Raw genomic sequence first — 72,089 nt, 5'->3', positions numbered from 1 at the left:
GCATGGAGCAGGGTGATGGCTCCACATTCCCTCTTATCCCTCAAGGAGGAGGATAGGAATTTGTCCTGATCCTCCTCCGCTGCAGCCGGCTGTGCAGGATGGGAAAGCATGAAGATGATGGGAATGTGCACTACACGGAAGGAAGATGTGTAAGGTAACTGGAACAATGAGGCCCACAGGGGAGTTATTGCCCTGTATGGAGGGGAACATACTATAGGTAAAACTGCCACCAATGGATAATGACCGATCAGTAAAGATGAGCAAGACTTTTGAAACTTACATTTGCAGAGTTTTCCCAGGAAATTCCATTCTCTGCAAATGTCTTCCAAAGCCTCTACTTGCCCTGAAAAACATGTATGACGCCATTCCCTTTTTTCCTTAACACACTAATCCCCTTCACTGCATTGATGTCGCCCTCTCTCTCTGTCTGTTTTCTATCATGTTTCATGGCTTTCTTTCCCTATTTCTATGGCTAGGCTGTGAGCTGTGATGTATTTTTCCCTATCCAGGTTCACCACAAAATGGCTGCTTCCTTTCCTGCTTCTGCTTTTATACTTGCTATAATAGTCCTTCTTAATTGTCTGATCTATACTATGTTAGGCCTCATTCACATGTGCAGGGTTTAAACATGTACGTGAAAAAATGGTACCGGTGTCCTCAGTTTTCGATCAGTGTTTTTCACCGATGGATAAAGAAATTACAAAGCTTCTCCTATACAATGTTAAACTTGTACAGGACACTGATGGCACACTGACAGACCCATAGACCACTATTGGACCTCCGTGTCATCCGTGCTGCCGGAAAAAAAATGGACATGGCTCTGTGTGTTCTGTATGGACACAAGGGGTGTGTAAAAACACTGGTGTGTGAATAGCACCATACATTGAGTACACGTTCTATCCATTAAAACTGCTACAACTCGTATGTGCAATGCAGATGAGACCTAATATGATGGCAGCAAGGCATTCTGGGAAAGCCCGTCTTCTCTGACTGATGCAATCTTCTGCAATGTCTCAAAAGGTGACATTCATTTTAGGCACAAAAATTCAACATGAATTTGATTCCCGTTGAATGGATTCGCTCAGATCTAGTCATCAGAAAATGTTTAAATTAGTTTGTTTTCCGTGTGTTTTTTTTAATGTTTTCATACTTTCTTCTCACAATCTTGCAGTTCTCACACTGGCCACCAGGGCTATTTTACACATTTACTTCTGTCCTTTCTGGAAGAATTTTCAGCAAAGCTTTTTATCAGAGGCCGGATTACAATGACCGGTAACATACAGCTGATAACGCAGGTTCCACCAATCACAGTTGATGTCACACCTGACCTTACTCCCCTTCACCCAATGATCTTTGTACAAGCTCATTGGACGCTTCAATGCAAAACAGAGGCCCTGACTTCAGACCGGTGGTGTTCATGCTAATCTTGATGAGGTCGGTGTGCTAGAGTCATGCAGAGGTCAATGAATCAGGACTATCAGAGAACTAGCGAGCGCCTTGTGTGCCTTGCCAATAATCTTACTCCAGTCAGTGACTGGAGTAAGATATGTCGCACAGAGAATGCCACAGCTTATAAAATTTTGCTGGTGCCCACTTTATCAGGGCTGGGTGAAAATGGTGTGTGAACGCTAAAAAGTCACAATTTCAGCCCAGCTTCGAGTTGCGCTAAAACTTTGTGACTTTTCAAAGCTTTTTGCACTAGTATTCTGGCTTTGAATGAGGCCCATAGTGTCTAAGTGAGTTTATTGCTGTTAATGTAGATTTCCTGAAAGAACAGGACATATGAACATAGAATAGCCTCAGTGGTCAGTGTAAAAAAATTCTAAGATTTCTAATTTTAAATATAAATTTTGATATGGGAAAATATTGCCAATTTTTTTGAATGCATTTAAAGTAAACTTTTTTTATGATGCCTCCCCTTTAATTTTGCTTATGAAAATTTGGAGCTCTGAATCTGAAAAACTGAGCACCAACTACTATGAGGATTTACTGTTAGAAATGAATGAAAGGCAGATAAATTCAGAATAACATTTAATGTCTTATATGAATTTGACCCCTTTGCATATATGGGCGTAACTGTACGTCCGCGCTGAGGTGAACGCATGTGGAGGCGGCTCAGGAGCTGAACTCCTTCCACACGTGTCTGATGCAGACTGTAATAAAGGGGTTGTCCATTACTCAGACAACCCCTTCTTAATTACGGTTTCAATCATGTGAAATAGCAGCTATGCTCTCTTCTGGTGCGGGCGCCATTCCAGTGATGTCGGCGTCTGGTCTCCTGGAGCATGCATAACGTATCACGGGAACCCTGCAGCCGACGCCATTCCAGTGATGTGTGTCTGGTCTCCTGGGGCATGTGTAGCACCCCGAGGGTTCGGTTGCTACAGGGGTATTGCACCTCAACCAGAGGTGTGATATTCCACTCCCAGGTAAGGATGGAGTGTGGATCAGGGCTCAGTTAGCTGCACACACACACACACACACTCCCCCATTTCTGGGGGACAGCTCGATGGTGCTCCCATTTTTGCAGGCACAACTGACCATGTCCCTGGCTGGAGGGGGGAGAGAACCCAGTGGTGTAGGAGCAGAAGGGGACGGTTTCTGGAGCATAGGAAGGAGCTCATTGGGTGCAGGTCACCTGAGCTCAGCAGAGAGGAGCAGATATAAGGTGGGAGCCATCTTAAGTCTAGGAGAATAGTAGGAGTAGTAAGAGAGAGAGCTGACAGGGAGCAGCAGCTCAGCCTGAGCTCAGCTCCACGAGGCAGGCCTAGAGAGAAGGCTGGGGCCAGAGAGAAGAAGAGGAGAAGAGGAAGGAAGGAGAAGAGACAGAGGAGTGGAAGGGCTCCAGAAACAAGAAGGCAGGAGGGATCCTAAGAGTGCAGAACGGCCAGCAACTGTTGCAAACCCCATTATACCGGGTGAAAGGGTCAGGCCGTGGAAAGGTACCGGATCCCTAAGTTGGTGGAGGCGAATCTACCCTCAGCCAAGAGCCGGAGGTTGTGACCATTTATTGGTGCGACACCCTGCTAGGAGGGCACCATATAGGATAGCGGGAAGTGAAGGCCAACATTTACCCGACACGGTCCGCGGTAGCCGGACAGAAGTCAGGACACTGGTGGGGCACGAGAGGCCAGAGAAAGGACAGAAGGGGGTCCTGTGCCATATTCCTGAATTGCCTGGGGGTTGACTGAGCTCCTTACCTGGTGGACGCAACACGGCTCGGGCAGTCCTTGCTGACAGAAGTGACTTGGATATCAACTGTGAGTAAAAGACCCTGGACTGCATCATTGGACTCTGTGTCATTTATGCTGCGCCTGCACCATCACCCCCAGCATTCACTTTCACTGCCCTGAGGCTACACTCTTCCCATGGTGAGTTATCCTATCCCTGTGCTGCACACTAATACCAGCCTCAGCGGTCTGCCTCGCAGCGGCGGTTATCTCTGACCGCAATCCACGGGTGGCGTAGTCGGACATTCACAAAACTGTAAATAGACTGCCACAGCATTTGGTCTGACCACCCTGAGCCACGGGATCGGGTTGCCACTACTACCACCATCAGCACCGTACACTAGAAGGCCCAGTTCCGGGTACCCCACGGCTCAGGGGGTGAGTCACATGCATGACTAATCATAGGATCCCTGCAGCCAATCAGTGACTGTGACTCGCCCCCTGGGCCGTGGGGTACTTGGAACCGGGCTACAGTGTGATGATGGGGGTAGTAGTGGCAACCTGATCCCGTGGCTCAGGGTGGTCAGACCAAATGTTGTGACAATCTATTTGTAGGGTTTTGAATGTCCGACTACGCCACCCGTGGATTGCGGTCAGGGAGGACCGCCGCTGCAAGGCAGACCGCTGAGGCTGATGTAGATATGCAGCACAGGGATAGGATAACTCCCCACGGGAAGAGTGTAGCCTCAGAGCAGGTAATAGGATGCTGGGGGTGATGGTGCAGGCCACAATAATAAAGGTCCAGAGTCTACTTCAAACAGTCCAGGGTCTTTATTGTAGGTGGTACTTATGACCCAACAGGAGTACAGGGTAGGAATGGGCCTGGGTGTCTGAGAACATTCAGGCGAGCCCCACTGGTCAGGGTGAGTGGGTAGGCCTACCGTTCTCTCTCTGCCCTTGCTGACTATCTCCCCCTTTACTGGTGTGATAGCCCATGTCCCTGAGCTGGCCGTGTACTACGCCTGTATGGCTTGCGACTCGGGCCTTAGGTACCTGTTGCTTCTCTGTGCTGTACCGGGCCCTCTGTGTGGCAGAGCCTCCAGGCTTCTCAGGCCAAGGGACCTAAAATCCCTCGCAGGTAGGTTATCTGCTGCCGGGCTTGCAACCCTGACAGCCTTGGATCCCAGTGTCTGGTTATGTCTCTCTGTGTGTCTGGTTATGTCTCTCTGTGTGTCTGGTTATGTCTCTCTGTGTGTCTGGTTATGTCTCTCTGTGTGTCTGGTTATGTCTCTCTGTGTGTCTGGTTATGTCTCTCTGTGTGTCTGGTTATGTCTCTCTGTGTGTCTGGTTATGTCTCTCTGTGTGTCTGGTTATGTCTCTCTGTGCGTCTGGTTATGTCTCTCTGTGCGTCTGGTTATGTCTCTCTGTGCGTCTGGTTATGTCTCTCTGTGCGTCTGGTTATGTCTCTCTGTGCGTCTGGTTATGTCTCTCTGTGCGTCTGGTTATGTCTCTCTGTGCGTCTGGTTATGTCTCTCTGTGCGTCTGGTTATGTCTCTCTGTGCGTCTGGTTATGTCTCTCTGTGCGTCTGGTTATGTCTCTCTGTGCGTCTGGTTATGTCTCTCTGTGCGTCTGGTTATGTCTCTCTGTGCGTCTGGTTATGTCTCTCTGTGCGTCTGGTTATGTCTCTCTGTGCGTCTGGTTATGTCTCTCTGTGCGTCTGGTTATGTCTCTCTGTGCGTCTGGTTATGTCTCTCTGTGCGTCTGGTTATGTCTCTCTGTCCGTCTGGTTATGTCTCTCTGTCCTTCTTGTTTCTGGAGCCTTTCTACTCCTCTTTCTCTCCACCTTTCTTCCATCCTTCTCCTTCTCCTCTTCTCCTTCCTGGCCCCGGCCTCTTCTCTAGGCCTGCCTCGTGGAGCTGAGCCTCAGCTCCCTGTCGGAGCTTCACGATAACCCAATTAATAGTAGTCACTGCCACCACCGATCAGTTCTAAATACAGGCCTGATCGGACTCCTGCTTTCTGGTAGCGTATGGCTTCGGGGGAGGAACGATTACAGAACAGAAGAAACAGGACTAATACAGGTTATATTTAATCCAAAGGGAGGCAGGGTTTATGTAAAAATATACAAAGGATTTTACAAAGAGGGACAGTACAATACATATACAGTTACACAAAATAAAAGGTATTAATGGAAGAACTTACTAGACAGATCAGAGACTATTCAATTTACCTGGAGGAGAGGTGCTCCAATGGACTATTATGGAGCAGGACCTGTGCTTACAAATTTGTATCTCACGGCATGAGTATAGACCCATATTCAGCTGGATCTTTTATGTTGAAGGGGTGGCCCTGCCCACACACTCCCCTGTGATGACCTCACGTGGGCTCATCTCTGTCCTTCATGGTTTTATGAAATCTATAATTTCTGCAATAACTTCTCACTGGTTGATCACAGAAGTTAGCAAGTGATGCCATCTTTTTTAATGTGATTTTGCCTTGAGAAGAATATTGAAAATTTAACCCCATGTCCATCATTGTGCCCTGTTTGGCGGGATTATAGAGGTCTACAGCATACAGTTGTAACTGGACACTTCTGCAGCTAAGAAGGGAGGGGGCAGAGAGGCAGCGAGTGACAAATGTCTCACAGCAGCTCTCAGCCAAGAAGCTGCCACAACAAGACCCCCTTTGGACCCCAGCCATGCAGCATGCCCTTTGTGGCAGATACAGTATTTCCATAACTCTGTATTGAATTATAGCATGTCCTAGTTATTCATAATCTAGATTTTCGAGATCCCAAGAGAATGGGAAATGTCACTGTCATAGAAATATTGAGAATCTTTCTCCCCCTCCGAAATCCCACTCACTCTTCCCTCCTTCCCTATCTACCATTTGTCAAAGGAGCAAGAGCTTACACTCTACCCAATTGCCCATATGCAAATAGCGGGATCCACCAAGTGTTCAGGCTAATCACCATATAAAATGGAGACAGGAGTGATGAATTGACACCTGGGTGAAGAGGATACAGCTCCTAGAATTCCTTTGAAGCTTAGCTCATCTCCATTTGCACATGTATTCAAGCTGCAGTCTGGTAGGCACTGAAATGAAATATGGAATATCAGAGTTTCTATAACACAGATTGTGATAGGACACATATTTTTAGTGGCAGGGTTAGCTAAGGAACAATATGCATATTTTTCCTTATCTGAGAACAGTACGGGTGCGCTATGACGCAAGAAGGCAGGAATGACCAACCGAAGATATGTCATGTCTAGTCTCTAAAGAAAGGTAAATTTGTAATAAGAAATGTGATATTACTTGCAAACTTCTGCGGTCAACCAGCAAGGAGTTATTGTGGAAGTTAGAGAACTTAATAAAACCATGAAGTGGTGCCCTGCCCACAGTGAGGTCATGACAGGGGAATGTGTGGGCAGGGCCCCTTTCAGCATAAAAGTTCCAGCTGTAGTTGAGAATATAGTCATGCCGGGAATTATATATTTTATAAGCAGAGGTCCCATTGTCTGTGTAGAACTGTACCAATCTGACCTTACACGTCCTCGAGGGGGTGCGGAATGTTTCGATGGTGCAAATGACAGATCCGTACCACTTGCTCCGTCTGACGTAATTGTGACGTCAGGCAGGTGGTGGGGTGTGGATTCATCAGTTCCGACAGCGGTAGGATTCTGTGGGGTCCCTCCTGCTGCCAATTTCTCTGCATTGGTGGCAAGCGGTGGGATCAAGATAATAGTGTAACGCATACTCAGACACTAAAGACTGCCCGTAGTAGTAGCTTTTGCTGCTGGGGTCTTAAGATCAGCTCAGCACTAGACAGTCCGAGTGCAAATACTGTAAGGTGTGTGTGAGTGCATCAGGTGGCATTTCGGTGTCACTGACCATAGAGTGCAAGGATGGCCAGTGGCACCAGGGCCAGAACCAAGGAGATGGCCAATGCTCCGTATGGTGTTGAGGAGGAAGACCACGTCACTCTAAGAGAAGGGGAGTCCAACCTAGGCCCCCCCAGAGAGAGATTCACCAGCGGTCGGTCCCGCAGTGGGCTATCCACCACCTGACCCCCCTCATACAAGTTTCCCTAGCGAGTCTCCAAGTTGGGGACAGGGCCACCTATGAGACCCTCATGGCAGAACGTCAGCGGGAGCACGAGCACCAGAAAGATGTGTTCCAGCTCCAACTGCAGGCCCCAGCCAGTCGCAAGTCCCCTGAGATCCGAGTCCCGAAGCTATGGACGAATGACTTCTCCCTGCTGGACAAAGGAGGGGGCTTGGACACTTTCTTGCTGGCATTTGAAAAAAACTGCCATCAGTACCATCTGCCTGAGGAACAGTGGGTCCAATTCCTAACCCCTCAGCTTAGGGGTAAGGCCCTGGAAATCTTTGGGTACTTGCACAGTGAGACCACCCTGAGCTATGAGGACATCAAGCAGGCTCTGGTCTGGCAGTACAACTTGACTCCTGAGTCATACCGGAAGAAGCTCCAGAGTATGCAGTGGTGTCCTGCAGACTGCTGGGTCGATCACATGTGGGCCCTAATGAGAGCAGTTGATCCTCGTCCCAGATTCTGTCCACTGTTTTGTGTGTGAGTGGGGGTGGTGGGAGGTCCCTTGACAACTTTCAGACTGTTACCATAGGCCACGCCAGAGCAATGGGACTGAGACACCGGTGCTGAGATGACCCTTGTGCGGCCCGAACTGGTGTCACCCCAGGATTTGATGCCTGGTAAAACTTTCGCCGGCTCCGGGACTGGAGGCATCAAGCCGGCGCTGTCCATCGCCAAGGTGTATGTGATCAATGCTGCATGCTGTATGAAGTTGAATTCAAACGTTCAAGTAAAGTTCTTTTTTTATAAAACTGAGTGGAAGTTCCCTAATGTGTGTGTGCGGTGGTTCCTGAGGTGGAAGAACCGAAGACAGCAGAGATCTGCGACCAAAACGTGAGTGTTACACACCACATACAGAGCACAGGAGAATTGAGACATGTGTCTTTATCAGGGAGCCAGAGTGTGGGAACACAGCAGCCCCTCACCACAACTACCACCCTGAGCCCCTCACACCTCTCTCCCCATGGGGGACGAGATCAATCAAGTCAGCTGTGATGAGGCCTCAGAATGTGGCCATACGGCAGGCTGGAGAAATTTGTCCTGTGAGGTTGTCGCAGAGGGGGCAGACAAGGGGCAAACAGCTGCAGAGGGGGAGCATGCCATGGAGGGCGGGGCAGTTCCAGGAGAGATGGGGCTACCAGGTAAGGCCGCATGGTAGGGTTCCTCCACAACCAGGATGTTAGAGGGCCAGGGTAGTCCGTTCAGACCAGAGGCTTGGTCAGAAGAGGAGGAGAAACTGGCGCTACCCGCAGTGGCGGCACCCGGGCCCTAGTGGCCCCTCAGGAGTCCGACGGCTTCTCCCCTTCCGACCAAGTGGCTGCCGGGTCAGACGGAGGCCAGGAGACGTGGCAGGTTTGTCTATTCTGGCCACGTCCAGTCAGGGGTTTCAGGTGGCGTTAGAGACTGACAGCCTGAAGGCTCGTGAGGAGCAGGTGGCACAGCCTCCCTCGAACTCTGTCCTCCAGTGGGTGGTCTGGGACCAAGGATGGCTATACCGGGTAACAGTCCAGCGAGGCTCACCGGAGGCGTGGCCCAGGGATCGACAGTTAGTGGTACCCTATCCGTTCAGGGTGGAGTTTGCTGCAGATGGCACACGAAATTCCGATGGCTGGACATCTAGGGATCCATAAGACCAAGGCCAGGCTAGCCCAGCATTTCTAATGGCCAAGGTTGGGGGCTGAGGTAACTGTTACACCTGTCAGAGGGTGGGGAAGGTGGGGCAATGCCCCAAAGCCCCACTGGTAACTCTGCCCATCATCGAAGAGCCTTTCAGGAGGGTGGCTGTGGATTTGGCTGGCCCGATGGCCACTCCCAGCAGCTCCAGGAAACGCTTCATACTGATGGTAGTAGACTATGCCACCCGGTACCCGGAAGCGGTAGCCTTGTCATCCATTCGGGCAGGCAAGGTGGCCTGCCCGATGTTCTCCCGAGTGTTTTCCCCAGGAAATGCTCACCGACCGGGGAACCCAGTTCATGTCGCAGTTGATGGAGACCCTCTGTAAGCAAATACAGATGCAAAATCTGGTGACCAGCCCATACCACCCACAGACCAATGGCCTGTGCGAACTGATCAATGGCACTCTGAAGCAGATGCTTAAGATGTTGGTTGACTCCTAGGGGCACGACTGGGTGCGGTACCTCCCACACCTGCTCTTTGCCTACCGGGAGGTTCTCCCTTTTGAGCTCCTGTACGACCGGCGTGCGGGGGCGCCTGACTCTGGTGAAGGAGGTCTGGAAAGGGGACTTGGCCTCCCCTGGAGTGTCAGTCATTGAATGTCTTACGCTTCCATGACAAAATACAGGCCTTGGCACACCTGGTGCACAACAATATGACGAGAGCCCAGGCCGACCAGAAGCGATAGTACAACCAGAATGCTTGTCAAAGGACCTACCAGCCCTCCATGTGCTCGCCAGAGGTAGCCTGACTGCCATTAGGTACCGAGATGAGATCCTCAGACCCCTTGTGAGACCTTATGCTGGTGCGGTTGGCCCTGGGTTAATCCTAATGCAGGACAATGCCAGACCTCATGTGGCTGGAGTGTGTCAGCAGTTCCTGCAAGATGAAGGCATTGAAGCTATGGACTGGCAGCCCATTCCCCAGACCTGAATCCGATTTGAGCACATCTGGGACATCATGTCTCGCTCCATCCACCAACGTCAAGTTGCACCACAGACTGTCCAGGAGTTGGCGGATGCTTTAATCCAGGTCTGGGAGGAGATCCCACAGGAGACCATCTGCAACCTCATCAGGAGCATGTCCAGGCGTTGTAGGGAGGTCATAGAGGCACGTGGAGGCCACACACAATACTGAGCCTCATTTTGACTTGTTTTAAGGACATTACATCAAAGTTGGATCAGCCTGTAGTGTGTTTTTTCCACTTTAATTTTGGGGGTGACTCTGAATCCAGGCCTCCATTGGTTAATAAATTTGATTTCCATTGATGATTTTTGTGTGATTTTGCTCCAAGATAATTCTGCAGTATTTTACAGTCAAATATAATGGGAGTAAAATATAAAAAATAACCTTTATTAAATATTTTAAAGATTTTTTTTTAAGTGTCCAAAATCCGTGACAAATTTCCTAAAATTATCCTAAACATAGGACTATTGTGTATGGTTTTAATTTATCTCACCGGCTAACCATTTATATATATTGTCTTGTTGGGAGGCCAGGGATTAGTCACAATTCCTAGGGGTATCTCTTTATTTATATTTATAACCCCCTTTTCAATTTAGCCTCTGGCTATTAGAAATCATGCCATCTCATTTCTCCTCATTGTGAGTCTGCAGTCTGATAATGGCATTAATAATATTCATTTTACCATGTCCTGTGCTATTCTCTTCAGAACGGCTTTATAGTGCTGCCGTCATATACCGGTGCGGTGCTTGTTTCTCCTGATCTAGGAGCTTTATATTGAGGTAGCCTGGCTAATCATCTCTTGTAGGACTTTCTATAGAAATGCTCAGCCCTACGCGTTTCATCATTCTTCTGAGACTCTCATGGTCATCAGGGGCTCACAGTCTATGATCTGTTTTTGGTTTGATAGTACGATGGTTTTGTAATAAACTTATCGGCAGGGTTGCCGGCAGCGTCTGGCGGCTAAACCAGCGTGACTTTATAGGAAATTGGTGCCACCTCTTGTGCGCCCCCCCCTTCTGTCATCCAATCGAGTGACTCGGGTGCGTTGCAGGCGTATCATGTTGCGATCATATAATCATGCAGGGACTCGTCTCATTCTTCCAGGAGGATCTTTTTCTCACAGATGTCTTGGCTGCACTGCGATCTCACAGTATTAATATGTCTTTTATATCTAGGGAAGGAGACTGGTATATTGCATTGCATCTTATAATGTCGTCTCTACGAGTTTGTTGCGATATGAGTTGTTAATAGTGTTTGTTCGCAGTTTGTCATTTGTTTTGTTTACAGACAGATCTCCCTGTTTCATGTGCTACCTCGTCCCACCTACACTTACATCGATGCAGAACTTCCTTTCATCGTGACAAATGCCATCTGGCTATGTCACTGCTTCCGCACCAGCAAACGCTTGCGGACGTCTATTTCCTCAAAGTTCATTTCATTTGATCGTATCAATATGTCCATAATAGACATTGGGATGACTTTTATTCTGATTGTATCGATGTATCTGTATTATTAAGTCTTCAGATGAGTATTTTGTTTTTAGATTATAAAGGAAGAAATGCTGATGAAATTTGTCCAATTGTTATCAAAGTTCAATTTGTTCAAGAGGTCATTTTGTGATTTTAAAGTATAATAACTTTAATAGTTTTGGTCCTATAAGGCGCTGATTTGATAGTTATGTGGACCAATATCCATTATGAAGAACATGGACTGGATTCTACATATTATATTTTAGAGAGTTTTTAGGTCTAGCGAGGTTCAAGAGGTTTCATAGGGGGTGAAAATGTTATTATGTGTCAATGAAACATGAGAAGGACAATGTTTCATTTATGTAGTGTGGGTTATAGGATTTCATTCTATGGATCCATCTACTTTCTTTCTGAAGCAGCAGTTGGTTCCAATTACCTCCTCTCGGGGGGCGTACTACTTCGATGGCTTGAAAGTATAAAGAAAACGGGTCCAAGGTGTGTTTCTCAAGCATGTGTCTCGAGAGAGTTGTGTCCTCCCTACGTCTGACATAACCGATATGGTGCAATATCCGTCTCCAGAACTCTTTTGGTTTTGCCGATGTAGTTCATCGGACATTGGCGAGTTGCCATATAGATTACTCCTTGCGTCTTGCAGTTTGTGAATTCGTGATTTTGGTCTTCTAGTTTGGTTGTGGCACTGATACATTTCTTGCTTTTACAGATGTATTTGCAGGCTTTGCAGTCACCACATCTATAAGTCCCCGTGGTGTCACTGCTCAGCCACGTTGTTTTGCCAGTGTTGTCCTCCACAAAGTGGCTGCGCACAAGGTGATCTCGAAGGTTCCTGCCTCTCCTGTATGTGACCCTGGGGCTCTCAGGGACCACATCTTGCAGATCTTTATCTGATCTCAAAATTGCCCAAAGATCATAGAGTATGTTAATCACCCCCTGATTTCGGTCGTCGTAGGTTCCTATTAGATGGATCTCATTATCTTGTTGTTCTCGTGCTTTAGGGGTCAATAGAGAATTTCTGTCTCTTGTAAGGGCGTTGGCCTAGCACTTTTTTAGGATATCCCTTTTGTAGGAAGCGTTTTTGTAATTCCCTCGATTTTATCATGTACTCATTCACCGTTGAGCAATTTCTCCTTAGGCGTATATATTGGCTTTTCGGTATTCCTCTACGTAGGGGAGCCGGATGGTAGCTCTGCCAGGATAGTAACCCACTTGTGGCTGTCAGTTTTCAGTGTTGTGGTAACCGGCCTTGGTTGGTATTTATTATTGTAATGTCAAGGAAGTTTAAATTGTGTTTTTGAATCTCACTGGTAAAATACAAGCCTAACTGGTTCTGCTCTCACTGTTCTACTTCAATACATCTACATTTGGCTGTGGAGATCTATGAATGATTACTTGAGTCAGGTAACCTAATGACTAGTAGATTCACAGCCATCTGGATAAAAAATCCTGTTATGTGACGTTGTGCTGCCACCTAGTGGCTTCCCATTCTTTTACATAACCGTCTACACCAGAGGTCTCAAACACGTGGCCAGAGGGCTGCATGAGGCCCCTGAGGCTCCTTTATTCAGCCCGCAGGCAGAGACCTCTTGACGTCACTACCATGCGCAGATGTCAGCTGCTGGCCTCTGATTGGCTGGCGGCTGGCATTGGAAATGCTGTGCAGAGAGCTGGTATCTGCACGTCGATGCAACGCTGCTGTCAGCTGCTCCTCCTGGACCAGGTCGGATCGTCAAAGGGTCTGTGCCCGCGGGCCACATGTGCACAAAGGATGCAGAGGGAATGGAGGACAGGTGAGAGGAATTTTTTTTATTTTTTTTCTTAATCGCAGAGGACAATTCTACCAGAAGGGGACCTGGATGGGGCCCATTGCTGCAAGATGGGGACCACCAGGATGGGGCATATTACTACAAGAAGGGGACCACCAAAATTGGAGCATATTACTGCAAGGTGGGGACCACCAGGATGGGGCACATTACTGCAAGGTGGGGACAACCAGGATGGGGCACATTACTGCAAGGTGGGGACCACCAGGATGGGGCACATTACTGCAAGGTGGGGACCACCAGGATGGGGCACATTACTGCAAGGTGGGGACCACCAGGATGGGGCACATTACTGCAAGGTGGGGACCACCAGGATGGGGCACATTACTGCAAGGTGGGGACCACCAGGATGGGGCACATTACTGCAAGGTGGGGACCACCAGGATGGGGCACATTACTGCAAGGTGGGGACCACCAGGATGGGGCACATTACTGCAAGGTGGGGACCACCAGGATGGGGCACATTACTGCAAGGTGGGGACCACCAGGATGGGGCACATTACTGCAAGGTGGGGACCACCAGGATGGGGCACATTACTGCAAGGTGGGGACCACCAGGATGGGGCACATTACTGGATGTTTGACAGAATTACTATATATGGTGCTAATTCTGAAACTATATTACTCTATGTGGCCAAAAGAGGGAAACAAAATTGTAAAAATAAAGCATGAAAAAATATTTTGCCACTAAAAATGCTGTTTTATATATAAACTAAAGTAAACACAAAAAGTGCACATTTATTATCGCCATATCCGTAACGACCCAAGCTATAAAAAAATAAAATAAACACAGCAAAAATGTTCAGATGGTGTATACAAAAAAATGGTATCACTAAAAATGTCACTTTGACCTGCAAAGAATGCGGCCCCCCAAAATCTATTTTTTTCCATATGCGGCCCATATACCCAGCCGAGTGAGACCCCTGCTCTACACTGTCCGTGTGGAATGTCCATTGGACACACACATTTTTGGATGTAGTTATATTTACAATGTGATTGGACATTTTTGCTAATATTTATAAGCTGTATGTAGAAACAGGAGGTCAGTTTTCCTTGTATGAGTCATAAGTCCCTGCAAAAGTCCCTGGCAGGGGGATGAGAGCGGCTGGGTCAGGAGGGGACCCAACTAATTCTACAGAGAGCAGAGAAAAGAGAATAATTAGCCCAGTAGAAAGGTATAATGAGCAGCTGTAAGTGCAGTGCTGTATAATCTGATTACAATATAGTAAGAGGATAAGCTCTGATGGGAGAGGGTCTTTAAGCCGGTCATGTATTGGGTAATGAGTTGGGGTGTCAGTCTCCATCAGTGCTGGCTGAACACTGACTATCCTGCTCAGATTACTACACATGGCGCTGCGCCTCCTCCCTGTAGTATGGGCTCCGCAGGACGCTGCCGAGGCTCCAGATTCTACCTGCACAGCAACAAGCTCCCAACACTTCTACCTCTATAACTTGCCTAATGCAGACGCAAACCTGCAGCCTCTCCACTGAGATCTTGTCGGCCTTCTACACTGCCATGACTTTGTCTGCACAATGTAGCTTAAAGGGAATGTCCACTTCTTAAGCATCCTAGAAGTCTACAATATAAGGTCGGTATTCCTCTAACCCTCTGCCTTATTTGGCTGCCATTGAAGGCAGTCAGCGAAATGGGTTCAATTTTCTATAGAAGTGGCAGAATTTAACCCCTTCTTGACCATGTTATTTCCCGTCTCTGCATTTTTCTTATTCTTCTAAGAGCAGTAGCTTTATTTTTCTGTCCATACAGCCATATGAGGGCTTTTGTTTTTATGCCGTTCACTGATCAGGTTAATTATTTTTATATTTTGATTGGACTTTTACAGAAGTAACGCCCATATGTTTTATTTTAAAATGGGTCATAGAGGGGCAGGAGTGATTTGAATGTTCAGATTAAACTTTTTCCTTTTTGTCCCCTTAGGCTGTGTGCCCACGATTAGTTGTTTAACCACTTCGCTCCAGAGCCTGTTTTTGCCTTCGTGACCGGGCCAATTTTTTCAATTATGACCACTGTCACTTTATGAGGTAATTACTCTGGAACGCTTCAACGGATCCCCCTGATTCTGAGATTGTTTTTTCGTGACCTATTGTACTTCATGATAGTGGTAAAATTTCTTCGATATCACTTGCGTTTATTTGTGAAAAAATCGGAAATTTGGCGAAGATTTTGCAATTTTCAAACTTTGAATTTTTATGCCCTTAAATCAGAGAGATATATCACACAAAATAGTTAATAAATAACATTTCCCACATGTTTACTTTACATCAGCACCATTTTGGAACCAAAATTTTTTATTGTTAGGGAGCTATAAGGGTTAAAAGTTGACCAGCGATTTCTCATTTTTCCAACAAAATTAACAAAAACATTTTTTTTAGGGACCACATCATATTTGAAGTCACTTTCAGGGGTCTTTATGACAGAAAATACCCAAAAGTGACACCATTCTAAACACTGCACCCCTCTAGGTGCTCAAAACCACATTCAAGAACTTTATTAAACCTTCAGGTGCTTCACAGGAATTTTTGGAATGTGGAAGAAAAAAATGAACATTTAACTTTTTTCACAAAAATGTTACTTTAGACCCATTTTTTTTTTATTTTTACAGGGGTAACAGGAAAAAATGGACCCCAAAATTTTTTGTGCAATTTCTCTTGAGCGCGCTGATACCCCATTTGTGGAGGCAAACCACTGTTTGGGCGCACGGCAGGGTTCGAAAGGGAAGAAGCGCCATTTGAATTTTTGAATGTAAAATTTGTTTGAATAATTAATGGACGCCATGTTGCATTTGGGGGGCCCCTAATGTGCCTAAACAGTTGAAACCCCCCACAAGTGACACCATTTTGGAAACTAGACCCCTTAGGGAACTTATCTAGATGTGTGGTGAGCACCTTGCACCCCCAAGTGCTTCACAGAAGTTTATAATATTGAGCCATAAAAATAAAATTTTCACATTTTCCCACAAAAAATGTTTTTCATTCCCTAATTTTGTATGATCATAAGGGTAACAGGATAAATTGCACCATGAAATTTGTTGTGCAATTTCTCCTGAGTACGCTGATACCCCATATGTGGGGGAAAACCACTGCTTTGGTGTACGGCAGGGTTCAGAAGAGAAAGAAGCGCTATGTTGGCTGGGATAGGCAGCAGACACCATGTCACATTTGAAGAGTCGCTGACATGCCGAAACAGCAGAAACCCCCACAAGTGACCCCATTTTGTAAACCACACCTCTCAAGGAATTCATCTAGGGAAGTAGTGAGTATTTTTCAATTTTTAAATTTATACCATTGGGCAGTGAAAAAAGCATAATTATATTTTTACCACAAAAAAATGTTTTACCCTCAGATTTTACATTTTCACACAGGGCAATGGGTAAAAATGGTGCCGAAATGTGTCACACAATTCTTCTAAAAGTGTCAATACCCCATATGTGGCTGTATTGTACCGCTCAGCCATACGGCGAGATCTGGGGGGACGGAGTGCTATTTGACAATTGGAGAACAAATTATTGTAGAATAGGCATTTGGATTTGGGAGCACAACATTTTCTGAATTTCTTTTGGGGGGCAAGGGCCATTTCGCTTTTCCAGAGCCTTTCTGCTACCAGTAACTTGGAAGTCCCTTATATTTTTAACAGATGACGGACCTGAGTGGGGACTAGCTTTTTTTGAGGACTGAGTTGAAGCTTTTATTGGGAACATTTTACGTAACATTTATCCGGCGCTCTAGGCTGAGCAATTACATCGGGGTTTCCATCTAAATTTCCAAGTGATGTAATTCAGATGAACCCCCTGCAGGATCCATTCACTGTAATGAGGCAGCAGAGTTACTCTGGACTCCGTCTGGCCTCTGTTTAGCGGTGTCCTTTTTTTCATTAATACACAAAACTGTGGCCAACCGCACTTTTATGCACGCCTAAAAAAACTGACACCGTGGGATCCCAGGCCAGACGGCATCCACAGTGGCCTATATCTGCCTCATTACAGGGAATCTTCCGTCATGGGTTCCGTCTGAATCACGTATTTCAGAGATTTACACGGAAACTCTGTAAGTGCTCAGCGCAGAACGCAGGATAAATGTGGGCAGAGCCTTACTGCGATCTTTGGGAGACATAATAAACAAATCAGTAGCAGGTGAAGAATTGGTTTTATTTATTTTTTTACGCCGTTCCTCGTGCGGTATAAGTGATGAGATTACTTTATTCTTCAGGTCGGTGCGATTACAGAGATACCAGATTCATATCGGGTTTTTATGATTGACAGCTGTCACACACGAAGATGCTTTTTTTTTTTGCAAAATCTAGTTTTTGCATCACCATATTTTGAGAGCTATAATTTTTCCATATTTCGGCCGACAGTCATGTGACGGCTTGTTTTTTGCGGGCCGAGTTGACATTTTTATTGGTACCATTTTTGGGTACGTGACCTTTTTTGATCGCTTTCTATTCCGTTTTTTGGGAGGTAAAATTAACAAAAACCAACAATTCAGGAATTGTTTTTTGAGGTTTTTTTTTATGCCGTTCTGCGTGTGGTGAAAGTGATCAGGAAGCGTTATTCTTCGGGTCAGTACGTTTACAGCGATACTACACTTACTGTATATTTTTTTTATGTTTTGGCGCTTTTATAGAATAAAACAGTTTTATAGAAAAAATATTTTTTTTGCATTGCTTTATTCTGAGCGCTATAACTTTTTTATTTTTCGGCTGATGGAGCTGTATGGCAGCTTTTTTTTTGCGGAACAAGATGACTTTTTCAGCGGTGCCATTTTTATTTCCATTTTGCTTTTTGATCGCATTTTTTTCCACTTTTTGTTTGGCGATATGAGGAAAAAGCATAGTTTTTTGCTCCGTTTTTTATTTATTTTTATTACGGTGTGCACAGAAGTTGTTAGTGTGACAGTTTTATAGCTCAGGTTGTTTCGGACGCGGCGATACCAAATATGTGTACTTTTTTTATTTTTGCATAAATATACGGATTTATCGGTTTAATATTTTATTTATTTTAATTTATTTTGTATTTTTTTTTTAACAGTTTCAAAACATTTTTTTTAACTTTTTTTTACATTTTTACTTAGTCCCTGTATGGGACAATAATTTTTATTTTTCTGATGCTGATCTCATGTAATGTAATAGACATGTATTACATTACATGAGATCTTCACACAGTGTGTCCTGCCAGGCTTCAGCTGCAGGCTGACCCTGGCAGGACACCATATATGGCAGAGCTGGAGGCGGTCATGTGACCTCCAGCTGCCATAGCAACCCAAGGTCCTGGAAGGTATCAGGGGTCTTCGGAGAGGTAAGTATATCACCCCCTCTCCTCCTGCTGTCTTCTATATGCCACGATCACTATAGATCGCGGCATATAGAAGACAGCAAAGGGTTAACATCACTGGGACCTGATCCAATCAGGTCCCGATGATGTTCCCTGTCACAGATATCGCTCTGCACCGCTCTTGAAGGACCCTGGGGGTCCAGAGCGCTGCGAGACCACCCACCGTTTTTAAACGTCCGTGCTGCGCAGAGCCCAGGCAGCGTGGACGTTTATGTACAGTGGGCGGTCGGGAAGCGGTTAAGCGTTTCCGCAGCGGCAAAAACGCTGCAGAAACGCTTAAAAACGCATGGTAGAAGGCCTGCCATCTTCCCCAATGATAATCCGCTTGTGCTGTGCACATGCTGTGGAAATTTCCGCTGCGGATTATCATTGCGGGAAAAAAAAACAGCACTAACAATTATTTTGCGGAAGTGCTGCGTTTTCGCTGCCATTGACTTGCATTAGAACGCATGGACTACGCATCACTGTATATGTAGATGCGCAATCCACGTGTTCCAATGTGCGGATGGTACCCAGGTGTAGAGGAGAGGAGACTCTCCTCCGGACCCAGGTACCATAGAAACTGTGAAAAAAAGAATAAAATAAAAAATAAATATGATACTTACCTTCTGGCGGCCCCCGTTGCGCTCCTCCTCATGCCGGCAAATCGCGATGGACTGAAGGACCTGCGCTGACATCATATTCTTGTGACGGGTCACACAATGCTGACGTCGGCAGGTCCTTCAGCGCAGTGTACCGCGATCTGCCGGCAGTCAGCACTGAGTGAAGCAAGACTCCGGGGGCCATCGGATGGTAAGTATAGATTTATTTTTTGACATTCTCTCGGGTCACACTATATAAATCCATGCCGGTGACTAAGTTGACAAGCACTTTCTAAGTGATGCTAAAATCGCTTGGAAAGCGCTTGAAAACCCACATGTGGAAATGCATGTGAAGAACTCTTCACATCCGCATGTCCCTGGCAGGAAAAACGCATGTACAATCCGCATGCGTTTTGTCTTCCAGGGGAGATGCAGAAACGCTCAGGAAAAATCCGGAGCATTTCTGCATCGTGGGCACATAGCCTTAGGGGATGTGAACATGCTATCATCTGATTTCTTGTGTTATGTACAGCAATACTGCAGTATATAGCCAGCATTCACAGATCTGTCATGACAGGCATGGGTCTTTTCAGCAGACTCCTTCCTGGCAGTGATGGCTTCCCACGATCGTGTTACAGGGGCACAGATGGGCACATGGCATGACTCCCTTCTCAGTTCGCTGTTAATGCTGCTGTCCATCTCTAACAGGTGGAGCTCTGCTCTACATGTGGCTATTAAAGGCAGATGATGGCTAAATATCACAGGCATCATCTTCCAGGCAAGAAGTCAGTGCTGGCATATGATGTAACTGCAAATCATGTTGGTAAGGGGTTAAAGTGCCACTTCAATGGGGTTTTGACACGTGAAATACTTTTAGTGCAGAAATGACGTAGTCCTTTTGGGCATGAGGGTTGGGTGCTGGGATTACTAGTACACCTGACATCCAGGTGGGCATAATTCTGTTCCTTGTGTATTGGAAGACTTTTGCCTCTGCAGCTTTGGTGTTGGCAATCTTTCACTTTCATGCCCATTGATGCTCCACATGGTTGGCTCAGGAACCATCCTCACATGATCTATATTTCCCTAAAGGAAAGTCACTTGTCAAAAGCCACCAGGACAAAGTGCGCAGTTCTGTATCGTGGGAAAACATCAAGAAAAGCTCTAGGAAATGTCAACAAGCAAGTAATGACCCAGAAGAACGGGCAGCCTCTGAAAGGAGACCGGAAAGTGCCAAAGCCTGCGCCAATTGTTATACAGGTATAATGTATTACCGCAGCTCGGATCATACACCGCTCTTGTGTTCTGCCCTGTACTGATGTACAGACTTTACATAGTTACATAGTTTATAAGGCCGAAAAAAGACAAGCGTCCATCCAGTTCAGCCTATTTCTTGTGCACTGCAGCTATTCCGCTATTCCTATACCATGCGGTATAGGCCAATTTACATCATTGACGAAAAATTCACTTCCCGACATCAATCTGGCAGTTAGATTAAATCCCTGGATTAATTAACTATCACTAAGCATAAGATGTAATTTTATTGTTCTCAAGAAAGGCGTCCAGGCCTCTCTTGAACTCATTAAGTGAGTTGGACATCACCACTTCCTCTCCCAGAGAGTTCCAGAGTCTCACGGCTCTGACCGTAAAGAATCCCCTTCTATGCTGGTGCAGGAACCTCCTTTCCTCCAGACGCATAGTGTGCCCCCTCGTCTTTGTCACCATCCTTGGTATAAACAGGTCATGGGAGAGATCTTTGTACTGCCCCCTGATGTATTTATACATGTTTATGAGGTCTCCCCTAAGCCTTCTCTTTTCCAATGTAAATAGGCCTAATTTTGACAACCTCTCTGGGTATTCTAGTCCCTCCATTCCCTTTATTACCTTAGTCGCCCTCCTTTGTACCCTCTCTAGCTCCAATATGTCTTTCCTGAGCACCGGAGCCCAGAACTGTGCACAATATTCTAAGTGCGGCCTTGTAGCTACATAATCCTAAAATACTATAGGAAACATCGGCAAGAAGATCACATGGCATTTTCTACTATTATGATGCGCCCCCTGGGCCGTGGGGTACTCGGCAGCCGGACCTATGGATGCCGGTATAGGGGATATCACTGTGGCTGGCCCGGTCTGTGACCCAGGGCAGTCAGTAAAAAGGGGAAGATATTGGGGGATCTGGGGAAAGTGTTTGTGACGCCACCTGTGAAATGCGGCCAAAGGGAGCCGCCGCTGTGGGGCAGTCCTCTGGAGCTGGTGTTAAGGCAGCAGGGATGGTGTGGCTCTCCACAGGTAGAGCTTGCTCCACGGCAGTATAAGCTGGTGAAAGTTGCGCTGGGCGTTGTAGTGCAGGGAGGGAAAGATGGCGCAGATAAAGAATGGACGGAGGCAGTGCGGTGCAGTCATCAGAGTCTTTACTCACAGTTCTTATGACAGTTCCATTGGTGCACTGTACAGTTGTCGGCCTCCCACGTCGCACTGCGTTCACCAGGCAGAGGTTCAGCACTTCCTCAGGTAGATTAGGAGCACCTGACAACCCCTCTTTCTTGTGTTCCTAGACCCAGCGTGAAGACTGTCTAGCTTTCTCACTCCTGCCCTGCTCTTTCCCACTCTCAATCCCGTTCGGGTGCTCTGAAGCCCCTCCTGTACGTTGGAGTTCCTGGACCTGCTTGACCCTCACGAGGATTAGAATGATGCTTCGGCAACTTACTATACAAGCCAGAAGCTCCGGTTTTCCCAGCCAAGACCTGGAGTTACACGGCTGGACCAGGGGCCGGTCCCCTTCCTGCGGCCTACGATCCCTCTGTCTTCTGACAGATGCAGGGCGTACGGGTGCTGTCCTGCACTCGCCCGTACCCCCTAGGACCCCTTCCTTAGATCGGAGCCTACTCCTCTGCTCCCCTCCTGAGCCTCTAGCACCGGGCCCTGCTTGAGGAGCAGAGCACCTAAAGAGACTCTGCTCCCTGACTGTTCTCCACTGACTCCTCTACCGAACTCTCCTGCCACCCTAAAATGGCTCCCCTTTATATACCTACTACTATAGTGCTCCCTTAAACTATTTCCTCCACCCACACCCACTACTGGTTCCCCCTACCTCTGGGTTCCTCCTACTCCAGCCAGGGACAGGGCTCAGCAGTTGTGCTCATGCATGTTGTTCCTCCAGCCGGCCTGGAGCAGTGTGGTGTTGAATGCGGGTGTTGGGGTTCTCTGCAGCACTCCCTCCTTACCTGAGAGAAGGGGACACCACACCTCTGGGTGAGGTGCAGTACCTCTGTGGCGACTGAACCCTCAGGGGCGCCACAATTACAAGTCCCATTGTTTTCTGTTGGATTAAAGTGGGCTAATATCTGGCTAATCTAGCTGTGTAATGTGTATGGGGGTCTCCTCACCTAACAAATGTTCATTTCAAATACCTGCTCCTTGTTCTCTAGGCACAAATTGCTTAGAGGCAGCAGATTACCCTCCTCCCCACAGAACACATGAGAGCTCATCTGTATGTTGGGAGAGATGGCTGCTAGCCAAACAGTGTATGGCCAGGCCACAGCTATGCCACAAGAACTTGGCTGACTCCATTTTAGATCCTATATGGAGAACCTAATGGTAAACCCTGGATAAATGAAGCTTGTGACCTGGTTCCTGTTCCCCACTAGGTTTCTGGCACTTCTGATAAGACAGATGAGCTGCAGTACCCCGACATTGAGAAGTTTGTTCCCTACAATCCTGCAGGTAACTTTTCCACACTTTGCTGTACCTATTGCCTGCCATTAGCCACTGGCCTTTACATTTAATTTTGAGCATCAGAATCAATTCTAATACTTGCACCTGAAGCTGGATGGGGTTAGTGAATTTGTCACCAGGATTTTGCTGCCCCATCTGAGAGCAGGGTGATTAAGGGGCAGAGACCCTGATTCCAGTGATGGATCGCTTGGTGCAGTTCAGAGTAAATGTGTCTGCTGCAGATCTACAAATTCTCTGAATGCTGGGCTCTGTATAACCCCACCCACACCACTGATAGGCAGAAAGCTACCAATGCACACTGTACAGAGCTATTCATCAGTTGTGGGGACAGGGTTGGACTACATGGCAGCAGCTTTACTAGTCCTCTTGTGGCAGTCTCCTGCTGGTGGAGGATCACTTATCAAAACTACAGCAGTCAGCCCAGAAAGCAACATGTCGCTGGAATTGTGGATCTTTGTCCCCACGTTGTGCTGTGCTCAGATCAGGTGGCAATAAACCTGGTGACATTCCCTTTGTCAGGCAAAATGTATTTCTCCTTCACCCATGACGGCACCACGGAGAGAGAGGGGATCCGCCCTTCAAGGACAGGAAACCTACAGATAAAAGGGCGGTTCCTCTCTCCCGCATCAGTTGGTTTCCTGTCCTTGACGGGACCCTACAGTCCGGAGGAGGCATACCTGCGGGGTGCCAGAAGATGGACGTCGTGGGATGCCAGGCCCGGCCAGTCCGATCCAGGCAGCGGGGGTCCCCCTGCCTCGGCTGGTGCGGTGTCCTGAAGCGCCACTGCTGAGGTCAGTGGGCCTTTAGGGTCTGCGGAGGGGGGGTCTGGATGAAGAGGAGGCCGCCAGGACTGTGCTAGACCCCCCTGGTTGCAGAGGTGAGAACGCACGCTGCTCGGCAACATGCATTTAAGCTTCCGGGTTCACTGCGCAATTTCCCCCGGATGACGCGGCGCTGCAATGCATGACTGGGTAACCAGTCTGTGCAGGTGAGGGCTTTCCCCCACGGGTGCGGGGGAGCAAGGGGGGACCAGGTCACTACAGGCACTTAAAACACAGCAGAGGACGCCAGTATTTGCTCTTCTGGGCTCTGGCACGCTGTGTGAAAAAAAAACAAAAAAAAAACTGAGTGACCAGGACCTACCTGAGGAGCAGCAGCTACATCCTCAGTCACCACCACCACTGCCAACCCAATGGAAAAAGGAACCGGAAGGCCAGGACCGGAGTGGAAGCGGGCGCTCTGGCAGATCATCGCAGCGTAGCAAGGACTCCACCTCGGCATCTTCCAGGAGGACTTCGGCTACAAAGATGGCTCCACATCCTGAACCGGTACCTGCTCTTCCGTCTGGTTGGTAAGTGAACTTCGTGAAAGTCCACTTTGTAACTAGGGGCCCTTGCTCTCTCTCTCTTTTGTCTCCCGTAGGGAAAAAGAGTACAGGGAAAACAAAAAATAGGACTTGTGCATTATGCACTGAGGCCTTGCCCACTACTTGGGAAAAGAGACTCTGCAGCTCCTGCATTGAGCAGACCATATACGAGGGAACCCCGAGATTTGCCTCTGATCTTAGAGACCTAATTAAGTCGCAAGTTGAAAGCACTATTAAATCTTTTCAGGGCAAAAGATTAAAGAAAACTAAAAACATATCCCCCCCCCCCCCCCCCCCCCCCCCCGAGTCCACATCTAGTAGTTCTTAGGATGACGGGGATTCGGACACTTCCACCTCTTCCTCCTCCTCTTCCTCGTCTACAGTTAGAGGAGGTCGGAGCTGTTTTCCCGTTGAGGAAACAGCCTTATCAAGGCAGTCAGGTCTACCATGGGTCTAACAGATCCCTGTCCCAAAAAATCCATACAAGACATGTTTAGTGGCCTAGAACAGCAAAAAAGGAGATCTTTTCCACTCAATGAACATGTTCATTCGCTGATTATGAAAGAGTGGAAAAGACCTGAGAGGAAGGGCTTCCTTTCCCCTAAACGAAGGTACCCGTTTGAGGACCCCGTATGCTCCTTTTGGGAGAAAGCACCGAAACTGGATGTCGCTATAGCCAAAGCCTCAAAAAAATACTTCCTTCCATTTGAAGACATGGGTGTCTTGAAAGACCCCATGGATAAAAAGGCAGACACCTTCTTAAAGGGTTCCTGGGAAGCCTCTGGGGGTGGTTAAAACCGGCGATGGCTGCCACGTGTACGGCCAGATCCCTAATGGTCTGGTTGGACCAGCTAGAATCACAACCGAGGCAGGAGACATCCAGAGACACAATCCTTGAAGCCATCCTGATAATGAAAAGGGCAGCGGCCTTCCTGGCAGACGCCTTGGTGGACTCCATCAGGTTAAGTGCTAGAGCGGCGGGGCTTGCCAACGTGGCTAGACGAGCCCTCTGGCTCAAATGTTGGCCCGGGGACCTACAAACTAAATCCAGATTGTGCTCCACCCACTGTGAGGGCGAGTTTCTATTTGGGCCTGCCCTTTATGACATCCTGGATAAAGCGGGGGATAATAAAAAACGGTTTCCGGTCCCGTCTAATGCTGCTTACAGGAAGCCTTTTCGGAGTAGAAGATTTATGCGTAGGAAACCCCCTAAAGAGCAGGATAGGTGGGAAGACAGGAGAAGGAAGACCAAGGGATTCCTATTTAACAAGCCCTCCAGTGATGATAGAAAGGCCCCCCCCTCCCGGCCTGGGAGCTAATGTCCAACAGCTCATGGATTCTGACCCTAATTCAATCGGGCCTGAAACTCCAGTTCTTTAAAGTCCCTCAGAGAAACTTTATTATAACCCCTGAAAGATCTTCAAACGAGGAGCAACTAGCCTTGGAGCAGAAAATCTGGGGACTAGTAGGGAAAGCAGTCCTCCAGGAGGTCCTGGGTGGGGAGGAAGGCTTGGGCTTCTATTCTCCACTATCCTGAGAAAAAAAACAGATGGGACATACAGTACAGGACGATTGTGATTCTGAAAAAGCTGAACAAGCTGTTGAAGGTGGAACCCTTCAAAATGGAAACAATAAAATTTTCAATAAAAATGCTGTTTCCTGGTGGTTTCATGGCTGCCCTGGACTTAAAAGACGCTTATTATCACGTCCCGATACACAAGGACTACCAGAAGTTCCTCAGGGTAGCTGTTCTTATGGGTGGAGTGGTCAAGCACTACCAATATAGAGCCCTCCCATTTGGCATCGCCATAGCCCCAAGGGTCTTAACCAAAGTGGTTGCAGAGGTGATGGCTCATCTAAAGGGAGCAGAACACCCAGGTCGTCCCATACCTAGACAACTTCCTGATAATAGGCAGCTCCTTCCTAGACTGCAAATCCCATCTGGAAAAGGTCATGGATTCTTTGACTTGCTTAGGGTGGCTTTTGAATCTGGAAAAGTCCAAAACAGAACCATGCCAGATACAGGAGTACCTAGGCGTCATACTGGATTCAAAAATTCAGGAGTGTCGTCTCCCCTCAGGGAAAATTCAAAAAATCTTAAACCTGATATCACAGGCGAAATCCCACCTGTCTATGTCCCTTCGGAAGGCCATGTCCCTGCTAGGTTCCCTGATGGCGTGCTTTCTGGCCGTTCAATGGGCTCAAATACATACCAGGACCCTTCAGTGGGAAATCCTAGAAGCAGAAAAGGCACTAAAAGGGCGTTTAGAAGGGCGGTTAACGCTATCTGTAAAAACCACACTTTCCCTAGAGTGGTGGGGGAACATACACAATCTGGCCTGGGGGATTCCTTGGACAATCCTGACACCGCAAATCCTGACCACAGATGCAAGCCCTGGGGGCTGGGGGACCCACCTAAACAACCTGGTAGCTCAGGGGGTCTGGACAGAACGCCTGAAACGGTCCTCAAACATGAAGGAGCTCCTAGCAGTAGAGCAGGCACTCTGGGAGTTCATGCACACACTACAAGGACATCACGTGAGGGTCTTCTCAGACAACCGAGTAGTAGTGGCATACCTGAACCACCAGGGGGGTACACGGTCCCATTCCCTAATGCAGACGACAGAGGTCATCTTTCACTTAGCCGAGGAGAACTTGCAATCCCTATCTGCTCTACAGATAAAAGGGGTAGAAAACCGCACCGCAGTCGGACTCAGTTGAAGCAGGGGGAGTGGGAATTAAGTCAGGCGGTTTTTCGGCAGATTGTACAAAGGTGGGGCCGTCCCTCCATAGATCTGTTTGCCAACAATCAGAACAAAAAAACACTCTCTTTTTGCTCCCTAGATCCCAAAGGGAACCCGGTAGCCGTGGATGCCTTTATGATCCCTTGGAATTACCCTCTAGCTTGCGCTTTTCCTCCGATCGCTCTGATTCCAGCTGTTCTGAGGAAAATCAGAGAAGAGGAAGCGAGGGTAATCCTAATAGCCCCCTTTTGGCCAAAGAGAGCATGGTTTTCATGGCTGAGGAGGTTGTCAATCTCCGATCCATTGGTTCTCCCGGACCTTCTTTCTCAGGATCTGGTCCTCCATCCTCAGGTGTCAAGCTTACACTTGACTGCCTGGAATTTGAGAGGGCTCTTCTGAAAGACGAAGGTTTCTCCCCAAATTTGATCACCACACTACTTCAAAGTAGAAAACCAGTCGCCACCAAACTATACGGGAAAACCTGGAAGAAATTCCTTTCAGTCTCAGGTCCTAGGTTGGGTGGGGAGGTTCCGTTGACGGCTATCCTGTAATTTTTACAGAGGGGTTTGGAGCAGGGCCTGGCCACAAGTACCTTTTTAAAAGTTCAAGTTGTGGCCCTGGGAGCACTCTATAATTTTGACCTAGCCAGGGATAGATGGGTATCTAGGTTTAATAAGGCATCAGCTAGATCCCGCCCTATCCCATCCCGAAATACTACACCCTGGGATTTGAACTTGGTCCTTTCAGCCCTAACTGAGGCACCTTTTGAACCCCTGTCAGAAGCGTCCCTAAAAACAGCACTCTTGGTAGCTCACATCCGCACGTAGGGTTAGTGATATTCAGGCCCTATTGGCAGGCCCCCCCTTCACACAAATCTTGGAGGATGGGCAGGATCAGTTTTCAGAATAACCCTATCTACCAAAAGTGGCGTCAAGATTTCACAGGTCCTAGGAAATCACCCTCCCTTCTTTCTGCCCTAACCCTAGGAACACAAAAGAGAGGGTCCTGCATACACTAGACGTCAGAAGGTGCCTAATCCAGTATCTAGAGGCAACACAAGAGTGTAGGCAGGATAGTTCTCGGTCTGCTTTCAGGGTCCTCGTAAGGGGAAGAAAGCTTCTAAGGGCACGCTGGCCAGATGGATAAGGGAGGCCATTACATTATCTTACTCCTCACGTGGAGAAGCTGCCCCGGAGAAACTGAAGGCCCACTCAACAAGAGCGGTGGCAGCCTCCTGGGCAGAGAAGGCCTGTGCTACGATAGAGCAGGTATGTAGAGCGGCAACCTGGTCTTCCCCCTCTACCTTCTTTAATCACTACCGGATAGACTTAACCTCTTCTTCAGACCTGACTTTCGGGAGAAGGGTTCTGGAAGCTGTGGTCCTCCCCCTAATGAGTCACTTCTCTGCAATTCTCTCCGTGGTGCCGTCATAGGGGAAGGAGAAAGACGTAGTTACTTACCGGTAATAGGATTTCTCAGAGCCAATGACGGCACCCGTACATTCCCTCCCTTCACGTGTGGGTGCGCACACTTATTGGTTAATTATTGTAGCCACGTAGTGTGTCTAGTGAGGTCTTAAATTGTAAAATTTTGTGTTACTAACCTGGTGGTCCTCTCATGCTCTGTAAACAACGGATGCGGGAGAGAGGTACCACCCTTTTATCTGTAGGTTTCCTGTCCTTGTTGGGCGGATCCCCTCTCTCTCCGTGGTGCCGTCATGGGCTCTGAGAAATCCCGTTACCGGTAAGTAACTAACTACATCTTTTTGTTCTAGTTTTAAAAATGTTGAAAGGACAGCCAGAGAGGTCTTATATCTCCGCCCCCTGTTCACTTGGAAGGGACCTCCATAGAACTCTACTCTTGCTTCCCCCAAACAAGGAATTTTTATAACCGCCGTAAACCTCAGCCCAGGGCACGCATACTGGTCTACACTGGATTTCCTCCTAAGCTCTATTGTGTAACTGTACAAACTTTTAATGTCGAGTTTAATAATGCACATGACGGTCACAAACACATGGACCACATTTTTGGGATGCTCACCTTTTTCCAGTTATGATGGTGTATCTTTCATAACTGGGAAACCACCAGAAACCTAGGAAATGGTTTCTGGGCTTCTGAACGTCATATTGATATCAAATATGATATTTATCTCCGTGAATATTGGTGACGGCAAACATGATGTATCCATCTTGGATGTGGGCCCCCCCCCCCCCCCATACCAAGATATGGAAGATGAAGGATTTTTATGTCTTGTGCAGCTGGGTGGGTTCACAAAACAGAGCCCCCGTGTGAGGTAAACATGGGTGTGTCCTAGTGTTTTGCCTACTAACTAAAAACCAGAACGTCCATGTTGGCTCATTCCAACCCAGGGACATCAGATGCAAGCACTCCTCGCTGCGTGGAGGAATCACACCTAATTTCCGGGGAGCCGTCCCCCCCCCACAGAATCTGAGACCATCACCTCGTGGTGCAGGTTTTGCTATTATTTACCCCTTTTATTTTAATAACTGTTTTATGCATGTATGTAAATTGTCTTTTATAATATCTTGTTTATGTTTTGTAAACACTGCCAACTTTCGGAAGTAAATTATTATTATTTACCAGCTTCGTTCTTCTTGTCCTATGTCGAGCAAACGCGTTCCTCACCTGCTAATTCATGTTACCTAACGGGTACCCGATCCACCTGTTAAGAGATCGGTGGTGGCAGCATACGGTGTATTTATGTGATATGGTGGTTGAGGGTGGTGGGATTGAGGTATATATATGTTCCTAGACTGAACTGGTGGTATATATACGTCCTGTCACATCACGTGCCACAATAGTCTACATAAATGAGAGCAGCTGTTCCCTGTTGCTTATCCTCGGTCAATACAGTGTTTGACCAGCAGGATAAGGGAGCGCCAGAGGGCTGCAAAGTCTGACTAAGTTTTCCTGACACCCTTTAAATGCACTTTATGGCCATCTCTGTTGCACTCTTACTCTCTATTAGCTGCAGTGTCCCATCTGCCTAATGCTGCCACAGATCTCATGGCTGCAGTATCCAGATCTTCAGCAACTCGCTGACATTGTGTCAGTTAATCCAATGAGTGTTTGCAGTGACAGCAATGTCTGTTAGCTGGGTTTCTGATGCTGCTCAGTTGTGGAGGAGAGCAGACAGATGTCAGTGTGGTGTTCGGAGGCTCCTGAGGCCCCTGCACGTGACATCAGGAGTGCCAGAGATCCAGAGTATGATCTTGTGGTCTTGGGCCCCAGTATACAGGTGGGACTTTGCAGCTATTGGGGGGGGGGGGCGGCGAGGGAGAAGAGCACAACACTGACGTGTGCAGTGAAGGTGGTTAAAGTTCATTGACGCTAGATGACTCATTTTGGTGCATTGACCCCATAGGCAAACTAGGAATGTCAAAGAACCAATCAAGAACAACCAAACAAAATTGTCAAATTATGCATAAATAGGAAATTAAAAAACCTATAATAAATACACGGTTAAGTAAGAGTGACACTGTAGAGACAGGCACTCACACCAATGTACATACAATAGTTAAAATAGAAAAATATAGAATAGATGTAAACTACCAGGAGTAGTTATAGAACCACCCACAAGGGGTAGTTTTAGAACCGCCCACCGGCACCAGGGGTAGTTCTAGAACCGGCCCCCAGGGGTAGTACTGGAACCGCCCACCATGGGTAGCTCTAGAGCTGCCCACTGGCACCAGGAGTAGTTCTAGAACTGCACACTAGGAGTAGCTCTAGAAGCACCCAAAATGGGTAGTACTAGAAGCATCCACCGGCAACAGGGGTAGTTCTAGAACTGCAACCGAACACAAGGAGTAGTTCTAGAAGCGCCCACCAGGAGCGTTATTAGAACTGCACACTAGAAGAAGTTCTAGAACCGCTCACGGCACCAGGGGTTGTTCTAGAACTGAACACTAGGAGTACTTGTAGAAGCGCCCACCAGGGGTAGTTCTAGAAGCGCCCACCAGGGGTAGCTCTAGAACCGCTCACATGCACCAGGGGTAGTTCTATAACCACCCACCAGGTGTAGCTCTAGAACCACCCACAGACCAGGTGTAGTTCTAGAAATGCCCACCAGGAGTAGTTCTAGTATCGCTCACGGCACTGGGGTAGTTCTAGAACTGCACACTAAGAGTAGTTCTAGAAGCGACCGCCAGATGTAGTTCTAGAAGCGCCCACCAGGGGTAGCTCTAGAACCGCTCACATGCACCAGGGGTAGTTCTATAACCGCCCACCAGGTGTAGCTCTATAACCACCCACAGACCAGGTGTAGTTCTAGAAATGCCCACCAGGAGTAGTTCTAGTATCGCTCACGGCACTGGGGTAGTTCTAGAACTGCACACTAAGAGTAGTTCTAGAAGCGCCCACCAGGGGTAGTTCTAGAAGCGCCCACCAGGGGTAGCTCTAGAACCGCTCACATGCACCAGGGGTAGTTCTATAACCACCCACCAGGTGTAGCTCTATAACCACCCACAGACCAGGTGTAGTTCTAGAAATGCCCACCAGGAGTAGTTCTAGTATCGCTCACGGCACTGGGGTAGTTCTAGAACTGCACACTAAGAGTAGTTCTAGAAGCGACCGCCAGATGTAGTTCTAGAAGCGCCCACCAGGGGTAGCTCTAGAACCGCTCACATGCACCAGGGGTAGTTCTATAACCGCCCACCAGGTGTAGCTCTATAACCACCCACAGACCAGGTGTAGTTCTAGAAATGCCCACCAGGAGTAGTTCTAGTATCGCTCACGGCACTGGGGTAGTTCTAGAACTGCACACTAAGAGTAGTTCTAGAAGCGCCCGCCAGATGTAGTTCTAGAAGCGCCCGCCAGATATAGTTATAGAAGCACACAATGACAACCAGGGGTGGTTCTAGAAGCGCCCACCAGGTGTAGTTCTAGAACCGGCCACCGTTCCCAGGGGTAATTCTAGAACCGCCCATCGGAGTAGTATTAGAACTGCACACCAAGGGTTGTTCTACAAGCGCACACCAGTGGTAGTTCTAGAAGTGCCCACCAGCACAATGGGTAGTACTAGGACTGCCCACCAGGGGTAGTTCTAGAAGCGCCCACCAGGAGCAGTATTAGAACCGCAAACTAGAAGTTCTAGAACCGATTATGGCACCAGGGGTAGTTCTAGAACCGCCCACCAGGGGTAGTTCTAGTACTGCACACTAGTAGTACTTCTAGAACCGCCCACCAAGGGTAGGTCTTAAAGCGCCCACCAGGAGCAGTATTAGAACCGCACACTAGAAGTTCTAGAACCACTCACGGCACTGGGGGTAGTTCTAGAACTGGACACTAGGAGTACTTCTAGTAGCGCCCACCAGGGGTAGTTCTAATACTGCTCATGGTGGGCGGTTCTAGAACTACCCCTGGTGTCTGTGGGCGGTTCTAGAGCTACACCTGGTGCCGTGAGCAGTTCTAGAACTTCTTTTAGTGTGGGGTTCTAACACTGCTCTTGGTGGGTGCTTTTAGAACTTCCCCTGGTGCCGGTGGGCGCTTCTAGAACTACCCCTGGTGGGTGGTTCTGAAACTACCCCTGGTGCCGTGAGTGGTTCTAGAACTTCTACTAGTGTGCAGTTCTAATACTGCTCATGGTGGGCGGTTCTAGAACTGCACACTAAGAGTACTTCTAGAAGTGCCCACCGGGGGTAGTTTCAGAACTGCCCACCGGCACTAGGTGCAGTTCTAGAAGCACCCCCAGGGGGTAGCTCTAGAGCTGCACACTAGGAGTGGTTCTAGAAGAGCCCACTGGCACCAGGGGTAGTTCTAGAACTGCTCACTAGAGCACTTCTAGAACCACCTACCAGGAGCATTATTAGAACTGCACACTAGTATAAGTTCTAGAACCACTCACGGCACCAGGGGTAGTTTCAGAACCACCCACCAGGGGTAGTTCTAGAAGTGCCCACCGACACCAGGGGAAGTTCTAAAAGCACCCACCAGGAGTAGTGTTAGAACCGCACACTAAAAGAAGTTCTAGAACTGCTCACGGCACCAGGTGTAGCTCTAGAACCGCCCACAGACACCAGGTGTAGTTCTAGAACTGCCCACCAGGAGTAGTTCTAGTACCGCTCACGGCACCGGGGTAGTTATAGAACTGCACACTAAGAGTACTTCTAGAAGCGCTCACAATGGTTAGTTCTAGAACCCCCAGGGGTAGTTCTAGAACTGCATATTAGAAACCAAGCAATGTGAACTGAGGTCTAAGATGGTACACATTCAAGAAATAGGAGCATGTTCACACTAGCAAAAAGAAGCAAAACCTACAAAAGACAAAAAATATATCTCATACCCTACCATCATTATATATAAATGTAAAGCAAAGTTGCATATGACATATAGGGTACTTGGTGAACTATTTTTGATCAAAAAAAGTATACAAGCCGTCCCACCAGCGACAAGGTGACCCTAAATTAGGACGGTCCTACACTGTCTATATTAAAAACCTTACTGTATATCAAAGTTGAAGTAATGCATATAAAAGGGTAGACAAATAGAACCGGGTCCCAATATCAGACCACCTAGGCCCATGGTAAGCGACATATATACTAACGAGCTCAACAAGGGGGATGCCACACCCTTAATTTGCACAGAATGCAAACAAGACAAAAAACCAAGCAATGTGAACTGAGGTCTAAGATGGTACACATGCAAGAAATAGGAGCATGTTCCCACTAGCAAAAAGAAGCAAAACCTACAAAAGACAAATATATCTCATACCCTACCATCATTATATATAAATGTAAAGCAAAGTTGTATATGACATATAGGGTACTAAGTACCCTATATGTCATATGCAACTTTGCTTTACATTTATATATAATGATGGTAGGGTATGAGATATATTTTTTGCCTTTTGTCGGTTTTGCATATTAGAAGTAGTTTTAGAACGGCACATTAGATGTAGTTCTAGAAGCGCCCACAAGATGTAGTTCTAGAAGCGCCCATCAGGGGGTAGTTCTAGAACCGCCCACCAGGAGCAGTATTAGAACTGCACACTAGTAGAAGTTCTAGAAACATTCACGGCACCAGGGGTAGTTCTAGAACCGTCCACCGGCACCAGGTGTAGATCTAGAACCGCCTACAAGGGGTAGTTCTAGAAGCGCCCACCGGCACCAGGGATAGTTCTAGAACTGCATACTAAAAGTACTTCTAGAGCCGCCCACCAGGGGAAGTTCTAAAAGCGCCCACCAGGAGCAGTATTAGAACCGCACACTAGAAGTTCTAGAACTGCTCACGGCACTGGGGGTAGTTCTAGAAGCGCTCACGGCACCGCGGGTAGTTCTAGAAGCCCACGGGGGGGGGGGGTGTACTTCTAGAAGCGCCCACCAGGGGTAGTTCTAGAAGCCCCACGGGCACAAGGGGTAGATCTAGAAATGCATACCAGCAGTAGTTCTAGAACCGTACACTTGGAGTATTTCTATAAGCGCCCACCGGGCGTAGTTCTATAAGCTCCCACCGGCACCGGGCGTAGTTCTATAAGCGCCCACCACGGGTATTTCTAAAAGTGCCGACCAGAAGCAGTATTAGAACTGCACACTAGAAGTTCTAGAACCGCTCACGGCACTGGGGGTAGTTCTAGAAGCGCACGGGTGGGGGGGGGGGGGTCTGGAAGCGCCCACCGGGGGGGTAGTTCTAGAAGCGCCTATGGGGGAGGAGGGGGGGGAGTTCTAGAACCACCCACCAAGGGTAGTTCTAGAAGCGCCCACCGGGGGGGGGGGGGGGGAGTTCTAGAAGCGCCCACCGGGGGGGGGGGGGGGGGAGTTCTAGAAGCAGCCACCAGCACCAGGAGTAGTTGTAAAACCGCACACTAAGAGTAGTTTCAGAAGCTGCCACCGTGTTGATGGGCCCCGATCACCTGGTCCCCTCCCGGTTGGTCGGGCATGAGGCGGGCCCCGATCACCTGGTCCCCTCCCGGTTGGTCGGGCATGAGGCGGGCCCCGATCACCTGGTCCCCTCCCGGTTGGTCGGGCATGAGGCGGGCCCCGATCACCTGGTCCCCTCCCGGTTGGTCGGGCATGAGGCGGGCCCCGATCACCTGGTCCCCTCCCGGTTGGTCGGGCATGAGGCGGGCCCCGATCACCTGGTCCCCTCCCGGTTGGTCGGGCATGAGGCGGGCCCCGATCACCTGGTCCCCTCCCGGTTGGTCGGGCATGAGGCGGGCCCCGATCACCTGGTCCCCTCCCGGTTGGTCGGGCATGAGGCGGGCCCCGATCACCTGGTCCCCTCCCGGTTGGTCGGGCATGAGGCGGGCCCCGATCACCTGGTCCCCTCCCGGTTGGTCGGGCATGAGGCGGGCCCCGATCACCTGGTCCCCTCCCGGTTGGTCGGGCATGAGGCGGGCCCCGATCACCTGGCCCCCTCCCGGTTGGTCGGGCATGAGGCGGGCCCCGATCACCTGGCCCCCTCCCGGTTGGTCGGGCATGAGGCGGGCCCCGATCACCTGGCCCCCTCCCGGTTGGTCGGGCATGAGGCGGGCCCCGATCACCTGGCCCCCTCCCGGTTGGTCGGGCATGAGGCGGGCCCCGATCACCTGGCCCCCTCCCGGTTGGTCGGGCATGAGGCGGGCCCCGATCACCTGGCCCCCTCCCGGTTGGTCGGGCATGAGGCGGGCCCCGATCACCTGGCCCCCTCCCGGTTGGTCGGGCATGAGGCGGGCCCCGATCACCTGGCCCCCTCCCGGTTGGTCGGGCATGAGGCGGGCCCCGATCACCTGGCCCCCTCCCGGTTGGTCGGGCATGAGGCGGGCCCCGATCACCTGGCCCCCTCCCGGTTGGTCGGGCATGAGGCGGGCCCCGATCACCTGGCCCCCTCCCGGTTGGTCGGGCATGAGGCGGGCCCCGATCACCTGGCCCCCTCCCGGTTGGTCGGGCATGAGGCGGGCCCCGATCACCTGGCCCCCTCCCGGTTGGTCGGGCATGAGGCGGGCCCCGATCACCTGGCCCCCTCCCGGTTGGTCGGGCATGAGGCGGGCCCCGATCACCTGGCCCCCTCCCGGTTGGTCGGGCATGAGGCGGGCCCCGATCACCTGGCCCCCTCCCGGTTGGTCGGGCATGAGGCGGGCCCCGATCACCTGGCCCCCTCCCGGTTGGTCGGGCATGAGGCGGGCCCCGATCACCTGGCCCCCTCCCGGTTGGTCGGGCATGAGGCGGGCCCCGATCACCTGGCCCCCTCCCGGTTGGTCGGGCATGAGGCGGGCCCCGATCACCTGGTCCCCTCCCGGTTGGTCGGGCATGAGGCGGGCCCCGATCACCTGGTCCCCTCCCGGCTGGTCGGGCATGAGGCGGGCCCCGATCACCTGGTCCCCTCCCGGCTGGTCGGGCATGAGGCGGGCCCCGATCACCTGGTCCCCTCCCGGCTGGTCGGGCATGAGGCGGGCCCCGATCACCTGGTCCCCTCCCGGCTGGTCGGGCATGAGGCGGGCCCCGATCACCTGGTCCCCTCCCGGCTGGTCGGGCATGAGGCGGGCCCCGATCACCTGGTCCCCTCCCGGCTGGTCGGGCATGAGGCGGGCCCCGATCACCTGGTCCCCTCCCGGCTGGTCGGGCATGAGGCGGGCCCCGATCACCTGGTCCCCTCCCGGCTGGTCGGGCATGAGGCGGGCCCCGATCACCTGGTCCCCTCCCGGCTGGTCGGGCATGAGGCGGGCCCCGATCACCTGGTCCCCTCCCGGTTGGTCGGGCATGAGGCGGGCCCCGATCACCTGGTCCCCTCCCGGTTGGTCGGGCATGAGGCGGGCCCCGATCACCTGGTCCCCTCCCGGTTGGTCGGGCATGAGGCGGGCCCCGATCACCTGGTCCCCTCCCGGTTGGTCGGGCATGAGGCGGGCCCCGATCACCTGGTCCCCTCCCGGTTGGTCGGGCATGAGGCGGGCCCCGATCACCTGGTCCCCTCCCGGTTGGTCGGGCATGAGGCGGGCCCCGATCACCTGGTCCCCTCCCGGTTGGTCGGGCATGAGGCGGGCCCCGATCACCTGGTCCCCTCCCGGTTGGTCGGGCATGAGGCGGGCCCCGATCACCTGGTCCCCTCCCGGTTGGTCGGGCATGAGGCGGGCCCCGATCACCTGGTCCCCTCCCGGTTGGTCGGGCATGAGGCGGGCCCCGATCACCTGGTCCCCTCCCGGTTGGTCGGGCATGAGGCGGGCCCCGATCACCTGGTCCCCTCCCGGTTGGTCGGGCATGAGGCGGGCCCCGATCACCTGGTCCCCTCCCGGTTGGTCGGGCATGAGGCGGGCCCCGATCACCTGGTCCCCTCCCGGTTGGTCGGGCATGAGGCGGGCCCCGATCACCTGGTCCCCTCCCGGTTGGTCGGGCATGAGGCGGGCCCCGATCACCTGGTCCCCTCCCGGTTGGTCGGGCATGAGGCGGGCCCCGATCACCTGGTCCCCTCCCGGTTGGTCGGGCATGAGGCGGGCCCCGATCACCTGGTCCCCTCCCGGTTGGTCGGGCATGAGGCGGGCCCCGATCACCTGGTCCCCTCCCGGTTGGTCGGGCATGAGGCGGGCCCCGATCACCTGGTCCCCTCCCGGTTGGTCGGGCATGAGGCGGGCCCCGATCACCTGGTCCCCTCCCGGTTGGTCGGGCATGAGGCGGGCCCCGATCACCTGGTCCCCTCCCGGTTGGTCGGGCATGAGGCGGGCCCCGATCACCTGGTCCCCTCCCGGTTGGTCGGGCATGAGGCGGGCCCCGATCACCTGGTCCCCTCCCGGTTGGTCGGGCATGAGGCGGGCCCCGATCACCTGGTCCCCTCCCGGTTGGTCGGGCATGAGGCGGGCCCCGATCACCTGGTCCCCTCCCGGTTGGTCGGGCATGAGGCGGGCCCCGATCACCTGGTCCCCTCCCGGTTGGTCGGGCATGAGGCGGGCCCCGATCACCTGGTCCCCTCCCGGTTGGTCGGGCATGAGGCGGGCCCCGATCACCTGGTCCCCTCCCGGTTGGTCGGGCATGAGGCGGGCCCCGATCACCTGGTCCCCTCCCGGTTGGTCGGGCATGAGGCGGGCCCCGATCACCTGGTCCCCTCCCGGTTGGTCGGGCATGAGGCGGGCCCCGATCACCTGGTCCCCTCCCGGTTGGTCGGGCATGAGGCGGGCCCCGATCACCTGGTCCCCTCCCGGTTGGTCGGGCATGAGGCGGGCCCCGATCACCTGGTCCCCTCCCGGTTGGTCGGGCATGAGGCGGGCCCCGATCAGCTGGTCCCCTCCCGGTTGGTCGGGCATGAGGCGGGCCCCGATCAGCTGGTCCCCTCCCGGTTGGTCGGGCATGAGGCGGGCCCCGATCAGCTGGTCCCCTCCCGGTTGGTCGGGCATGAGGCGGGCCCCGATCAGCTGGTCCCCTCCCGGTTGGTCGGGCATGAGGCGGGCCCCGATCAGCTGGTCCCCTCCCGGTTGGTCGGGCATGAGGCGGGCCCCGATCAGATTTCAAAAGTATAAAAATTTAAGACGCGGAAGTATCATTTAATCAATTCGCCATATAAAAATGTTAAATTATTGAACCCATAATATTAGCACCATAACAAGTATTTACCCCTTTAATAATCATATAACATACCCAAATAATAATTTTAAAAAAGAATCAAAATCTTCTTTGTTCTCCAAACTTTTGTGAATAAAAACATGAGCTTCACTCACACAAACTAAATCCTCATTTTGCTTTACCAATAGGAAAATATTTGGCCCCAGAAAATAGTGGGAAACGAGTTATTCTCTTTGTTGCAAAATGATGTTTTCACCACTAAGATAAAAACAAACTATACAACTATATATTTATCATATGTCTGAAATGTGGAGAGAAACAAAATCTGTGTTGGGATGAAATAATGAGATACATCTTTAAAAGACAATAGTGGAATTGCTTTTGTTTTTAGAATATAATATAATTCTCCAGGTCATTGAGATAACCGCAATACCAAATTCAAGGTGTTTTATCTCCCATGGTTGTTAAACAACTATGTAACAACACTAAAGAAATTGGTTTGGGTCACCATATTCTGAGACCTTTACATTTTTTTTTCTGTTGATGGACCTTTGTGACAGTGTGATTTTGCGTAGCTTTTATTGATACAATTTTGGGGTATATTGAAAGGTTTGCCCAGGTTTGGGGCGCCATCTGCAGTCAGACTTGTGGCTCCTTAAAGTGCACAGTGTGCGAGCGGACAGAATTTCTCTAGTACTGGCGCCGCAAGATTGCAATTTGCATACACTCTATCACGTGCCGACTGGATGTGTTCGGCCTCTCTCAATACAAGTGAATTGATCCGTTTTTGATACCTTTTTGGGTTGCATTAAATGTCATTGCTTTTGATTGTGTTTTTTTGTGAAGAAGAGCATTTCATTTTATGTTTTGGGGGGTATTTTAACATAACGGTTGAAGTATAATTTAAACGTTCATATTTTTCAAAACTTTTTCAATTTTTTTCTTTATTTTTAAGTTAACTTAGTGGACTTATGTGATCATTTAACCCCTTATACTATATTTTGTAATTTTGTATTATTGCAGTATATGCATGTAGTTTAATTGACATTCTCTTGTGAAGCTGAGCTTTATAGGAGTACTAAGATGGCAGTGATTGAATCCTTCTTTAAGGCCCCTGACTGCCATGGTAAATCTTCGGCAACCACTTCTATGGGGCGATGGGAAGAGGTACATGAGTGAAGTAGCTACCAGGACACTTAAATGCCTCTGTTAGTGATTAACCATGGTATTGACTGAACGGCAGCATTTAATGCTCCCTCCCTCCTGCATCTGACACAGCGGGCACGATGATGACACTTCACCGCACTCCATGCTGTGTCAGATAGTGTAGCTGCTGAGGTGAGTATATGCGCTGCAGAGACTGAAGCAGTGGGGGAACAAGGAGCGGTGAGTATTGTATTTTTCTTAAAAAAAAATCAGTGAGTACGTGGTGCTCATAATACTGGAAAACTGTGGGTTGTTTTTTACCCTATGGGGGGTGGGGTTGTTTTTTACCTTATGGGGGGTGGGGTTGTTTTTTACCTTATGGGGGGTGGGGTTGTTTTTTACCTTATGGGGGGTGGGGTTGTTTTTTACCTTATCGGGGGTGGGGTTGTTTTTTACCTTATCGGGGGTGGGGTTGTTTTTTACCTTATCGGGGGTGGGGTTGTTTTTTACCTTATCGGGGGTGGGGTTGTTTTTTACCTTATCGGGGGTGGGGTTGTTTTTTACCTTATCGGGGGTGGGGTTGTTTTTTACCTTATCGGGGGTGGGGTTGTTTTTTACCTTATCGGGGGTGGGGTTGTTTTTTACCTTATCGGGGGTGGGGTTGTTTTTTACCTTATCGGGGGTGGGGTTGTTTTTTACCTTATCGGGGGTGGGGGTTGCGTTTTACCTTATCGGGGGTGGGGGTTGCGTTTTACCCTATGGAGGGGTGGGGGTTGCGTTTTACCCTATGGAGGGGTGGGGGTTGCGTTTTACCCTATGGAGGGGTGGGGGTTGCGTTTTACCCTATGGAGGGGTGGGGGTTGCGTTTTACCCTATGGAGGGGTGGGGGTTGCGTTTTACCCTATGGGTGCATATTACTGTGTGGAGGACCATGGGGAGTGTATTATACTGTGAGGAGGACTATAGTGAGTATTTTATTGTATGGAGGATTATGGTGGCGTGTTACACTATATGGGGCCATTATAATATGTGAAGGGTTATGTGGGGGCCATTATACAGTATGCAAGCAATTATACAGTGTTAAGGTTTGTGTGGGGTCCATCATGCATGGATTGAAGTGAATATCCAGCTCCAGTAAAAAAACAAATGGATTGTTGTGACACCATTTAGCTGTAGTTGGGGGTTTGGAAGGTGCAGAAAATGTGCAACACCGAACGCGTTTCGAACACTCTGCATGTTCTTAGACTCATATATTTTCTGCACCTTCCAAACCCCCAACTACACCTAAATGGTGTGTCACAACAATGCCATTGTTTCAATCGTTCTTATAAAGACTTTTTTTGTACTGGATTTGGATGCACCTTGCTTCTACATCTGGCGGAGTCTGGATCCTGTGCTTCGTTAAATGGAACCCGCTGGGAATCCTTCAAGGGTGAGCTGAATATTACTCTGACGTATGTGGTGTCCATCATACTGTTTGGAGGGCTAGTGCAGACTATTATACAGTGTGGGGCCATTATACTGTATGTAGGCCCATTACAGTACATGGAGGGCTGTGTGGGGGTCACAGTTGGGGGATTGCTGTGTTGTGGTCACCTTACTTTGCCTTGGGAGTTGAGGGGGGGCATAGTTTGATGACCCTACTGTACATGTGGAGGTTAAGGTAGAGGAATTCACCATGGGGGGTATCATACTGTGTTTGGGGGGCACTTTTGTTGGCATCATACGTTATGGTGGCAATGAGAGGGGAATCTAGGACTTCAGCAGGAGGAAAATTACTATGTAAAGGCTGGAAAGTTGTGAGATCTGCTCTTCTGTGACACTGACAAATATAATTTTTTTATTAATTTCTTTTGAAGGGGGAGACCTCAACTCAACTTCTGCTATGGGCCCGATGATTTCTATGTACGCCCCTGCCCCACAGCATCAATATACGCGCACAGCACTGCTACAGCAATACACAGAATCAACAAAATGAAGGTGAGTGACCCCCTAACCTATTAGCCCCCTGTGCAGCTGCACTGGTAGCACCAATGATATCCACTTAGTCTAGTAAAATCTGTCATCCCTTATCAAAGCTGAGCAACAAACTCTCCTAGTTACCCATAGCAATCAGAGATTAAAAGGGTATTCCCATCTCCAAGATCCTATCCCAATATGTAGTAGGTGTAATAATAATATTAGAAAAAACCTCAATTAGAAATGTAGAATAGTTTTTCTGCTTCGCTGTGTCTCTTCCCTCATGTGCAGGCATTGCAGGACCTTAGGTATCCATGGTTACGACCACTAGCAACTAGATAACTGGTGGTTGTAAGCATGGATATCTAATATTATTATTATTACACCTACTACATATTGGGAGAGGATTTTGGAGATGGGAATACCCCTTTAATAAAAGCTGAGCTCTGACTGGTTGCTATGGGTAACGAGAATAGTTGTAATGCTGCTACATAATCTACATAATTTCTCACCTTTCTCATCAGTCAGGTGGATGTGACGGGGTCCTGGGTCTCCTCCTCCGCTTCCATCCGCTCAGTCTTGTCATGGCTCAGTGAAGGCTAAGAAGCGGGTTATTCTGTTCTTCTTGGCTTCTCCTGTCCCTGTTCTCCAATCGATGCTTCTTGCCTTCCTTGTGGTTTGTGAGCTCCCGTGTGTCTCCTCTCACCTGCGCTCCTGTGTATATAGGCGCCTGCCATTGTGATGTCATCGCTATGTCATAGATTCTTCATTCCGGCACCTGCCATTGTGATGTCATCGCTATGTCATAGATTCCACATTCCGGCACCTGCCATTGTGATGTCATCGCTATGTCATAGATTCCACATTCCGACACCTGCCATTGTGATGTCATCGCTGTCATGGATTCCACATTCCGACACCTGCCATTGTGATGTCATCGCTGTCATGGATTCCACATTCCGGCACCTGCCATTGTGATGTCATCGCTATGTCGCCATGCTTCCACATGCTGGTATGTGCCTCTGTGATATCACAGCTTTGGCCAATATGGCTGTAGTCCTGGGGCAGCATAAGTCACATGACTGGTACAAGTCGTATGGTTCAGGACATTGCAGTCCAATTGAAGAAATCATTGCTTGATTACAATCCGGTTTTCCACACAATTTACCTCACACACATTATTTACACCAGTGCATTATTAATGGCCGTACAGAACTAGGCCTCAAAAAGGCTGGGTTTATTGAGGTCCTGACAAGACCAGGTAATGAAGGGTTTATTACAGGGTTTGATATGGAGGTTGGATGTGGAACTAGGAATGTGATAGGCTGGTGGTGGAGTTCTAGTGAGATTTATATAATAGGAGGGCAGCCATCTTTGGCGTGACATTCAGCGCTGGCTTCACTTTCCTCTCCTACAGACATCATTGACATCTGGAGGAAGTGGGAGAGCAGCTGCAGCGGTCAATTCCTCCAAAGTACGAGAGAGTGAAGACACCTCTGATTGGCCGCAGGGATCGCGGACCCCGGGAGAGCCAGTGCTGACACTGCTGGAATGGCACAGAGTAGAATAGTTATTATTTTACTCAGGGGAAACAGTGATTGAGAAGTTGTCTGAATAGTGGAAAAGCCTTTTAAGTTTGGGGGTGGCGCGTTCTCATGAAGCCTCAGCACCTCCTGATGGTGTTTAGGTTTTCTACAATAGGGGGCTAGTTAATGTTGTGACTTCGTTGCCACCTGCTGGTCATTCGGTGCAATGCAGCGTTTATTATTATTATTATTATTATTTTTCATTATTGCAGGCTTCATCAGAGGTCGTTAATCCAGAAGATACTTTGCATCAGGTCCTCAGAGTGCCCAGAGTCAGTTAGGATGGACCATTAGTGGGTTGTGGTGATGACCTCCGGTGAGACATGCCAGTTACACGCTTTCACACCTCACGTACGGTAACCTGGGTACATCTTTTAGGCCACCGGGTGTTGCAGTTGGGACCACAGTGTGAGGGGCCTGTAGCAGCATGGTCTGTTAGGGTTGATGATGCAGAAGGATGTGTTGGGACTTGGCCAGTGGCAGCAGAGACTGTTACCAAAAATAGGCTTGTCCGTCTGCAACAAAGTCTGACTTGGGAGCGTGCGTGTATGCTTTCAAGGACCATTAGGGCCTCATTTAAAAAATGGAAGTTAAAAATATTTGGAAAAGGAAAACTGCAGCTATATCTACTTTACTGCCACTTCAGTGTTTCGTCACTGAAATGTGGGAGCAGGGAAAAAGCATAGGGAGGTGGAGGGTGAGCAATGTAGGAGGGACTTTTGGAAATTGGCGACAGGCATCGATTATTCTCAGCAGGGTGCTAGGTGAGGAGAATCCTGAGCACTGTTCAGATCTGTTCTGTAGTGATAAGCTAACGTGCTCCGATAAGGCGTTATCCGAGTATTCTCGGGTGCTAAGAGTATCTTCGGTGTGCTTGAAAAATATGTTTGCGTCACCACGGCTGCATGTCTCACGGCTGTTAGACCGCCGCAATACATGCAGGGCTTGCCAGTTTGTGTGCAGCCGCGGCGGTGTGAACATATTATTAGAGCACGCAAAAGATAATCTGTTAGCACCCGAGCATGCTCAGATGACACCTTATCCAAGCACGTCTGCGCAACACTACTGTTCTGTTATCTTGATGCCAATTGGGAGGCTTATAGTGTGTATAATAATGATACTGGCCACTGGATGCCATACCATAATGATACTGGCCACTGGATGCCATACCGTAATGATACTGGCCACTGGATGCCATACCGTAATGATACTGGCCACTGGATGCCATACCGTAATGATACTGGCCACTGGATGCCATACCGTAATGATACTGGCCACTGGATGCCATACCGTAATGATACTGGCCACTGGATGCCATACCGTAATGATACTGGCCACTGGATGCCATACCGTAATGATACTGGCCACTGGATGCCATACCGTAATGATACTGGCCACTGGATGCCATACCGTAATGATACTGGCCACTGGATGCCATACCGTAATGATACTGGCCACTGGATGCCATACCGTAATGATACTGGCCGCTGGATGCCATACCGTAATGATACTGGCCGCTGGATGCCATACCGTAATGATACTGGCCGCTGGATGCCATACCGTAATGATACTGGCCGCTGGATGCCATACCGTAATGATACTGGCCGCTGGATGCCATACCGTAATGATACTGGCCGCTGGATGCCATACCGTAATGATACTGGCCGCTGGATGCCGTACCGTAATGATACTGGCCGCTGGATGAGCTTGATAGCAGAAGTCGATGCAGACTTCTGGACAAACCAGGTCTTCATAGGTAATTGAATAAAATGGAGGTTAATTTAGAATAAACTTACAATTAAAAAAGGTATAGATAAGGCTAAGATATAAAAAACACTTCTACAGAAACCTCTATGAATGAGGAGTGGGTCGGCCTTCTTGTAAGAGGTTGAAGTATTTAAATGTAAATTTCTCTCCTGCATGGAGTTTCCACGCACGCCCAGACAATATAATGAAATGACATGGAAATCTGTATTCCAAGCAAAACATCCATATTCACAGGTGATTAGAATGAGAGAAAAATGTATTTTGAATAATAGTTACAGTTCAGAGATGGAGATGAGACATAAATTGTGTATACAGGACCCCTATGAATGAGAGAGGGACCTACTCTGTTACAGAAGAGTGCAGTATCTAAACCAAAGTTCTGGCTCACAGTAACAAAGTTTCCATGCATGTTCAGATTAAACATTACAATTCTTAGTTCTCAAGGATAAGTCTGTTGCAGGAGACCTCCAGACGCCTGGTTTCTGTGAGTACATTTTATCTATAGAATAACATGGTACAGAACTTTCTAACAATATCTGCAGGCTCAGCCTCGATTTCCTTTACAGAAACAAAACATGATTTAATAAAGCTAGACTATATCAGACGTATCACAAGTAATAGAACATATTTGAAAATTATGGATTATAATTACTGTATTGATTATTTTCTTTATTAGAAATATTTAAAGTAAAATATAATTAGTTCTTAAGCATAAATCTGACAAGGAGGCTTCCAGGCGGTTTGTTTCTGGAAGAATATCTGATCTATAGAGCAATGTCTTACAGAACCTTCTGACCATATCTGCAAGCTTAGCACAGAGGCAGATCTGTTTTCCGGCACCCGGAGCAGGAATTCAGTTTGGCGCCCCCCACACACACCGCTCATGCAGTTTGAATAGTAGTCATGTGACCGCTCATATACGATTTGCTTTTTGACAGTCACGTGACTAGCTACTCTTCCTAATTCTCTCAATTTCAGTCAAAAACTACAGCCCCTATTTCATGAAGAGAAGCAGGATTAAAGGCTAGTTGTCACATAACCGTAACTATGAAAATCACATACGAGTGGTCATGTGGTGTCTGCTGGACCCAGCTAGCCGAGCTGAATCCTGACATTGAGTATATTACACGCTATTAGGATTGGGCATGCTACAGTACTTAATTGTATAATTAAAAGGGTTGTCCAGGTTTGTGATTAAAGTCGGAAGAACTCTAGGTGACTGCAGACTTCTGAATACTCGCAGCGCATGCACTGTACACTTTCACCTTTCCTCCAGTACAGGAGAATCCTGAAAGGTCATGTGCGTGCAAGTATGAGATTTTCATACTTCTGGCCACATTCCAACTAAACGTAACCAGCCTCACTCAAGTAATTTGTATAGAATGAGGCCATGCATGTCTAGTCGGCATGTGATCATGTGTATGCAATTCGCATAATTGTGGTTTCAAGACTTCCTGCTCTCACCACTAGCACCAGAGAATCCTGACCGCATGCAGTGCACATGCGCACGGTGAGAATTCAGAGGTATGCTGTCAGTGATTGCAGACTTTCATCACAAACTTGAACAAACCCTTTAATTTTCCTAAAACAAATAAAAACAGTAACTCTTCTCAGACAGCACAACACTTTATTAACATGGCCATGTATCATGTAATCTTACAAGTTATGGACTGTTCCTTGTGTACAGGATCAGAACCAATAACTGCACAAAAATACATCAATAGAACTACCAGCAGTATGCAGAAATACAGCATCACAACCCTCATCAGTACAGTACAACATCACCAGAACCACCATCAGTACATGTACTGTCTCCTATTTGGTATGCCCTCACACTGTCTCTTCATGTTACCCCTTTCCCCACATTACCCAGTCTCTATTATGTGCCCGCACAAACTTTTCTCCCCCTACTCTGTCTCCTGACACATCCCTCCCTGTTCCTTATATTATTTCCACACACCCATTCCCCCTTGCTCCTCACCCCCGCTCACTATGCTGGGGGTGAGGAAAGGGCAGCAATGTTTACCTGGCCAGATCTTCAAAGCCAAATGCACTACCAGGATGCAGCAGACCCACATAAAGATGGCGGATATGTGTGACGCTGGAAGCCCTACCCTGGGGGATGGGGGACTCGGAGCTGGGTCCTATGTTGTCGATGGGGTGCAGCCGTGGGCCGGACCTGCTCCGTGCCCAGGGCCGTCACATTAAAAAGGATGGTACGGGCTTAACCGAGTTGAGTGGCTGATCTCGACTACACCACCTGTGGCGCCTGGTGGAGGTCACCAGCGCTGCTGCAGTCCGCTGAGGCAGGATGTTATGGCAGCCGTCGTTGGTACTACTCCCCACAGGTGGAGCAGGGCCTCAGGGCAGAGAGACAGGATGGAGGGGGTTGTAGTATAGGAGGTCTGGTGCTGCGTAGTGCGGTGTAATGCAGAATAAAGAGTCCGGAGGCCATAGGGGTTAACTTCCAGGGTTTTTACTCACGGTGGAGATTGCAATTGAAAGGCTTCTCCCTGCTCCTCGCGGAGTTCTGCGGTGACAAGAGACTGAGGGGGGTCCGACAATCTCCGAGTAAGTCCAGTGTTCAATCAGGACCCCGCACCAGAGTGTTCTTAGACTTCAGACAGAGTCCTTTCCTGTCTGTGTGTGTGTGTGTGTGTGTGTGTGTGTGTGTAGATAGGCTGGGTCTCACTCTGAACTTCACTCAGAAAAAGGGTACGGATGGCATCTCTGCTCCTTCCGTTACCCGGTGGGTTCCTCAGGGCCTACCGGGCTTCCCTGACCAGGACATAGAGTAGCAAGGTCAGGTGTCGGGGGCCGGTACCCCTCTTGCAGCCGGAATCCCTCTGAATAGATCAGGATGGCGAGGACAGGTGGCGTATACCGCTCCGTCTGCATCCCCCCCGGGATCCATTTGCGGTGGAGCTACACTCCTAAGCTCCAGGCCTTCTTGGTCATGGTCCTTGACCGGGCTGAGGCATACATTATCTGCAACCTGCCCCTCGACCCAAGGCCAGGACACGAGGGCCGTGTCTCCATCCGCTGCAGGTCCACACAGGATTCACGCTCAGGGAGGGAAATCACGATCAAAGAACCCAGAACCAAAAATGGCTGTGTATTAAATATGAAATTTAAAGTGTCACTAAAATGTGAATCCTCCACCCTCACCCAGTAATTGGTTCCCCTATCTCTTGGTTCCCCAGTCTCCCAACTTGCAGTAGGGGCAGCACCTAGTGCCGAATAGCCCCCTCTGGTGGGAGAAGTGTGGTGTTGGATGTGGAGCTGGGGTCCTGACCATCGCACTGTTCTTACCTCAAAGGAGGAACACTACACCCCATTAAAGAGGTGCAGCATCCCTGTGGCGGTCGAACCCTCAGGGGCGCCACAGATACACAGGTGCAAAATACTGATGAAACAATCACTCACAACCTACCATTTCATGGAGGGGGTGACTGCCTAGTATTAGAATTGCACAAAGATAGGCTTGTATAGGGTGCTGTTTCCACTAGGGTAGTGCACAGTATCCGGCTTACAGCCTATTAGTTACGCCCATACTATTTGACTAGGCGGGCTGCCTGGTACTATCCAAGTGCACCCCCTAGTACCGGGAAGCCCGCCTAGTCGAATAGTATGGGCGTAACTAATAGGCTGTAAGCCGGATACTGTGCACTACCCTAGTGTGAACAGCACCCTATACAAGCCTATCTTTGTGCAATTCTAATACTAGGCAGTCACCCCCTCCATGAAATTGTAGGTTGTGAGTGATTGTTTCATCAGTATTTTGCACCTGTGTATCCGCCATCTTAAAATGGGAGACCCAAAAAAAAATGACGTGGGTTCCCCCTATTTTAATAGCTAGCAAAGGCTAGGCAGACAGCTGGGGGCTGATATTAATAGCCCAGGAAGGGTGCCATGAATATTGGCCCCCTCCCAGGCTAGAAACACCATCCCTCAGCCGCCCCAGGAATGGCGCATCCATAGGATACGCCAATTCTGGCACTTAGCCTCGCTCTTCCCACTGCCCTGTAGCGGTGGCAGTGGGGTAATAGGGCTGGGGTTGATGTCAGCTTATAATGCCAGCTGACATCAAGCCCAGGTTAGTAATGGAGAGGCGTCTCTAAGACGCGCCCATTACTAACCCCATAGTGAAAGTGAATAAAACACCAACACCCAGAATAAAATCCTTTAATTGAAATAAGCACACAATACTTTAATATCCTAAATTAAACTCTACTTACCGTCACGCCCATTCCAGCTGAAGCCAATGTCTCCTGCAATAGAAGTAAAATAATTAACAAACCTCATCTTTACCTTTCCATGGTTCCCACGACGGCTCCAGCTCTGCTACATTGAGATGGCAGGCTGGATCGTAGCAGAATGCTGCCATCCAGCCTGTCATCCCGGAGACACTGAGAAGCCTATCCATAGTAACATGGAAACTACTAAACCAATTTTGACGCCTCACTGTTTTATATAGTATAAATATGCTCCAAGATAATTCTGCAGTATTTCACAGTCAAATCCAATGGGAGTAAAATATAAAAAATAACCTTTATTCAATATTTTAAAAAGGATTTTTTTTTAAGTGTCCAAAATCCGTGACAAATTTCCTAAAATTATCCTAAACATAGGACTATTGTGAATGGTTTTAATTTATCTCACCGGCTAACCATTTATATGTATATTGTCTTGTTGGGAGGCCAGGGATTAGTCACAATTCCTAGGGGTATCTCTTTATTTATATTTATAACCCCCTTTTCAATTTAGCCTCTGGCTATTAGAAATCATGCCATCTCATTTCTCCTCATTGTGAGTCTGCAGTCTGATAATGGCATTAATAATCTTCATTTTACCATGTCCTGTGCTATTCTCTTCAGAACGGCTTTATAGTGCTGCCGTCATATACCGGTGCGGTGCTTGTTTCTCCTGATCTAGGAGCTTTATATTGAGGTAGCCTGGCTAATCATCTCTTGTAGGACTTTCTATAGAAATGCTCAGCCCTACGCGTTTCATCATTCTTATATGAGACTCTCATGGTCATCAGGGGCTCACAGTCTATGATCTTTTTTGGTTTGATAGTACGATGGTTTTGTAATAAACTTATCGGCAGGGTTGCCGGCAGCGTCTGGTGGCTAAACCAGCGTGACTTTATAGGAAAGTTGGTGCCACCTCTTGTGCGCCCCCCCTTCTGTCATCCAATCGAGTGACTAGGGTGCGTTGCAGGCGTATCATGTTGCGATCATATAATCATGCAGGGACTCGTCTCATTCTTCCAGGAGGATCTTTTTCTCACAGAGATGTCTTGGCTGCACTGCGATCTCACAGTATTAATATGTCTTTTATATCTAGGGAAGGAGACTGGTATATTGCATTGCATCTTATAATGTAGTCTCTACGAGTTTGTTGCGATATGAGTTGTTAATAGTGTTTGTTCGCAGTTTGTCATTTGTTTTGCTTACAGACAGATCTGCCTGTTTCATGTGCTGCCTCGTCCCACCTACACTTAGATCGATGCAGAACTTCCTTTCATCGTGACAAATGCCATCTGGCTATGTCACTGCTTCCACACCAGCAAACGCTTGCGGACGTCTCTTTCCTCAAAGTTCATTTCATTTGATCGTATCAATATGTCCATAATAATAGACATTGGGATGACTTTTATTCTGATTGTATCAGTGTGTCTGATTGTATCCATGTATCTGTATTATTAAGTCTTCAGATGAGTATTTTATAATCTAAAAACAAAGGAAGAAATTCTGATGAAATTTGTCCAATTGTTATCAAAGTTCAATTTGTTCAAGAGGTCATTTTGTGATTTTAAAGTATAATAACTTTAATAGTTTTGGTCCTATAAGGCGCTGATTTGATAGTTATGTGGACCAATATCCATTATGAAGAACATGGACTGGATTCTTCATATTATATTTTAGAGAGTTTTTAGGTCTAGCGAGGTTCAAGAGGTTTCATAGGGGGTGAAAATGTTATTATGTGTCAATGAAACATGAGAAGGACAATGTTTCATTTGTGTAGTGTGGGTTATAGGATTTCATTCTATGGATCCATCTACTTTCTTTCTGAAGCAGCAGTTGGTTCCAATTACCTCCTCTCGGGGGGCGTACTACTTCGATGGCTTGAAAGTATAAAGAAAACGGGTCCAAGGTGTGTTTCTCACGCATGTGTCTCGAGAGAGTTGTGTCCTCCCTACGTCTGACATAACCGATATGGTGCAATATCCGTCTCCGGAACTCTTTTGGTTTTGCCGATGTAGTTCATCGGACATTGGCGAGTTGCCATATAGATTACTCCTTGCGTCTTGCAGTTTGTGAATTCGTGATTTTGGTCTTCTAGTTTGGTTGTGGCACTGATACATTTCTTGCTTTTACAGATGTATTTGCAGGCTTTGCAGTCACCACATCTATAAGTCCCCGTGGTGTCACTGCTCAGCCACGTTGTTTTGCCCGTGTTGTCCTCCACAAAGTGGCTGCGCACAAGGTGGTCTCTAAGGTTCCTGCCTCTCCTGTATGTGACCCTGGGGCTCTCAGGGACCACATCTTGCAGATCTTTATCTGATCTCAAAATTGCCCAAAGATCATAGAGTATGTTCATCACCCCCTGATTTCGGTCGTCGTAGGTTCCTATTAGATGGATCTCATTATCTTGTTCTCGTGCTTTAGGGGTCAATAGAGAATTTCTGTCTCTTGTAAGGGCGTTGGCCTAGCACTTTTTTAGGATATCCCTTTTGTAGGAAGCGTTTTTGTAATTCCCTCGATTTTATCATGTACTCATTCACCGTTGAGCAATTTCTCCTTAGGCGTATATATTGGCTTTTCGGTATTCCTCTACATAGGGGAGCCGGATGGTAGCTCTGCCAGGATAGTAACCCACTTGTGGCTGTCAGTTTTCAGTGTTGTGGTAACCGGCCTTGGTTGGTATTTATTATTGTAATGTCAAGGAAGTTTAAATTGTGTTTTTGAATCTCACTGGTAAAATACAAGCCTAACTGGTTCTGCTCTCACTGTTCTACTTCAATACATCTACATTTGGCTGTGGAGATCTATGAATGATTACTTGAGTCAGGTAACCTAATGACTAGTAGATTCACAGCCGTCTGGATAAAAAATCCTGTTATGTGACCTTGTGCTGCCACCTAGTGGCTTCCCATTCTTTTACATAACCGTCTACACCACAGGTCTCAAACATGCGGCCCGCGGGCCACATGTGCACAAAGGAAGCAGAGGGAACGGAGGACAGGTGAAAGGAATCTTTTTTTTTTTTTTTTTTTTTTTTTTTTTTTCTTTTTTATGTGTGTGAAGAACAGCGCAGAGGACAATTCTACTAGATGGGGACCTGGATGGGGCATATTACTGCAAGATGGGGACCACAAGTATGGGGCATATTACTACAAGATGGGGACCACCAGGATGGGGCATATTACTACAAGATGGGGACCACAAGTATGGGGCATATTACTGCAAGATGGGGACCACCAGGATGGGGCATATTACTACAAGATGGGGACCACCAGGATGGGGCATATTACTGCAAGATGGGGACCACCAGGATGGGGCATATTACTGCAAGATGGGGACCACCAGGATGGGGCATATTACTGCAAGATGGGGACCACCAGGATGGGGCATATTACTGCAAGATGGGGACCACCAGGATGGGGCATATTACTGCAAGATGGGGACCACCAGGATGGGGCATATTACTACAAGATGGGGACTACCAGGATGGGCCACATTACTGCAAGATGGGGACCACCAGGATGGGCCACATTACTGCAAGATGGGGGCCACATTACTGCAAGATGGGGGCCACATTACTGCAAGATGGGGACCACCAGGATGGGCCACATTACTGCAAGATGGGGACCACCAGGATGGGCCACATTACTGCAAGATGGGGACCACCAGGATGGGCCACATTACTGCAAGATGGGGACCACCAGGATGGGCCACATTACTGCAAGATGGGGACCACCAGGATGGGCCACATTACTGCAAGATGGGGACCACCAGGATGGGCCACATTACTGCAAGATGGGGACCACCAGGATGGGCCACATTACTGCAAGATGGGGACCACCAGGATGGGCCACATTACTGCAAGATGGGGACCACCAGGATGGGCCACATTACTGCAAGATGGGGACCACCAGGATGGGCCACATTACTGCAAGATGGGGACCACCAGGATGGGCCACATTACTGCAAGATGGGGACCACCAGGATGGGCCACATTACTGCAAGATGGGGACCACCAGGATGGGCCACATTACTGCAAGATGGGGACCACCAGGATGGGCCACATTACTGCAAGATGGGGACCACCAGGATGGGCCACATTACTGCAAGATGGGGACCACCAGGATGGGCCACATTACTGCAAGATGGGGACCACCAGGATGGGCCACATTACTGCAAGATGGGGACCACCAGGATGGGCCACATTACTGCAAGATGGGGACCACCAGGATGGGCCACATTACTGCAAGATGGGGACCACCAGGATGGGCCACATTACTGCAAGATGGGGACCACCAGGATGGGCCACATTACTGCAAGATGGGGACCACCAGGATGGGGCACATTACTGCAAGATGGGGACCACCAGGATGGGGCACATTACTGCAAGATGGGGACCACCAGGATGGGGCACATTACTGCAAGATGGGGACCACCAGGATGGGGCATATTACTGCAAGATGGGGACCACCAGGATGGGGCACGTTACTTCAAGATGGGGACCACCAGGATGGGGCATGTTACTACAAGGTGGGGACCAGGATGGGGCAAATTACTAGATGTTTGCCAGAATTACTATATATGGTGCTAATTCTGAAACTATATTCCTCTATGTGGCCAAAAGAGGGAAACAAAATTGTAAAAATAAAGCATGAAAAAATATTTTGCCACTAAAAATGCTGCTTTATATATAAACTAAATATATAAACTAAAGTAAACACAAAAAGTGCACATTTATTATCGCCACATCCGTAACGACCCAAGCTATAAAAAAGTAAAATAAACACAGCAAAAATGTTCAGATGGTGTATACAAAAAAAATGGCATCACTAAAAATGTCACTTTGACCTGCAAAGAATGCGGCCCCCCAAATTCCAATTTTTTCCATATGCGGCCCATATACCCAGCCGAGTTTGAGACCCCTGCTCTACACTGTCCGTGTGGAATGTCCATTGGACGCACACATTTTTGGATGTCGTTGTATTTACAATGTGATTGGACATTTTTGCTAATATTTATAAGCTGTATGTAGAAACAGGAGGTCAGTTTTCCTTGTAGGAGTCATAAGTCACTGCAAAAGTCCCTGGCAGGGGGATGAGAGCGGCTGGGTCAGGAGGGGACCCAGCTAATTCTACATAGAGCAGAGAAAAGAGAATAATTAGCCCAGTAGAAAGGTATAATGAGCAGCTGTAAGTGCAGTGCTGTATAATCTGATTACAATATAGTAAGAGGATAAGCTCTGATGGGAGAGGTTCTTTAAGCCGGTCATGTATTGGGTAATGAGTTGGGGTGTCAGTCTCCATCAGTGCTGGCTGAACACTGACTATCCTGCTCAGATTACTACACATGGCGCTGCGCCTCCTCCCTGTAGTATGGGCTCCGCAGGACGCTGCCGAGGCTCCAGATTCTACCTGCACAGCAACAAGGTCCCAACACTTCTACCTCTATAACTTGCCTAATGCAGACGCAAACCTGCAGCCTTTCCACTGAGATCTTGTCGGCCTTCTACACTGCCATGGCTTTGTCTGCACAATGTAGCTTAAAGGGAATGTCCACTTCTTAAGCATCCTAGAAGTCTACAATATAAGGTCGGTATTCCTCTAACCCTCTGCCTTATTTGGCTGCCATTGAAGGCAGTCAGCGAAATGGGTTCAATTTTCTATAGAAGTGGCAGAATTTAACCCCTTCCTGACCATGTTATTTCCCGGCTCTGCATTTTTCTTATTCTTCTAAGAGCAGTTGCTTTATTTTTCTGTCCATACAGCCATATGAGGGTTTTTGTTTTTATGCCGTTCACTGATCAGGTTAATTATTTTTATATTTTGATTGGATAACGCCCATATGTTTTATTTTAAAATGGGTCATAGAGGGGCAGGAGTGATTTGAATGTTCAGATTAAACTTTTTCCTTTTTGTCCCCTTAGGCTGTGTGCCCACGATTCCTTTTTAAGTGTTTCCGCAGCGGCAAAAACGCTGCAGAAATGCTTAAACGCATGGTAGAAGGCCTGCCATGTTCCCCAATGATGATCCGCATGTGCTGTGCACATGCTGTGGAAATTTCCGCTGCGGATTATCATTGAGGAAAAAAAAACAGCACTACCAATTATTTTGCGGAAGTGCTGCGTTTTCGCCACCATTATATAGTAACATAGTTTTTAAGGTTGAAGGAAGACTAAGTCCATCTAGTTCAACCCATAGCCTAACATGTTGATCCAGAGGAAGGCAAAAAAAACCCATGTGGCAAACACCAAGCTCCACATTGGGGAAAAAAATTCCTTCCCGACTCCATACGACAATCAGACTAGTTCCCTGGATCAACGCCCTATCAAGGAATCTAGTATTTATCACCTGCAATATTATACTTTTCAAGAAAGGCATCCATGCCCTTCTTAAATTTTAACAGTGAATCACTCATTACAACATCATGCGGCAGAGAGTTCCATAGTCTCGCTACTCTTACAGTAAAGAATCCGCGTCTGTGATTATGATTAAACCTTCTTTCCTCCAGACGTAGAAGATGCCCCCTTGTCCCCGTCTCAGGCCTCAGAGTAAAAAGATCAGTAGAAAGGTCTTTGTACTGTCCCCTCATATACTTGTACATAGTAATAAGATCACCTCTAAGCCTTCTTTTTTCCACAGTAAATAACCCCAAGTGTAATAACCTGTCTTGGTATTGCAGACCCCCCAGTCCTCTAATAACCTTGGTCGCTCTTCTCTGCACCCGCTCTAGTTCAGCTATGTCTTTCTTATACACCGGAGACCAGAACTGTACACAGTATTCTAAGTGTGGTCGCACTAGTGACTTGTATAGAGGTAAAATTATGTTCTCCTCATGAGCATCTATGCCTCTTTTAATGCATCCCATTATTTTATTTGCCTTTGCAGCAGCTGCCTGACACTGGCCACTAAACGTGAGCTTGTCGTCCACCAATACACCCAGGTCTTTTTCAGTTACAGTTTTGCCCAGTGTTTTACAATTAAGTATATAATTATACATTTTATTTCCTCTGCCCAAGTGCATTACCTTACATTTATCCCCATTAAAGCTCATTTGCCATTTATCAGCCCAAGCTTCTAGTTTACATAGATCCTCCTGTAATATAAAATTGTCCTCCTCTGTATTGATTACCCTGCAGAGTTTAGTGTCATCTGCAAATATTGAAATATTACTCCGTATGCCCCCTACAAGGTCATTAATAAATGTTAAAAAGAAGGGGGCCCAATACTGACCCCTGTGGTACCCCACTGTTAACTGAGACCCAGTCTGAGTGTTTTCCATTAATAACCACCCTTTGTTTCCTATCACTGAGCCAATTCTTAACCCACATACATATATTTTCCCCTATCCCCAATGTTCTCATTTTATGTATCAACCTTTTGTGTGGAACCGTATCAAAAGCTTTTGAAAAGTCCATATACACAACATTCACTGCATTTCCTTGGTCCAGTCCAGAACTTGCCTCCTCATAAAAACTGATCAGATTAGTTTGACAGGAACGGTCCCTCATAAACCCATGTTGATATTGGGTCATGAGGTTATTCTTCTTCAGATACTCTATCATAGCATATCTTAGGAAACCCTCCAGGATTTTACCCACAGTAGAGGTTAAGCTTACTGGCCTATAATTTCCAAGTTCAGTTTTTGTCCCCTTTTTGAATATTGGCACCACATTTGCTATACGCCATTGACTTGCATGGACTACGCATCACTGTATTTGTAGATGCGCAATCCACGTGTTCCAATGTGCGGATGGTACCCAGGTCTAGAGGAGAGAAGACTCTCCTCCAGACCCAGGTACCATAGAAACTGTGAAAAAAAGAATAAAATAAAAAATAAATATGATACTTACCTTCTGGCGGCCCCCGTTGCGCTCCTCCTCTCATGCCGGCAAATCGCGATGGACTGAAGGACCTGCGCTGACGTCATATTCTTGTGACTGGTCACGCGACGCTGACGTCGGCAGGTCCTTCAGTGCACTGTACCGCGATCTGCCGGCAGTCAGCACCGAGTGAAGCAAGACTCCGGGGGCCATCACAAGGTAAGTATAGATTTATTTTTTATTTTTTTGACATTCTCTCGGGTCACACTCCATTTGCATGGATTTATATAGTGTGACCAAGTTGACAAGCACTTTCCAAGTGACGCTAAAATCGCTTGAAAAGCGCTTGTCAACCCGCATGCAGAAATGCATGTGAAGAACGCTTCACATCCGCATGTCCCTGGCAGGAAAAACGCATGTACTATCCGCATGTACAATCCGCATGCGTTTTGTCTGCCAGGAGAGATGCAGAAAGGCTCAGGAAAAATCCGGAGCATTTCTGCATCGTGGGCACATAGCCTTAGGGGACGTGAACATGCAATCATCTGGTTTCTTGTGTTATGTACAGCAATACTGCAGTATATAGCCAGCATTCACAGATCTGTCATGACAGGCATGGGTCTTTTCAGCAGACTCCTTCCTGGCAGTGATGGCATCCCACGATCGTGTTACAGGGGCACAGTTGGGCACATGGCATGACTCCCTTCTCAGTTCGCTGTTAATGCTGCTGTCCATCTCTAACAGGTGGAGCTCTGCTCTACATGTGGCTATTAAAGGCAGATGATGGCTAAATATCACAGCCATCATCTTCCAGGCAAGAAGTCAGAGCGGGCATATGATGTAACTGCAAATCATGTTGGTAAGGGGTTAAAGTGCCACTTCAGTGGGGTTTTGACACGTGAAATACTTTTAGTGCAGAAATGACGTAGTCCTTTTGGGCATGAGGGTTGGGTGCTGGGATTACTAGTACACCTGACATCCAGGTGGGCATAATTCTGTTCCTTGTGTATTGGAAGACTTTTGCCTCTGCAGCTTTGGTGTTGGCAATCTTTCACGCCCATTGATGCTCCATATGGTTGGCTCAGGAACCGTCCTCACATGATCTATATTTCCCTAAAGTAAAGTCACTTGTCAAAAGCCACCAGGACAAAGTGCGCGGTTCTGTATCATGTGGGAAAACATCAAGAAAAGCTCTAGGAAATGGCAACAAGCAAGTAATGACCCAGAAGAACGGGCAGCCTCTGAAAGGAGACCGGAAAGTGCCAAAGCCTGCGCCAATTGTTATACAGGTATAATGTATTACCGCAGCTCGGATCATACACCGCTCTTGTGTTCTCCCCTGTACTGATGTACAGACTTGTATCTACATAAAATTTGTTGTGCAATTTCCCCTGGGCACGCAGATACCCCATATGTGGGGAAAAAACACTGTTTGGGCTCACGGCAGGGCTCGGAAGGGAAGGAGCGCCATTTGACTTTTTGATTGTAAAATTTGCTTGAATAATTAGCGGACGCCATATTGTGTTTGGAGAGCCCCTGATGTGCCCAAACATTGGAGCTCCCCCACAAAGTGACCCCATTTTGGAAACTAGACCCCCCAAGGCACCTATCTAGATGCATAGTGAGCAGTTGGAACCCCCAGGTGCTTCACAAATTGATTCGTAAAAATGAAAAAGTGGAAAAAAAATACTTTTCCATTTTTATGAATCAATTTGTGAAGCACCTAGATAGGTGCCTTGGGGGGTCTAGTTTCCAAAATGGGGTCACTTGTGGGGGAGCTCCAATGTTTGGGCACACAGGGACTCTCCAAATGCAACATGGTGTCCGCTAACAATTTGAGCCGACAATTTGTTAGTGGACACCATGTTGCATTTGGAGGTACGACACAGAATTTGATAACATTAGGTCATCATATTGAATAAGTTGTCATTAGTCTTGAGCGCAAGTGCTCGCTACTTGAGTTTGCATCGGGTACTCAGGTATGCACCATGTACTGCGTGTCCTTGAGTGAAATGCTCGAGTCCCTGCCCGGATGTTTCACGGTTATTAGACACCCAAAAAAAAACATGCAGGGATCGCTCGTGCATGGCAGGCAATCCCCGCAAAGTTTTTTGGGCCATGAAGCATATGGGGCGGAGACTCGAGCATGTCACTCAAATACCCACGATACTCAATGCATACCAGAACACCCGATGCAAACTCAAGTAGCGAGCACTTGCGCTCAACACTAGTCGCCATATCGTCATCTTTTTTTCTTACTTTTGAAAAAAATCCCAACCCCATCACAACCCTAACCGTAGCACAACCCTAACCCTAGCACAACTCGAGAGTTTATTTTTTACGCCGTTCCTCATGCGGTATAAGTGATTAGATGACCTTATTCTTCAGGTCGGTGTGATTACAGAGATACCAGAATCATATGGGGTTTTTATGACTGACAGCTGTCACACACTAAAAGACGCATTTTTTGTAAAATCTAGTTTTTGCATCGCCATATTTTGAGAGCTATAATTTTTCCAGATTTTGGCAGACAGTCATTTGACGGCTTTTTTTTTGCGGGATGATTTGACGTTGTTATTGGTGCCATTTTCAGGCACGTGACATTTTTTGATCGCTTTCTATTCCGATTTTTGGAGGCAGAATAAACAAAAACCAACAATTCAGGAATTGTTTTTTTTGTTTTTTTTTTATTCTGTTCCGTGTGTGGTAAAATTGATAAGGCAACTTTATTCTTCGGGTCAGTACGTTTACAGCGGTACCACATTTATATCGTATTTCTATGTTTTGCACTTTTACATAATTTTTTCTATAAAATTGCTTTTATTATTATTTTTTAGCATAGCTTTATTCTGAGAGCTATAACTTTTTTATTTTTTGGCTGATGGAGCTGTATGGCAGCTTGTTTTTTGCGGGACGAGATGACTTTTTCAGCGGTACCATTTTTATTTATATTTGTCTTTTTGATCGCGTGTTATTCCATTTTTTGTTTGGCGGTATGGTGATAAAGCATTGTTTTTTGCTTCGTTTTTTATTTTTTAACGTGTTCACTGAAGGGGTTAACTAGTGGGACAGTTTTATAGGTCTGGTTGTTCCGGACGTGGCGATACCAAATATGTGTACTTTTATTGTTTTTTTTTTTTTTTTTATATATAATAATAATTATTGATGGGTACATTATATTTTTATTTTTGGTGGATTATTTTTTTTTATTTTTATTTTTTTATATATATATTTTTACAATTTTTTTTTATTTATTTTTTCACTTTCTGATAGTTTTTATACTTTATTACTTTGTCCCACTATGGGACTTTCACTTTTTTTTCTCTGATCGCCTGCATGGCACAGGAATGCAGCACCATCCCTGTGTCATGCAGGCTGTCAGCGCTGGACAGGGAGAAGATTTTTGGAGATGCACTGCGCATGTCCAAAAAATCTTCCTGCTGTCTGGTGACCCGGATGTTGTCATGACAACATCGGGTCATCATGGCAACATCCTGGAAGCCACGGCAGACAGCGCTGGAAGCCGGAAGAGGAGGTGAGTATCTGCGATCACCTCCCCTTGCCACCGCAATGCTGCGATCGACTTCGATCGCAGCATCGCGGGGGTTAATGTGCTGGGAGCGGTGCGTGACCGCTCCCTGCACATTGTCACAGCTGACACCCGGTACTATCAGTTGACACCCGGCGGCGATCGCGCCCGCACAGCCTGTATGCGCGCGCGATCGCCATGACGTACTAATACGGGTCTGGCTCTTAAGTCCCAGGGCACAGACGCGTATTAGTACGTCAAATGTTAAGGGGTTAACAATGCACATGACTGTCACAAACACATGGACCACATTTTTGGGATGCTCACCTTTTTCCAGTTATGATGTATCTTTCATAACTGGGAAACCACCAGAAACCTAGGAAATGGGTTCTGAGCTTCTGAACATCATATCAAATTTGATATTTCTATCAATCTCCGTGAATATTGGTGACGGCAAACATGATGTATCCATCTTGGATGTGGGCCCCCCCATACCAAGATATGGAAGATGAAGGATTTTTATGTCTTGTGCAGCTGGGTGGGTTCACAAAACCGAGCCCCCGTGTGAGGTAAACAACATGGGTGTGTCCTAGTGTTTTGCCTCCTTACTAAAAACCAGAACGTCCATGTTGGCTCATTCCGACCCAGGGACGTCAGATGCAAGCACTCCTAGCTGCGTGGAGGAATCACACCTAATTTCCGGGGAGCCGTCCCCCCCACAGAATCTGAGACCATCACCTCGTGGCGCAGGTTTTGCTATTATTTACCCCTTTTATTTTAATAACTGTTTTGTGCATATATGTAAATTGTCTTTTATAATATCTTGTATATCTTTTGCAAACACTGCCAACTTTCAGGAGTAAATTATTATTTACTAGCTTCGTTCTTCTTGTCCTATGTTGAGCAAACCCGTTCCTCACCCGCTAATTCATGTTACCGAACGGGTACCCGATCCACCTGTTAAGAGATCGGTGGTGGCAGCATACGGTGTATTTGTGATATTGTGGTTGAGGGTGGTGGGATTGAGGTATATATACGTTCCTGGACGGAACTGGTGGTATATATACATCCTGTCACATCACGTGCCGCAATAGTCGACATAAATGAGAGCAGCTGCGCCCTGTTGCTTATCCTCGGTCAATACCGTGTTTCACCAGCAGGATAAGGGGGTGCCAGAGTGCTGCAAGGTCTGACCAAGTTTTCCTGACAATTGGTGGCAAGCGGTGGGATCATAGGACATTAGTGATCTGGTTTGAGCAATCATTCCTCTCACTAAAAACTTGCACGGTTCTTACCTGGACCCTGCACAAAAGTTTTGAAGATTGAACTCGGTGTTTATTAGATCTGAGACAATACTGTATGTGCAGCAGTCACCCCTACCCTTCTTCGTTTTTTCTTTCTATTTGTATTTTGGTGATCAAGGTCATTGTTGGGGAGTTCTGGTACAGCCAGCAGAAAATGGACACTCTTATTGGAATATGTATAACCAAAGGCATGGACCCCCTCGGCAAAAACAAAGAACAAATGGCTGATGCGCTGGCGCAACTGGAGGCAGAGCAAGCCCTTCTCCAGGGGTCAGCCAAGATATGGACAGTACTGCTGCAGGGGTCCCACCTGTAGACGCATGCCGCGTCAGCGACCAGGGCAGCCTGGACCCTTATCTGCAGATGGCTCTACAGCAACTTCCTGCAGAGGATCATGAAGGACGGCTGAAAGTAATTCAGCAGCACCAGGAGGCTGACGAGCGGAGGCCCAAGCCCAGTCAGAGGCAGAGAGAGCCGAGCGAGAGGCCGAGCGGCAGGCCCAAGCTCAGAAGGCCCATGAACTGCAGATGGCCCAGCTCAGGATCTCACCATCCACCTCACGGAACGGTGAGACCAACAATGCGACCCTGTTTAAACCCCGTCCAGAGCATTTTCCTGTGATGTTAAAGGACAGCGACCTCGACACCTTTCTGAGGGGTTTTGAAAAGACTTGCAGACAGTACCAGCTGCCTGTGGACCAGTGGGCCCGGTACTTAACTGCAGGGCTGCGAGGCAAAGCTCTGGATGTGTTTGTGGCTCTTCCTCAGGGCCTAGATGGGAACTATGATGCCATTAAGCAGGCCCTAATCCAGAGGTTCCAACTGACTCCTGAGGTGTACTGTAAAAAGTTCCGGAACCTCCAACGTGGACCGCACGACAGTTACAGCGATGTGGTGCATGGGCTCAGAACCAACTTCAAGCAGTGGATCCAAGGACTGTCAGCGACCACCTTTGAGCAGTTAAAGGACCTGATGGTGAAAGACCAGTTCCTGCATCTGTGTCCGACTGAGGTAATGGATCGGGAGCCACCAGATGCCAATAAAGCAGCGCAGATCGCAGACACCTACAAGGCCAACCGGAGGTGTGGAAGCCGGGCGTTGCCAGCTGGAAAAGGGGGTAAGCCATCAACCGCCATCCCTGCCCCAGCATCCGACCTTCTGGAGGCCTTGTCCCCGTTACCAACGCCCGGCCTGCATCTGATGCCCGCAAGTGTTATTTCTGCAACCAGACTTGTCATCTCAGCGCCACTTGCCCAGAGAAGCAGAGGAAGAACCCCCCATCCAAGGTCCCAGGGCCTAATGCATCAATTCTTTTGGTGGGTGGGCCGGTTGGGAGGGCCTGTGAAAACTTGCAGTCTGTCACTGTGGTGGATACTGTCACTGTAGGCCTCAAGGACACTGGGGCCGAACGAACCCTCATCCGACCCGAAATGGAGTCCGCTGAAGAGCTTATTCCAGGAAAGACCCTGACTGTCACCGGGATTGGTGGTGTCCGATGCCCCTTGCCCAGGTTTTTATTGATTAGGTTGCGGGGAGTGGGGTGAAGGAAGTGGGAGTATCTGAAAACCTGCCTGCAAATGTTTTGTTGGGATCTGATTTGGGGAGGATATTTGCTTATTATATCCCTGACACCCCTGCCCGATCTGATACAGTTGTTAAGGTTAATGCTGATAATGTGAATGTCAAAGCTTTACCTGATGATGATGTATTTGAAGGTACAGGAGAACTCAGCCATGTCACGCTGCAGGGTGATATTGCTGAAGATCCCCTAGCAGGAGCAAGTGTCAGTGCTATGGGTAATGGAGAGAGGCACGGGGACCATGAAGCAGGTGGTGCTGTGCCAGCGACCAGTGTCACAACAGACGGTGATCTGGCTGATGGTAGCTGCCCCATAAGTAGCACTGCGCCTGAGGTAATGGGGGAGGATGGGGAAGTGGCACACATAGCCGCGCAGGCTGATGGGACGGTGTTATTCCCCGGGGAGACGGCCTATATAGCCGCTGTTACCCGCAGTCAGAGTGCCCAGAACGCAAGTAACGCCCTGCCTTCTGGACCCTCCTCGGACAGAGGAATAACGGAATCAGTTAGGGACCCAGAGCCGGTCCCAGTGAGGACGTGGCCTTAACCTCACTTCTGGCTTCCTCCAGCCAGGAGTTTCAAGCAGCTCTGCACTCAGATGCTAGCCTAGAGGCGTTAAGGAGCCTCGCTGAGAAACCCACCTCCGAGTCGGATAAGGAGAGGGTATTGTGGGACCATAGGAGGTTGTACTGGGAGACAGTTCCCTGTACACCCCAACAGGAGTGGCTGAGGGGAAGACAGCTGGTCGTCCCCTACCAATTCAGGGGTGAGTTGTTGCAGATCGCCCATGAGATTCCACTTGCTGGACACTTGGGGGTCAGCAAAACCAAGGCCCGGCTGTCTCACTACTTTTATTGGCCCAAAATGAGGACAGATGTGGTGAACTACTGTCACTCCTGTACCACGTGTCAAAGAGTGGGAAAGTCAGGGCCGGTTCCCAATGCCCCTCCTGATATCTTTGCCAGTGATAGAGGAGCCTTTCCAGAGGATTGTTGTGGACATTGTGGGACCACTGGCCATACCCAGCAGCTCTGGAAAACGTTTCATCCTTACTGTGATAGACTATGCTACCCAGTATCCGGAGGCAGTAGCCCTGTCCTCAATTAGGGCGGATAAGGTGTCGGACGCCCTCTTGGCCATCTTTTCGCGAGTAGGCTTCCCCAGTGAGATGCTTACCGACCAGGGGACCCAGTTCATGTGTTGCTTAATGGAGGCCCTATGTAAGAAAATGCAGGTGCAGCATCTGGTATCGAGCACGTATCATCCCCAAACCAATGGTTTGTGTGAGCGATTCAACGGTACCCTCAAACGGTTCTAGGAAGTTTCGCCCCCAGGTACATTTCGCCCCCAGGATGTTTTGCCCCCGGATGTTTTGGCCCCAAATTAGGCAGGGAATTTCGGCCTTGTGTTTTAGCCCTATGACCTCTTTCACAGTAGGCACTTTCCCAAGTGCTAAGCACTGGAAAATTGCTAAGAAGATTGCCAATTTTGAATATATAAGTCAATGGCTGGAAAAGCGAGGTGTTGTTTCGGCCAGCTCTTTTTATTTTATTACAGGAGCTATTTTTGAGCACTTAGCGTTCATCAATAGCCTGTATCTTATGGGTCATTACCGAGAGCGCTCACAAAAGTGCTCTCAAAAATGCTAGTAAAGCACATGCTTTGGAGTTCTAAAACAGTGGCAGCATAAGGGTGCTTTCACACTTCCACTACATATGTACTACAGGCCTCCTGTTCGCTTCTGTAATGCCGCCATTCCGCTAACCTGCAGCGGAATGAAAAGAAGAAAATGCTTTTCTTTTTGTTCTGACACTGATAGCGGAATGCGGTATTACGAAAGCGAACGGGCGGCTGCAGATCGCGGAACCCAGCCGTTCACATCTATGGGCAATGTAAGCAGAATGCCAGCATTCTGCCAGCATTGCCCCGGGGTCAGCTGGATGTCAGATCCAGAGCGGATCGACCTCTGGCGGCCCCAAACACAAGTGTGAAACCACTCTAAAATTACAGTGTGCAAGAGGCCTAAAATCAAAACAATTTTGAACTTTTACCTGACCCAGCACGGGCCTGCTTTGTTGCAAGTTTTGTTGCAGATGTAACAAGTAGCAGGTCAGGTGTCCTGCAAGTTACATTAGACTAGCTTTTATTCCATTTGTACATCAGAATATAGCAGTGTCTGAAATCTCCACAAAGAGAGAAGTGTACTGCCACAAAAAATCAGTCAGCTTCCACAGCAATTCACTTTCTACAACTATGAATTCAGTTCTGTCCAAACGTGGAAGGAGGAAGTTGGTCCATGAGAATCACATTTACTTATTTTCCAAACAAACCGCTGATGATGTCCATTCCATCTGGGTATGTGAAAAACGGTCGACTTGCATGGGACGTGTTTGGACCAATGAAGAATCTGGCAAAGTTGTGAAAGTAGTCAATCTTCACAGTCACGCAGCACCAGCTGCAAGACCTGAAGCAATCCGACTTGTTAATGTGGCAGTCACCAGGGCAAGGACAACACGGGAGACACCACAACAGATTCTCACAGACGTCGTTTCGGGAGCCCATTCTAATGTTGTAGCACTTCTCCCACTTTCATTTTAAATTAGGAAATGGACACAGCCGTATGTTGATATTTGGAACAAGAGACCATCTCCATCTACTGGCACAAACTAAAGAGTGGTTTGCTGATGGCATGTTTTTCACTACACCAGCCTTGTTTAAGCAGCTTTACACAATCCATGTAGTCCATAGCGGCCTTGTTGTTCCGCTAGTGTGCACCTTGCTGACAGACAAGAGCTGTTCTACATACCAGAGGTTGCTGCAAGAGCTGAAGAACTTGCAGCCTGGACGGCAGCCAGACAACCTGATGTTGGATTTTGAACTAGCTGCAATACAGGCATTTGAAAGTGAATTCCCCAACCTTGAGAAGACTGGTTGCTTTTTCCACCTATCACAGTCGCTTTGGCGTAAAGTTCAAAATGAAGGACTCAAGATGCAATACCAAGGTGACCATGAATTTGCCCGTTGGATACGCATGATACCTGCCCTGGCCTTTATACCACCACAGAATGTTGTGCAATCATTTGAAGAATTGGTGGAAGATCCTGACTTTCCACAAGAAGCAATACCTATCGCCAACTATTTTGAAGACAGCTAATATCGGTCGAATGAATCACAGAGGACGTCAAGCACCTTTGTTTCCAGTTCAACTCTGGAATGTGTATGAACGAACACTGATCAACAGCGAACAAATAATGATGTCGAAGGATGGCACCGTAGCTTTCCAGAAACATGTGGTACTCTTTTCCAAAATATATACCGGTTCATTAACTGTCTGAAACATCAGCAAGAGCTCCATAGTTTTGAAATTATTCAGATAATAGCAGGAAATCCCATCGCTGCAAGAAACAAAAAGTATGCTGCAATTTCAGCAAGGGTTAAACGTATCGAGCAAGATTTCAATAATAGAAGCGTGATGGATTATCTGAGAGGCATTGCCTACAGCTTTGGATTTTAGTTCATGGTCACATATTGTATGTTTTGAGAGCAGTGTTTTTTAGCTGTAAAATCATTCAAGCATTATAACCTGTAATTTGTCTTTTCTCTTTTTCTCTAATCCTTCCCCTCTATACCTTTTTATGTTTCTTGTTACAACAGTTTTGATATATACAGTTAAAGCAGAACTCTCCAAAAAACATAAGTTCTGTTATAGTACCTGTGCCCATGATATTCATTTCCAAAGGAGACCTTCCAGCAGCTTCACTTCTGTGTGAAAAGTCTCCTCCAAGTTAAAGCTCCATGTGCTGCAGGATTTCAGTGGTGGCTAAGGAGGTTGTTTCTCCTTAGTAGCAGAACTTGTGGATGGATTCTAGAGGCTGTGGCTGCACAGGAGCATGCAACTACCGTAACAATAGATTCCCTATGATGTATAAAGGGCTGCTGGTTTACAGCCTTCTGCAGAGCCCCCCCCTATGTGTTCCGTCTTGTAACGGCTTTACACAGGCGGGGGGGAGCCCTCCTCTTGTCCAGGACAGAGCACATGAGCGGAGGGTGAAGGGGAGCTTTGCAGAGGGCTGTGAACAAGCAGCCCTGAATGTATCACAGGGAGCCAGGATCCGTTCTGCTACCAAGGGGGCTCGACCTCCTTAGTAACCAATGAAATCCTACTATTTTCCTGTCTGTTTGTAAAATGACTTATCTAGAAAACAATGTTTTAGAATAAAAAAAACTAATTTGATCAGAATTCTATATCTTAGACTCATATGGTGTATTATTAGTGATAAGCGAACCTGCCAAAGTTCAGTTCAGGCAGGTCTTTCCCGTATGCGAAAGATCCAGGAGCAAATTGCTAGAGACAAAACATCCTGGGGGCGAAACATCCTGGGGGCGAACTGTGCGGGGGCGAAATGTACCCGGGGGCGAATTGCTGGGGGCGAAACATCCAATTCCCGGCCCCCACATAGTCCCCCATACAGAATTATGGGCACCACAAAGTCCTCTATAAAATGTAATGGGCCCCACATAGTCCTCTATACAGAATAATGGCCCCACATAGTCCTCCATACAGAATAATGGGCCCCACATAAACCTCCATACAGTATAATGGGCCCCATAGATTGTTCCATACTGAAATGGCCCCATAGATTGCTCCATGCTGCATAATGGCCCCATAGATTGCTCCATATTGTATAATAGCCCCTAGATTGCTCCATACTGTAATGGCCCCATAGATTGCTCCATATTGTATAATAGCCCCTAGATTGCTCCATACTGTAATGGCCCCATAGATTGCTCCATACATTAATTGCCTCATAGATTGTTCCATGCAACATAATGGCCTCATAGATTGCTCCATGCTGCATAATGGCCCCATAGATTGCTCCACACTGTAATGGCCCCATACATTGCTCCCTACTGTATAATGGCCCCCTAGATTGCTCCATACTATAATGGCCCCACATGATGCTGCATACTGTATAATGGCCCCATATATAACTCCATACTGTATAATGGCCCCATATAGTGCTCCATACTGTATAATGGCCCCATATAGTGCTCCATACTGTATAATGGCCCCATATATTGCTCCATACTGTATAATGGCTCCATAGATTGCTCCATGCTGCATAATGACCCCATAGATTGCTCCATGCTGCATAATGACCCCATAGATTGCTCCATGCTGCATAATGACCCCATAGATTGCTCCATGCTGCATAATGACCCCATAGATTGCTCCATGCTGCATAATGACCCCATAGATTGTTCCATGCTGCATAATGGCCCCATAGATTGCTCCATACTGTATAATGGCTCCATAGATTGCTCCATACTGCATAATGGCCCCATAGATTGTTCCATGCTGTAATGGCCCCATAGATTGCTCCATACTGTATAATGGCTCCATAGATTGCTCCATACTGTATAATGGCTCCATAGATTGCTCCATACTGCATAATGGCCCCATAGATTGTTCCATGCTGTAATGGCCCCATAGATTGCTCCATACTGTATAATGGCTCCATAGATTGCTCCATATTGTATAATAGTCCCTAGATTGCTCCATACTGTAATGGCCCCATAGATTGCTCCATATTGTATAATAGCCCCTAGATTGCTCCATACTGTAATGGCCCCATAGATTGCTCCATACATTAATTGCCTCATAGATTGTTCCATGCAACATAATGGCCTCATAGATTGCTCCATGCTGCATAATGGCCCCACACATTGCTCCCTACTGTATAATGGCCCCCTAGATTGCTCCATACTATAATGGCCCCACATGATGCTGCATACTGTATAATGGCCCCATATTTAACTCCATACTGTATAATGGCCCCACATGATGCTGCATACTGTATAATGGCCCCATATAGTGCTGCATACTGTATAATGGCCCCATAGATTGCTCCATGCTGCATAATGGCCCCATAGATTGCTCCATGCTGCATAATGGCCCCATAGATTGCTCCATGCTGCATAATGGCCCCATAGATTGCTCCATGCTGCATAATGGCCCCATAGATTGCTCCATGCTGCATAATGGCCCCATAGATTGCTCCATACTGTATAATGGCTCCATACTGCATAATGGCCCCATAGATTGCTCCATACTGTATAATGGCCCCATAGATTGCTCCATGCTGTATTGGCCCCATAGATTGCTCCATGCTGTATTGGCCCCATAGATTGCTCCATGCTGTATTGGCCCCATAGATTGCTCCATACTGTATAATGGCCCCATAGATTGCTCCATACTGTATAATGGCCCCATAGATTGCTCCATACTGTATAATGGCCCCATAGATTGCTCCATGCTGTAATGGCCCTATAGCTTGCTCCATGCTGTAATGGCCCCCTAGATTGCTCCATAAGTATAATGGCCCCCTAGATTGCTCCATAAGTATAATGGCCCAATAGATTGCTCCATATTGTATAATAGCCCCATAGATTGCTCCATACTGTAATGGCCCCATAGATTGCTCCATACTGTATAATGGCCCCATAGCTTGCTCTATGCTGTAATGGTCCTATAGCTTGCTCCATGCTGTAATGGCCCTATAGCTTGCTCCATGCTGTAATGGCCCTATAGCTTGCTCCATGCTGTAATGGCCCTATAGCTTGCTCCATGCTGCATAATGGCCCCATGGATTGCTCCATACTGTAATGGCACCATAGATTGCTCCCTACTGTACAATGCCCCCCTAGATTGCTCCATAATATAATGGCCCCATATATTGCTCCATGCTGCATAATGACCCCACATGATGCTGCTGCAAACTGTATAATGGCCCCATATATAACTCCATACTGTATAATGCCCCCACATGCTGCTGCATAATGTATAATGGCCCCATATAGTGCTCCATACTGTATAATGGCCTCATATATTGCTCCATACTGTATAATGGCCCCATATATTGCTCCATACTGTATAGTGGCTCTATACATTGCTCCATGCTGTAATGGCCCTATAGATTGCTCAATGCTATAATGGCCCTATAGATTGCTCCATGCTGTAATGGCCCTATAGATTGCTCCATGCTGTAATGGTCCCATAGACTGCTCCATACTGTATAATGGCCCCATAGATTGCTCCATGCTGTATAATGGCCCCATATATTGCTCCATGCTGTAATGGCCCCATAGATTGCTCCTTAAGTATAATGGCCCCATAGATTGCTCCATGCTGTATAATGGCCCTATAGATTGCTCCATGCTGTATAATGGCCCTATAGATTGCTCCATGCTGTATAATGGCCCTATAGATTGCTCCATGCTGTATAATGGCCCCATAGATTGCTCCCTACAGTATAATGGCCCCATAGATTGCTCCCTACAGTATAATGGCCCCATAGACTGCTCCATACAGTATAATGGCCCCATATATTGCTCCATGCTGTAATGGCACCATAGATTGCTCCATGCTGTAATGGCCCCATAGATTGCTCCATACTGTATAATGGCCCCATAGCTTGCTCCATGCTGTAATGGCCCTATAGCTTGCTCCATGCTGTAATGGCCCCCTAGATTGCTCCATAAGTATAATGGCCCCCTAGATTGCTCCATAAGTATAATGGCCCCCTAGATTGCTCCATAAGTATAATGGCCCCCTAGATTGCTCCATAAGCATAATGGCCCCCTAGATTGCTCCATAAGTATAATGGCCCCCTAGATTGCTCCATGCTGCATAATGGCCCCATAGATTGCTCCATATTGTATAATAGCCCCATAGATTGCTCCATACTGTAATGGCCCCATAGATTGCTCCATGCTGCATAATGGCCCCATAGATTGCTCCATGCTGCATAATGGCCCCACATTATGATGCTGCAAACTGTATAATGGCCCCATATATAACTCCATACTGTATAATGCCCCCACATGCTGCTGCATAATGTATAATGGCCCCATATAGTGCTCCATACTGTATAATGGCCTCATATATTGCTCCATACTGTATAATGGCCCCATATATTGCTCCATACTGTATAGTGGCTCTATACATTGCTCCATGCTGTAATGGCCCTATAGATTGCGCCATACTGTAATGGCCCTATAGATTGCTCCATGCTGTAATGGCCCCATAGATTGCTCCATCCTGTAATGGCCCCATAGATTGCTCCATCCTGTAATGGCCCCATAGATTGCTCCATCCTGTAATGGCCCCATAGATTGCTCCATCCTGTAATGGCCCCATAGATTGCTCCATCCTGTAATGGCCCCATAGATTGCTCCATCCTGTAATGGCCCCATAGATTGCTCCATCCTGTAATGGCCCCATAGATTGCTCCATCCTGTAATGGCCCCATAGATTGCTCCATCCTGTAATGGCCCCATAGATTGCTCCATCCTGTAATGGCCCCATAGATTGCTCCATCCTGTAATGGCCCCATAGATTGCTCCATCCTGTGATGGCCCCATAGATTGCTCCATGCTGTGATGGCCCCATAGATTGCTCCATGCTGTGATGGCCCCATAGATTGCTCCATGCTGTAATGGCCCCATAGATTGCTCCATAAGTATAATGGCCCCATAGATTGCTCCATAAGTATAATTGCCCCATAGATTGCTCCATGCTGTAATGGCCCTATAGATTGCTCCATAAGTATAATGGCCCCATAGATTGCTCCATGCTGTAATGGCCCCATAGATTGCTCCATGCTGTGATG

This window comes from Phyllobates terribilis, unplaced genomic scaffold, assembly GCF_046119375.1.
Source record: "Phyllobates terribilis strain yellow unplaced genomic scaffold, ASM4611937v1 Scaffold_232__1_contigs__length_3120203, whole genome shotgun sequence".
Lineage (NCBI taxonomy): Eukaryota > Metazoa > Chordata > Amphibia > Anura > Dendrobatidae > Phyllobates > Phyllobates terribilis.
This window is presented reverse-complemented; position numbering follows the sequence as displayed.